General features: G+C 40.4%; 1 protein-coding gene across 1 annotated transcript; it reads right to left on the bottom strand.

Annotated features, from left to right (window-relative positions):
* Positions 1-20,927: 20,927 nt before the first annotated feature.
* Positions 20,928-45,269, bottom strand: C7H10orf67 (chromosome 7 C10orf67 homolog). The gene is made up of 5 exons (XM_049777536.1): positions 45,088-45,269; positions 27,170-27,290; positions 24,548-24,691; positions 21,060-21,134; positions 20,928-20,945 (listed from the first exon to the last, which is right to left on the bottom strand). Exons 1-5 carry the CDS (start codon positions 45,267-45,269, stop codon positions 20,928-20,930), a joined length of 540 nt encoding a protein of 179 aa, XP_049633493.1.
* Between the last annotated feature and the right edge of the window lie 26,820 nt (positions 45,270-72,089).

Consider the following 72,089-nt stretch of genomic DNA (forward strand, 5'->3'; position numbering starts at 1 on the left):
ACTAAAGAAACTGTGGTACATATACACAATAGAATATTATGCAGCTGTCAGGAGAGATGAAGTCATGAAATTCTCCTATACATGGATGTACATGGAATCTATTATGCTGAGTGAAATAAGTCAGAGAGAGAGAAAGATGCAGAATGGTCTCACTCATCTATGGGTTTTAAGAAAAATGAAATACATTCTTGCAATAACAACTTTCAGACATGAAAGGAAAAGAGCTGGAAGTAACAGCTCACCTCATGAAGCTCACCACAAACAGGGATGAGTTTAGTTAGAGAAATAACTACGTTTTGAACTATCCTAATCATGAGAATGTACGAGGGAAATAGAAAGCCTGTCTAGCGTACAGGCGGGGGTTGGGTGGGGAGGAGGGAGATTTGGGACATTGGTGATGGGAATGTTGCACTGGTGATGGGTGGTGTTGACTGAAACCCAAACACAATCATGTATGTAATAAAGTTGTTTAAATAAAAAATTTAAAAGAGATGTAAAAAAAAGAAAAAGATAAAGAATACTTAATACAGCAAGATCAAAACAAGAAAATTACATACAAAGGAGCATCCTTATGATTTACAGCAGATTTATCACAAGCAACCCTCTATGCCTGAAGGCTGTGGTGGAATATAGTGGTAAAAATATTAACAAAATTAATCATGAATAATTTACCAGCCAAATTCTCATTCAGGCTTAAAGGAATGATACACAGCTTCATGGAAAAAACAACAGCTCCGGAACAGACTCAAATCCACTTTAAAAGAAGAACTGAAGGGGGTACTTTAAGACAGGGGTCTCAAACTCGTGGCTCGTGGGCCGTTTGTGGCCCTCCATACATTTTGTGGCCTGCGGCTGGCCTTCAAATATCACAGTATTTGCGATTATTCGCTTACCGAATAATCGCAATAAAAATTGCATTAGTAAGAAAAATCACATTATACATTCGCATACCCTGAATATTTCCGTTCGGGTATGCAAATGTTTAATGCAATTTTTTGCGATTTTTTTCTTCCTAATGCGATTTTTTATTGCAAATATTCGCTAAGTGAATAATCGCGAATACTTTGCGCCTAGTGCAGACATCATTTCCGCTGCTCCTGCCTGCTGTCCCTTGTATTTTTCAGAGGCCTAAGGGAAAGAAGGGAGAGAAATTTATTACAGAATTAGATTTTGTCATACTTTCATCATGACTTCATCAAAGCCTGCAGCGAAGAGAAAGATTGATGATGAGCACAGACAATTTCAGGAAAAGTGGGAGATGCAGTATTTCTTTGTTGAGCATAGGGGCATCCCCACATGTCTTATTTGCTCAGAAAAAGTTGCAGTGCACAAGGAATACAACTTGAAATGCCATTATTCAACTAAGCATGCTGGGGAATGTGCAAAATATCAAGGAAATGAGAGAGCCAAGCAGGTTGCCTGTCTTAAAGCATGTCTAATGAGGCAACAAGATTTCTTTAAGAAAGCAACCAAAGAGAATGTTACATCAGTCGAAGCTAGTTACATGGTTAGTGAGATGATTGCTAAGGCAGGAAAACCATTCACAGAAGGAGAGTTTGTTAAAAAAAAATGCATGTTACAGGCTGCAAGTATTATCTGTCTGGAAAAGAAAGGTCAGTTTAGCAAAATCAGCCTTTCTGCCAACACTGTGGAAGAGCGTATTTCTGACATGTCAAGTGACATTTATCATCAACTGTGTGAGAAAGCCAAATGTTTTGATGCATACTCAGTTGCTCTTTATGAGGGCACAGATATAACAGACACTATGCAGCTCACAATTTATGTCCGTGGTGTTGATTACAATTTTGAATTGGCAGAGGAGCTGCTCACAGTAATTCCAATGCATGGCCAGACCACCACTAATGAGATATTTTGGCATCTGTGTGATGCCATTGAGAATGCAGGTTTGACATGGAAGAGGTTTGTTGGAATAATAACCAATGGAGCGCCATCAATGGCAGGGAGGATAAATGGACTGGTGGCACTTGTTCAAAAAAACTTGAAGAGGAGGGTGTAGAGAAGGCCATTGCTCTTTACTGCATTATCCATCAGCAGGCCCTTTGCAGTAAATGCCTGCTGTGTGACAATGTGATGTCTGTTGTTGTGAAATGCATCAACCAAATCAGATCCAGGGGCTTAAAGCACAGGAGGTTCTGTGGTTTTTTAGAGGAAATGGAGTCAGAATATGGAGATGTGCTTTTTTAGAGGAAATGGAGTCAGAATATGGAGGTGTACTCTATTATACCAAGGTATGTTGGCTCAGCAGGGGAAATGTCCTGAAAAGATTTTTTGAGTTGAGAGAAGTGAAAGCCTTCATAGAGCAGGATGGGAACGCTGTTTCTGAGTTGAGTGATCACAAATGGCTCATGGACTTAGCTTTTCTTGTTAGCATCACACATAAACTGAATGTACTAAACAAGATGTTACAAGGCCTGGGACAGCTTATCAGTGCTGCCTATGACAACGTGAGAGCATTCTCCACAAAACTTGTGTTATGGAAATCCCAGCTCTCTCAGAAAAGCCTTTGTCATTTCCCAGCATGCAAGGAACTTGTGGATGCAGGCACACCATTCAGTGGTGAGAAATATGTTGATGCTATTTTAAGTTAGAGAAGGAATTTGATCACAGATTTGCAGACTTCAAAAAGCACAGAGCCACTTTCCAAATTTTTGTGGACCCCTTTTCCTTTGATGTGCAAGATGCCCCTCCTGTGCTTCAAATGGAGCTCATTGACCTGCAGTGCAACTCTGATCTCAAAGCCAAGTTCAGGGAGATTAGTGGAAAAGCAGACATGCATAGGCAATTTTTGAGAGAATTGCCCCCCAGCTTCCCTGAGCTTTCCCAAATGTTTAAGTGCACCATGTTCCTTTTTGGGAGCACATATTTGTGTGAAAAGTTATTCTCCACATTGAACTTCAATAAGTCAAAGTACAGGTCTAGACTTAATGGTGAACATCTTCAAGCCATACTGCTTCCTCTCTAAAGCCAAATGTGGTTCAGATTTGTGAGAAGCACTGTCAAGTCTCTGGCAGCAAGGAATAGGCAAAAATGCCATGTTCAGAAGAACTGTTCATGATCTTCACTCAATGTTCTATTCATGTTCAGAAGAAATAATTAAAACTGATAATAATGGACCCAGCAGAGCGCACATGCCAGGAAAGCCGTCCCTCTGTTTTTCTGGTATGTTAGGGTCACTGGTCGGACAGCGGGCCACAGATCTCCTGGGCTGAACACTTGGTCCAGGAGACTGGGACCCCCCCCCCCCCCGCCCACGTCAGGCGGGTCTTCATGGCCGGCCCTAGCAACTCGGGCCCTGGGGGGAAGGCGGAGGAGGGAAACCCCTCCCTTATGTATATTCGACCCCCTGTTTTGTTTGCTAGTAATACTATTTTTCAAACCCGCGCGACAAATGTACTTTTTAAACGTTATCCAAAAACTTTCCTGATACTAGACTGTTCCTAGGAATAGAATCAGGATGCCTAAGATTCAGATAAAACACTCAAATTGACCTTTATTGTATAGTCTTATTCAACCCTCCTTATCCTCAGTTCCTGATTGGGTAGACACCAAGACTGACCTTCTGCTCCAACATCACCATCCAGTTCCTCATTGAATGACACCCTCTCGGTCCTCAGCTCATGCCTATACAAACAACTACAACCAACATGCCTGTTGACCCATGCTTGGTGACCCCTCATGCCCCCATCAAACTATGGACTGTTGCATGATACCGGAATCAGCTTCAGCATAACCCCTAGTTCAAGGACAATATAGGGTTCTGTAATGCCGCAAAACATGTCTCAAACTCAACTATCACCTGTTGTCTTCAAATACCCTTGTTTTCTTTCTTTCCTTTTTAAAACATAAAAGGGTCACATGCATCTCTTTTGTATATCTCAGATGTATTCCCTTACATCTATAATTCTTTTCAAATATCCTCATATAGTGACAATTTTGCCCACTAGATTAGTTATTTGATTGATTGATTTCCCCCCTGTGAGATCTGTTTTATAAATAATACTGGTAGAAGAGTAACTCTGTATAGATTTCACGTTTATACCAAGTTACGGGAAATGTTGGACTTTATTCGTTGGCCCCCAGATGCACCAACAATATTTTGTGGCATTGCTTCTCTTTTGCATAGGCACATTAAAATGGGAAAATAATACATATGCAAACAAGTTTTTATCTAATAGAGATGGGAACGCAAATTTGGTAATGTAATTAGGCCTTTTACATTGAACATTGGCATAATGATTTGGCTCAGGTCTCAAAAGAGTGGGCATCGCCCACACACACCTGATATATGGAAACAACCACAATTGTCTTTAACATTCCCAGGATCCAAGCCTCTATCAGAGAAGACCTACCACTGCTTTGGCATTGACTTACTCCAAAGAGTACTCCCAACACCCAGGCGACTCAGCAACAGTCTGCATGCAGGGCAGATCGCTCTGCATTTAATGATATGCTGAAACTAGAGGATGCTCCACATCAGCCTGGCATCGACAAAAGAAATGCACAGAATCCAGAGTCTTTAAATATAAAAGTCTGATACCAACTATAGCTAAAGTGTGCAAAAGTTTCACCGGGACCTTGAGAATGACTGGAGTTGGATAGACTGGTATGCCTGGAACCCAGAGTCTGTCTTATGCCAATAAACTTCTGGGGTGAGGCCTTTTTGTAATCAGGTCAAGGACTTTTTTTCCATTTTCTCCATTTTTCTGGACCTATGCAAACATTAGCGATTGCCACTATCACACCTTTACTATATATTTTTTTTACTCTTATCCTTTAAGGAAAAAAAATACAACTTACTGAACTTAAAAACAAATTACTGTAGTAGAGTGCCTGTCTCGAATGCAGGTAGGGGATGGGAAGGGGGGAGGGGTAATGTTGCACTGGTGAAGGGGGGTGTTCTGGTTATGACTGTAACCCAAATATGATCATGTTACTTAAATAAAAATATATTTAATAAAAAAACCTGATAATAATGATGTTTGAGGACTTTTTTTTTGTGAAATCCCTTATGTGGCCCTGCCTCACCCTGACTTTGCCTCCTGTGGCCCCCAGGTAAATTGAGTTTGAGACCCCTGCTTTAAGGCAAGACAAATAGCACAAATACATCAAACTTCTATAAAAAGATGGCACAAAACTTCCATGACAATAATCTTTCTTTCAATGTCAACAGGCTAAATGCACCAAGTAAGAGACACAGAGCACAGCAGAAAAAAATACCAGAAAATTGAAATAGCATTCTGCTACTTGCACAAAACACATTTGAATAGTCAGAGCAAATACAGACACCAAGTCAATGGTTGGAAAACAATTCTTCAAGCAAACAACTCCCTTAAAAAATGCTTGGGTTCACCAAACCCAAAGTCAATGACAACAGACTCGATACACAATCTACAATAAGTTTACACAGAGGGAACCAGTTATACTAGCAGTTGGGGGGGGGGGACAAAAGAGGGGAATATGGGACGCATGCTGGGAACAGGGATGGAGGGAGGACAACATTGGTCTTGGGAATGCTCCTGATTCAATGTCACTATGTACCTTAAATATTACTATGAAAGATTCATAATTCACTTTGGTCACAATAAAAAATTTTAAAAAATGCTGGGGTGGCTATGTAAACTTCAAGCTAACAAAGATTATAAGAAACAGAGAGGGTCCTTTCTCGGTAATCAAGGAAGGGATATATATGTAAAATAATCACGGTCCTAATGATGTGCCAGCAAAATACTTAAAGACAACTGCTAATAAATTTGAAGAAAGACATCAGTAACAACACAATAGTAGTTGAAGACTTCAACACTGCTCTGTCATCTCTTGATAAATCAGCCAGGTTAAAACTCAGTGAAGATATACTGGCTTTGAAGAAAAAAATGGAAAATAGGGGTTTTATATATGTATATATTCATATACATATATATATATACATAGGTTTTCATCCCAAAAAAGCCAAATGACATTATTTTCCAATACACTTGGGATATTCTCCAAGATAGACCACTGTGCCATAAAACATGCCTCCATAAAAACCAAAAGGATGGAAATAGTATCAACTAACTTATCAGGCCATGATGCACTGAAAGAAGTGAATTATAAACAGAAACAAAAATATAACTTTAATACCTGGAAATTAAGCAACTAACTTCTAAAGAACCACTGAATCAGAGTGGAAATTGAAAGATTCCTGGAAACAAATGAAAATGAAGACATGAAATATTAGAGTTTGTGGGACCCAGAAAAGGCCGCATTAAGAGAAAAATTTATAGCTTTGCAAGCATTCATCAGGAAGGAAAAAAGGGCCTACATAAATAATTTAATGGCACAATTTAAGAAATGGAAAATGACCAACTAAAGGAGCCAAGAGCAGGCAGGTAGAAGGAATAATAAAACAAGGCAGAAATTAATGAACTGGACACCCCCACCCCCAAAATCCAAAAGATCAATGAAAGCAAGACTTGGTTCTTTGTAAAAAATAAACAAGATCAATAAACCATTAGTAAGACTCACAAAGGAAGAGAGATGTCTTATAAAAGATATGAGTGAATGCAGACCCATAAAAGTGGAGAGAAAAATAAATAAAAATTGGTTGTGCCTTCTTTTCTGAGCATGCTGAATGATGATTTTTCCATCTTATAGGTTCTTTGCTAATAATACTTCAGATGTTTCTTAGGAGATACTCAAGTTTTAATATTTTTAGATCATAAAGAGATCTAATAAGTTAAGCAAACACTCACCAATAAGTTGTCTTATCTAAAGGTTGTTCAAGTCCTTGTCTTAAATAAGAATGGTAATATAGGATTTAGATAAGGACCATACAAACATCAATAATGCACAAAATTTCTTCTTAGTCTAGTTATTGAATATGTCACTTGATAGAATTTTCTGGGCAGTTAACTAGACATTCCAAAATTTACATTTTGGATATATATAATATAAAAAGCTATATAAAACCTTTATTACTATATTAATGCATTAAACTAAAACAGGTTATTTTGTGTACATGCTTAAGGAATCTTTTTGTATGTATATTATACATGTAGAAATTTTATTTATAGACATTAATCATAATCTTTAATTTTCTTGTAGAGCATAAAGTTTGACCTCCTTCTGTGAACTTTGAGTTCAACTCTCTGTGTGTATTGTGTGTATGTGTGAGTGTGTATGTATGTGTGCATGTGTCTCTAGGTATCAAATCATCCCTCAAGCCCAGATCTCACATGTGCAAGGCAAGTGCTCTACTACTGAACCTGGTACCTGGCCTCCTGGGTTTTGCCATCTCTGAGTTCATGAGCCACTTTGACCAAATTTAATTGTGTGCTGGGGAGGTGGGTGTGGGAGGAAATGTTTAAGGGCCCTCTCTGCTTCTTCTTCTGGAAACCAAGCCGGGACACGAGGAGGGATATGATGGAGGTGCTTGGACCCTGCTTCTTGATATTCCAAACATATGTATAAAAACAACAACAACAACAACAACAAAAATCCAAAACAAAACAAAACAAAACCATGTGTATCGCATTGGGCTCTCTGCCCTTCTCTCCTACTTAAACAGCCTACTTCTTGCTCCATATAAGTTTCTGGTGCTTTTACCTGGCTTGGTTTGGAGATATTGGAGGACACTTATCTCAGAACTGACTGGAGATAAAAACAAATGACAGGAGCCCTGGATGTGGTTCAATGGAAACTTATTTTTCACACCTAGAAATGCACAAGGTTTAATCTAGAGAACCTAAGAGATAGTACAGTGGATAGGGCACTTGCCTTACATGCAGCCATGCAGCTAACGTAGGATTCTATCCCTGGAACCTCATTTTGTCCCCTCAAAATAAAATAAAAAATAAAACACACCTTATCTTTGTTTTGAAACTTACATATTTTTGTAATGTAGTATCTTCATAGAGTTGTATTTCATCTTTTAAGTCCTGAATTATTTCTTCTTTCTCCTGCAGTCTTTTAATTAAAGTGGTTATTTTCAGAAAAATGGAGTCTTTCTCCAAAATCATCTCTTCTTCTTCCAAGGCAAAATATTTCTGGGAATGAGAAAACATTCAGAGTTAAACACTAACACCTAGGCTCCCAGTTCATGATTTATTTAAGAGACCCTTGGGTAAAATAATTCTGTAACTTGCCCACAGCCTTCAGTAAGAGCACTATTACCTAGAGCACTAGGCTAGAATATGGTCTCCAGAGCAGTGGATCACCCTGAAATATATAAAGCACTCTAGGTTACTCTGACTCCATCTGTCATGCAAATAAAAGTCATCCTCCTCCATAGGACATTCCTGTGGAATCACAAGGTGATTCTCCTGAAGTTTTACTATGTAGAGAAGAAAATAAACTTTAACAATCCAACAAGTTTCCTCAGTGGCTTTAAAGGGAGCTCTAGAAAGCAAGCAGGGCATCTCTTGGGCAGCTGGTTTGAAGAATGACGATACTTCCTTGCCTTGTACAGTTACTACTCTAAAGAATTGGTTTACAGAGCCAAGACCAGAGCAATAGTACAGAAGGTAGAGCATTTGCTTTGCAAGTAGCTGAACTGGTTTCAATCCCCAGCATCCCATATGATCCTCTAATCATCAACTTAGAGCAATTCCTGAGTACAGATCCAGGAGTAACCCCCTAGCACCATAGTGCATAACCCAAAATCCTTAAAAAAACGTTGGGGGGGACCAGAGAGATAGCATGGAGGTAAAACGTTTGCCTTGCATGCAGAAGGTTGGTGGTTTAAATTCTGGCATCCCATATGGTCCCCTGAGCTTTCCAGGAGCGATTTCTGAGTGTAGATCCAGGAGTAACCCCTGAGCACTGCCAGGTGTGACCCAAATACCAAAAAAAAAAAAAAAAAAAAAAGAATGTCTTACAGAAACCAAACAGGCAAGACACACTTAAGAAATTGGCTGGTCATCCACCATAAAAAAAACCTTATTTTAACATGGACATACAAAGTCAAATGGTGCATTTTTAACTCACTTGGGAATTATGGAAGAATTGCTTTAATACTTGTTTATTGCTAATATAAATGCATATGCATACAGGCATACAGGAAATGCAGTGAAACCTACCTTATATTAATATATACTTTGGGTTTTGCTTTTTGGTTATTATTATTTTGTTGTTGTTGTTCTCTTTCAGCCTAGGCTTAGGGCATCTCCTAACTTTGTGCTTAGAAATCACTCCTGAAGGTGCTTGGGAAGCCAAATGTGGAGCCAGGGACCAAGCCCAGGTCAACTGCCTTCAAAGCAAGCTCCTTACTCTGAGGTGGCCCTGAGTCAAGGTAGAAATGTCATACAGGGGCCGGAGAGATAGCACAGCGGTGTTTGCCTTGCAAGCAGCCGATCCAGGACCAGGACCTAAGGTGGTTGGTTCAATTCCTGGCATCCCATACGGTCCCCCGTGCCTGCCAGGAGCTATTTCTGAGCAGATAGCCAGGAGTAACCCTTGAGCACAGCCGGGTGTGGCCCAAAAACAAAAATAAAAACAAAAACAAAAACAAAAACAAAAGAAATGTCATACAGATAGTTCCCAAGTGCCAATGAAAGGCTCCCTATTTCATGGAAGGCAGTGATATTAAGAAGGCAAATAATATGATCGATTTGATGATATCAGCTTTTTTAGTTGGGTAATTCTAAGCAGTATTGATTACAGTTTATTTTTCATATCTATGAGCTACTAAGGCTGAAACACATATTCCCCCGCAACCCCTTGTGCCTAGGATGCTGCTGGGCACTTCATTCACTGGATTCCAATGATGTACCATTCTCCCACAGCCTCTGAAATTCCCACTTCTCCAAGCAATTCTTGTCACCTAGAAGAAGGACATTAGAGTAGGTTGACTTGATCTGGGATAAACTGTGTCTTAGGAGCTTTGAGACCTTTAACAGATTTCTTAGACCCCTGGGCCCCTGGGTTTTATTGTCGACAAAATAGGATTATTTATTATGGCACCCAAATTGTGCAAAGAATGAAAGGATTATCAATGAAAGGATTATCAAGGATTTTGAACTGTGTCTCCAACACAACCAGCTCCCAGTATGTGTTTTTATCTCAGCACTTGGAATTACTATTTTGCAAATGCCTGAGGAGCTTCAGTTCTCCTTTCTGCTCTCTTCTCTTAGCTTCCCACAACCCCCACTTCCATCACAGTATTGCCTCCCTATCTTGTCAATTTTTTTTTGTGGTACACTTTGTTGAGGACTTGTTTATTGACTCATTCATTTTTTAATGTTCTGAACATGATGATGCTATCTCACTTAAAAAAAAAAAACAGCCACACCTTTGCTGGGCTGGCTGACACAATGCCCCCTCCAAATTTAGTCCTCTCTCAGTAATGGTCCTGAAGCACTACATGGATTTGGCAGTGCTGGGCAACCAGCCTTGAAGCTGGGCTTGGCCTGGAACTCAGCACACAGAGGGTCCCTGTTCTTTCCACAAACAAGCTTCGTTTTATAAAATAACTGGAAAGCTCCACACTAGGGCTGCCTTTCTCCTCATGTCCAGGAATGTTCGTGATGTTTCGCTGTATTTGTGGAACCAGCTGGACTCAGAGGAGAGAAATCAGGAGGCAGGTCTGATTTTGTTTTCTTCTTCACCACTTGAAATCTGATCTCCCATCTGGAGTTCCTTACCTCTGAGAAGAACCATCTAGAAAGTGCCAAGGTTTTGTTTTTAAAAACAAACAAAAAACAAACTCTCTGACAACTACCACAAAATGAAATCCAAACAAGAAGATGAGAAGAAAGCAAGAGCTAAAACAAACAGAAGGTCTTAAATAACCGCAGTTCAACCAGCTTTCACCCACCACGCTTGACATCCCCGAGCTGGACCATCTGCAGTGACCTGGCTTCCTTCCCAGGGTGGACCACACTGTCCAGAGATCAGTTAAATGTCAGACTAGAAGGCGCTGTAAAATCCTATTTTAGGTGAAGTGAACACTTTGGGCAGATTCTTCTCCACATTGTGGGCGAACCTTTCCAATCACTCACTCTAAGGCCTACCGAGAAGGTTCAGTTATTCACAGTGGAAATCTAGCCATTGCAACCTGTCTTTGGACTTGGCCTGGGACATCTCCCATCTCCAGCCTGCAGGCTTGCCTTGCTCCTGCTGCCATCAGACTTGTCTGCATTTACCACCATGGAGAAGTCTATTGTGATTGTGGATGAGTGGGATCAAATTAATTCAGATGAGTCCCTTAGCTTCACTCAGCCTTAGCCTGACAGCTTCTCCCAGCCCTCTTGTCTTCCAGTAGTTCAAAACTCTTGCAACTACCTAATCTTGTCCTTGAGGCCCACTTTTCTATCTGCCTCCAGTTCACCAAACACCACCTTTAAGGATTAACTCTGGCTGTTTTCCCAAGCCTCCAGGAGAAGAAGGCACCCACTGGGCACAACCCTTTATTACAGATCAGATGTTCTGATCTTTCATGACCACTGGAACTGGAACAACTAGAAAATCTCTGTTTTCTTTTCTACAAATTTAAAGGATGGATGAATGGACAGAGGAGACAAAAGCTTCAGGGAATACTTTTATTCTAGGAAGTTCTTATTAAACTTTCAGAATCTTTTCCTAATACCATGGTGTAGGCTGAGTTCTCTTGTTAACATTCTTGATTGCATTCAGCTCTTCATTCCATATACATGTGTCAAATACCTATTAGGTGCCAAGCTCTCTGCTAGAAGCAGAGATGAAAGAGACTCATTACCCACTCTTTTGGCACGAGAAGTCTCCTGTAAAGACCAATCCATAAGCGGGTAATTGTGATGTGCCATCCATCGTGCCAATTATGCAGGAGGGAAAGGCCATGCCAGCAAGAAGGGATGCTGCAGGAACATTCCGGGGAGATGATAAATTACAAGATGCCCGGAGAAGACAGGTAACTGCAGGCAGCATGCACTGCTGAAGGCGGTGTTTGAGTAGGGAGTGGAAGGAGATAAAAACGCAGAGACACAAGGGCCGTCAGGTCATGCCGTGGGTCTGCAAATCATCCTACAGGTATGCAGGCGAGGCCGATGCTTTTCAAACATTCTGATGTGACTGGGATTTGGGTGTTGCAATAATAGGACTCCGAGACTGGGAAGAAGCAAATTACTGAGTTGGCGAGAAAAGAGCAGCCCTAGTTCTGGCAGCCGCTTTCCAGAGCAGGATGGGAATGGACCCAGAGGGTTCCCCCATTAAACAAACAAACCAACCCAGGCATTGTCTATTTAGGGGTGACAACGTGGTGATGAGAATATTGTTCAGGAAGATGTTTTCATCCATCTCTGCTGGGAAAGGGCTGCTTTTAGGTTTACTCTAATTGTTGAAAGAATTCTGGAAGCTTTCAGTCCTTACTGTCAGTCACAGGACAGACAAGGTGTAGGGGTGTTGAGCTCTTACAGGCTAGGGTGTCCCAACTTTCCCCCAACTTCTTTTGTTCTGGGAGTGGGGGGTCACACTGGGGTGTTCACCTGGAAGTAGGAATGATCCAGCAGAGTGTAACTCCTGACTTCCTTCCTTCCTAGAGACTGGCTGGATTATGGGGCCATCAACATGGGGAAATCATGGAACCAAAAAGGAAGATGCTTAGCCGGGGTGGGGTGCTCACAGGCTTGGGAGCACAGGCTTTGGATATAGAGCCCCAGGTTTCATCCCAGCACTCAGCACTACATGGTCCCTGGAGATCTGACTTGAAAATAAGGGGAAAAAACAAAAACAAACACATAAACAAAAAACCCAAGAGGGGATTGCTCTATAGAATTTGTCTTGCTGTGACTAGATTCCTAATTGTTTTCTTTTCTTTTTTATTTTTAGAACATAACCTGGTGATGCTCAGGAGCTATACCCAGTCTACCTGTAGGGTCACTCCTGGGCTCATGGAATCATGCAGTGCCAGGGACAAACCTGGGACTCCCACACTGGAAGCAGTTTTCAGCCCTCTGAGCACTTTTCTAGCCTTATGGCTCTTTTTACCAAATTAATTTATTTCTTTTCTTCTTCCTCCCTCCCTCCTTCCTTCCCTCCTCTTCCTTGCTATTTTCTCTAAGCAATCTTCCTTATCACCCTCTTTTCAGTATAAAGTCCCAGAAATATATTTCTCACAATCCAAAGATCTCACATCCAGACCAAGACAAAAGTCTAATGGTTTCATAACTTAGTGCCTGGAGTTTAATCTTTTCAAAAAACGTACATGTTGGTATTTTACTGTGTTAAGATTTGAAAAAAAATTGAAAGAGGAATCATCTCACAGTTTGACAGTTGGGTGAATGTCCCTGAAGTGGTATTTTGCCCAAGTTCACTCCCCACCCCAGGTTCTTGGGGAGTGACCCAAAAGAGGGAGCTGGGAGTAGTCCTCAGCACTGCTAGGTCTAGTCCCACAAACCAAACCAAACCAACAACACAATGATTTAACACCCAGATAATAATAAAACTTGGAACTGAACATCTCTGCTCTCATCCAAAAAGTCCCAGTCCTCAAGACAAAGCAGGCTTCCTAAGAACAGACATTTTTCCAGTTCAGAGTCTTTATTAAAAATATTTAGCAATGGGGCTGGAGAGATAGCATGGAGGTAAGGTGTTTCCCTTGCATGCAGCAGGTCGGTGGTTCAAATCCCAGCATCCCATATGGTTCCCTGAGCCTGCGAGGAGATATTTCTGAGCATAGAGCCAGGAGTAACCCCTGAGCGTTGCTGGGTCTGACCCAAAAACAAACAAACAAACAAACAAAAAATTTAGCAAGTATTTTTAATCTGAACACTTTAAAATGTACCAACTTACATGGGTACCTTTGCAAAAATCTTCACCAGTGTTTGAGAAAGTCAAAGAAGAGGACAAGACAATCAGGCTTTCTGAAAACAAATACAACTACTTGTTCATTAGAAACAAACATGCAGAATGGTTTGTGTTCCTTCATGTTACCCCAGTGAAGAACCAACGGCTTTGCAGGGAAGACGTTATGGGAGATATTTGAAGTTTTCCTATAAATGTGGCCCTAACATTCCCCAACCTCTGGGAGGGATTTCTTGGAAGAAAACTATGCAGGAATTTTCTCTGTCTTTCTTGACAACTTAACACATATTTGTTTTATCAGGTTCACACTTTTTCTTTTAAGACATTTTTTAGAGCAGAGTAATTCACAACAAAATTGAGAGGAAGCTCAAGAATAAGTTTCCAAATATATTCTATTCCACTACATATACAGCGACCAGCCCCTACCCCACAAATCACATATTTTCAAGGGTCAAAAAAAAAATCCTTATATTTTCAAAGGAAAATTTCATTTGTCTTAGGTAATAGAGTTTGCTTTTCATTTTGTGAGCAGTTCAGTTTCTCTGATAATAATTTACTTTAAACTGCAAGTATGTTTCTTAACATTTATTTGTATACAAATATTTATGCTTATTTGCATGCCAGTTCTGTATTTATCTGTTATTTTATATGTTTATAAAACTTTCCATTTTAAAAATAACCTATATTTAGTTCACTATTTGAAAAGGGTCTATGTATGAATCCATAATATTTCAAAACTGGGGTATTACTAGTTGCCTCATTTCTTTTTTTAAAAAAATATACAATCAATACATGGGAAGAGGTCTTGTGCCATCTCCTTTTGCACCCTCTTCTGGTTCATCACTAAAATAGGGGTTCTAGCTTCTCCTTGTGTTCCTAGGGTTTATATGTTCTTCTAAGTGTGGTCCAGTGGTCTCCAGAAAACCAGCATTACTATGGTAATTTCCCAAGACCCAAGAGGCATCATGCCATTCGGTCCTTGCACTAAATGACTGGCCTGTCAGGAGAGCAGGGAGTTGCCAAAGGGAATCTCATTTGCCCAAACTGACAGAAAGAAAAGCAGGTCAGAAAAAGGATGATAGGTAAAAGAAACTGTGGTATAGCTACACAATGGAATACTATGCAGCTGTTAGGAAAAATGAAGTCATAAATTTTGCTTATATATGGATGGACATGAAGATCATTATACTGAGTGAAATGATCCAGAGTAAGAGAGATAAACATAGAATAATCTCACTCATCTGTAGAATATAAGGAAAATAAAAGACAGTGTGGGATTATATCCAGAGACAAAAGAGATGAGGATTAGAAGGACCAGTCCATGGTAGGAAGATTGTCACAAAGAATGGAGAGTGCTGTTAGAATAGAGAAGTATCTACTATGAAAGGAAATGCCTGGCACCCCTTTACTAATAGTAGTGCAAACCACAGTGTCAACAAAGAAGAGAGAGTGGAGGGGCTAAGACTGCCCCAGAACAGGAGGATGGGGGTAGGTGAGAAGGAAGAGGCATCAGGAATGGTGAGAGAGAAACTGTTGACATTGGTAGCAGGAAGTGCTTACTGAAGGTTGTTGTACATTGTATGACTGTAACTCAATCATGAACAACTTTATCTGCGAAAAAAATGTAGTATGAACAACCTGGTAACCATGGTGTTTAAATTAAAAAATTTTAATAAAAAATTTTATTGAGTCACTTTGAAAAATGCAACTTGTAATTTTATCTCTACTTAGGCAATATGCGTGAATACCATTTAAAAAAAGAATTTGAGAAAGACAAGGCAGGTGTGTTTAGGAAGCAGTGGTCTCACAAAAGAAATGGGAAGCCAGAGGCAAAGAAGTCAGAGGAACAAGCGACAAGGAAACAGCAAGGCAGAATGCCAAAGAAACTCCCAGCTGTGAGGAGATGCTGCACTTTAAGAGATGCTCACAGGTTGCACTGAAGGGGCCATGGAAGGGGCTCATGTGACACCAGGAAGGGAGGTCAAGGGAATAACTCTGGGGTATGCATTATTCAGGGAGCAGGGGTTCTGGTCCAGCCAAAAGCCTGGGAAGGGGGTTATAAAGAAATGTATGGAGACACAACTCATTCCAGGGAATTCCTATGGAGCAAACACCATTCTAATTTCAAAAGACAAGAGAATCTGCAAAAACCTCCAAACTACAGAGCATGATCCCCGATGAGTATAAAAGCATGAAAAATCCTTAACAAAGCACCAACAATTCAACATTCCAATATAAGGAACACTTGGTTCCACAGTCAAGTGGGATTGATTGCAGGGATGTGAGACTGGCCTAACTCACAGCACAAACCAACATGCATGACCCAGCATATCACAAAGATCAGGACTGAATTCATGTGATCATTTCAACGTAGGTAGCAGAAACACTGGATGGTCTTCAACATCCTGTCACTTTCTTCTCTTTTTTATTTTTTGGAGGAGTGTAGAAGATGGCAGAAAGAGGATCCCACCATTCTCTGCCATTCACGTTGTGCAAAGAACCAAAGATTCAGTCAGCCTCATGCAAGGCTTACAAGCTTTAATTCCTCTGCTATGTCTCTAGCCCCATCCTGTCACTTTAAAATCCTGAACATAATAAAGCAAACTCATGACTAACATGATTCTCAATGGCAAAAACCAGGAAGTTTTTTTCTCTAAGATAGGATCAAGACAGAAGCCATGAACAGAGCCAGGGATATGAGCATAACCCAATATGGCCCCCAAACCAAAAGAACATGAAGTCATAGACAGGCATAACACTCACAAATCATCTTAAGGCAGAATCACAAAATGGCACTGATGACCTTGAAAGGAATTTTGTTTCTGGGGCTAGAACTATAGTATGGTGGGTAGGGCATTTGCCTTGCACGCTGCCAGCTGGATGACCCAAGTTCAATTCCTAGCATCCCATATGGTCCCCTGATCCTGCCAGGAGTAATTAATAAGCACAAAGCCTTAGCTGAACAAGGAGGCCATCAACCAGATGTAATTTTGCTGCTCAGATGACTGCAAAAGCAAACCCAATCTAAGCCTGTGATAGCCTTGAGGCTAAGAAATCAAAATCAGCATTCATAAAAAAAGAGGTTTTTTCCCCAAATAATACCAACATAAGCTGTAACCAGTTTACCTCCTGCATTTCTACATCATCTCTATAAGTATTTGCTCAGCTCCAAACACTTGCATTTTGGCATTGACTGACTCAATTGATTTTTACTCAATTTCTTAAAACTTTCAATATGCCTCAGTTTATCTCCTAAAAGGATCTTTTAAAGAAAGAATCAGAAAAATTGGTGAGACTCAGGTAATGTTAGAAAAAATGATTTATTAATATGAAAGCTCTTGACTGTTCTTTGCCATTTCCAAGGACTTTTAAAATATAAATCTCCAAATCCCATGATTAAATCTGGTATTAGTTGTTTTGAAATACAGAACAGTTTGTTTTCTTATTCAAACTGAAGCTGATTCCAAACCCAAAAATAACTACATGAGGTGACCATTTTGGAAAATATTTTCATTTAATCTGTAAAATACTGTGCTGTCACCCACGAAAGTGTTTTTAAAGTTAAGAAGATTTGGAGGGAAGGAGTTTGATTCCTGACACCGCAGGGAATCAGCCACAGGGGGTAGCCATGAAGTCCCTTGGGAACAGATGTACTTTGCATCATTGGAATGGTCCCGATCAAAATTAAAAACAACAACAACAAATCAACAATGAAAACTCAGTTTTATTTCTTAAAACTTCATCACTACCCAAGGCCGATTCCTTAGTCAACCTCCAGAGAGCAGCAGAGAGTCATTCAAATGTCACAGTCTGGTCTTGGGTTTTCTAATTTTTTTTTTTTTTTCCCCAACCCTCTTGTTTTTATGACTAACCCTTAACTGGGTGGCCAGGATTAGAAAGGTTCTCTGAGGTCATAGATCAAAGTGATGCCAATAAGCCAAGAGGAGGATTCAAATAATCTCTTTTGTATCATTAAAACAATTTTAAAATGACATAAACCAAATAGCCATGGTTAAAACACTGTTGGCTAAGAATATTTAACCAGCCTATGTTTATTTAAACATTCTGGTGGTTACAAAGCACTTGATCATTTTCTTCTAGAAATACAGAAAGTTTATATAAAGAGGACTCATAACTTATTCATCATTTGAGTTTCTGACATACACTAGAATTATATTAACGTCCCAGAAATTATTCAAGACATAAAGGACTCTGAACGCGTGTTAAAGCAGGTTTCAGAATCAGAGAGTTTTGACTTAAAATTGCTGGCTGCGATAGATGAAATGCATACAAGTGACAGAGTAAGGAAGATTTACACCAAAAGGAAATGCATGCGGTTATCCAGAGAATAAGCAGGACTCAGTGTTGCCTCTCTCTGCAAATTGTCCTAGTCCAGGTAAAGTTCTCCTTTGGGTTCAGAGGAGCAGAGAGAATAGACATGACCTTGGCATTCCTCAAAGTGAGACTATTTTGAAGGTTCGTGTGTGGCACAGGAGGGAGAGTTTGGCCCACACCAGTGGGCTGTCCAGAAGCTGACAATGCTGGGGGCATCAATTCTAGTGGAGCTCAGGGGAGCAAGCGGTGTTGGGGATTGAACATGGGGACTCCCAGATGCCAAGCATGCACTCCTGTCATCTCCCCAGTCCCCACAGCAGACCTTGGATACTGAACTCCTCCCAAGCATCATGAAGTAGCAGCCCCAGCGCTGAGCCCTTCATAGCAGATCAGTGTTTCAAACCTCTTCAGGACTAGCATGTTTTTGGCAATGGAAGCACGTTTGTGGTGAGACCCCACACAGCCAGGCTGCTTCCCGTCTCGGCCCCATATTCCATCCACCACATAAGGCAGAACAGACTTAGCATAATACAGCCTTTGTGTTTTATGGGTGTGTCCAGTCATAATCTCAGTGCTCTGTGTAGGTGTCAGGTAGGCAAGCAATGAGAGTGGCTGGTTAATTGGATCAAATAAATTTTTAATGCATGATACTTCAAATTTAAGGTGACCTTCTAATGACAGAAACTCACTACATGCCAAAAGAAATATGTACTTACTTTAAAAACAAGCACAAATGCCACCTCCACTGTTAAGACTTCCCGAAATTTGCCCACTGACCCTGGTTCAAACTCCAGAACTGCAAGGAGTGATCCCTGAGCACAGAACTAAGGGCCTTATAAAGGAAGGAAAAGAGAAAGAAAGGAGGGGAAAAAAGGACAGAAGAAAAGAAGGAGTAAGGAAAAGAGAAAGGAAGGTAAGAAGGAAGAAAAGAAAGGATACAAAGGAAGGAAAGAAGGAAGGATGGAAAGAGGAATGAAGAAAAGGAAGTAAAGGAAGGAAGGAAGGGAAGAAAAGAGGGAGACAGGGAGGGAGGGATAGTGGAAGGGAAGGTGAGAGAAAAAGCTTCTGCTGCTACTTAATGCATCTTTCTCAACAAAGTAGTGCTCAAGACAACAGTTTAGGAGGATCCTCCCCTCTGTGACTCAGGAAATTGAGACATTGGAGCAGCTGGCTTGTCTTTGCTGTTGTTCTGAGCACTAGGTGAAAATACTAAGTGGCTGGGGCTGGATGCCTAGTGGTCAGGCTCAGGCTCAAACCTCTTTGAATGGCAGTTGCATTCAGCAGAGTCCAGGGAGCTACCCAGGTTCCATTTATTTGCTTTTTTGGAGCCACACCTAGTGGTGCTCAGGGGCTAATTCTGGCTTTACACTCAGGAATCACTCTTGACAGTTCTTGGGGGAACCATCTGGGATGCCAGGGATAGAACCAGGGTTGGCCTCAATGCCCAATCCATTGTACTGTCTCTCTGGCCCTGTCACCCAGGTTCAGAAAAGTGACATTGGACCTCAGTTCTTAAAGAGGAGGAACACTAGAAAAGCAGGGTGTCCCTCATTTTCGTCAACTCCATTTGGCAGTCACTTTGACACTTGACAGCATTTGGTAATCAGATATTTTCAGCAACAGGTACACGAACAGTCAACTCACTGTGACGTAAATGCCAAGGGAGTTATTAGCTCATAAAAAGAAAGAGCCAGAAACGGGGCAAGTCCAGCTGTACTTTGCTTACTCCATGATGTCACCTCACTTCATCCCACTTGGCCACTCTTAGCACAGATGGTGTCTCTGGCTATGAATTTAGGTTGGCAGTGGAACTTCCAAGCCTCAGACATGACAACATATGCTTAGAGAATCTTCCTTTAGAAAGCACCACCTCCAGATCTCCATGGCCAGGGACCTGCCCTGCCCAGGCTCCAGCAGCAGCAGAAAAGGCTGGAGAAGAGGGGGTCTAACATGTTGTCTCCTACAGTAGAAAGTGCTTCTGTTGCTAGGAAAAAGAGGTGGGCACATGGCTCTGCAGTCACAGGGGTCCCCTATATGCGAGATCAGCCAATTGACCACTGTGATTAGCTGATTGCTGATTACATCATAGGCCCAGAGCTGAGACAGAGGCCACAGCACTGATAGAACAGACAATCCCTGAATTGAAGGCCTAGATCAGAGACTTTGTTCCAATTCATCACATCATGAAGTACCAAAGCGTTCACAGTTAAGAAGAGAATATGGAGCCAGTGTACCTTTTATAGCCCAGACAAAACATTTCTCTTTGATGGGAGGGGCATTCAGGTCAAACCCAGTAGTGTTAAGGTTCTGGCTCTCTGTTCAGGAGTGATCCCTAGGTTGGTCAGGGAAATATATGCAGTATCAAAAAATCTATTCCTGCTGCATGCAAGGCAAATAAATGCTTTACCTCCTGAACTATCATACTATCCCAACAAAATAATATGGAAATATATAGAAATATCTAAAATATGTTGGTCTCCATGGAAATACACTGAAATAAGATAAGATGATAGTTATCATACTGAGCATGAGTCATTACTGAGTGTGAAAGAGACCCTTTGAGCACTAGAGTTAGAGAAAGCTTCATGCTGAGCAGATATTCCCCATCATTAGGCCAGTAGAAAGACACCTTAGGGAGAGTGAGGCCCCTTCTCTGGGCTTGTCCACCAATCTCAGGAGTTCCTAAGACCATCTATTTGTTCTGATTAACCTGTGGTTCCCTCCTCACTTGCCCACATGTTTTGGAGCCTAGACTAGAGTTGTCAGTCTCTGGAAAGTTCTGTTACTGTAAATGAGTACCTTGGTAAGTTTAAGCCTCACCCTTCTTCTATCACCTAAAAATGAGGGAACAAGCCTTCAAAGCTAAACTCAAGAAGGAAACTATGGGAAGGAATCCCAGTTGGAGATTTGGCCTTGTTCCTGGCAGCACCAAACACCTCCAAACCTACCTTGTACATTGCTTTGATGACAGCGATAGCATCAGACAACTGTTGTTTGTAGCACATTCGTAAAACGTCCTCATTCTGCAAACCAAAAATAACAACAGTGAACACCAGAACCTATTTCCAAACACCGAGGCCATAGAAAGCCACCACTTACCACTTAGGAATCATAAAAACTTGACTCTATAATAATTTCTCCTACTTCAGATAGCCCCACACTAGTCCTTAGCAAAAAGTAATAGAGAGCTGGAAGGCAAAAATAAGTATGCTTCAACTAAAACATTGTACATAGTTTAGTATCTTGCCAGGTGACTTTTAAAAGTAGATAAAGTGGGCCACAGAGAAAATTCAACAGAATGGGCTGACTCTCTCTACATGGAGGTGGCCTGGTTTCACACACACACACACACACACACACACACACACACACACACACACACACACACACACACTTCTTGATCCTTTGAGCACCACTGACAGTAATCCCTGAGCACTGCCAAGTATGACCCCCCCAATCCTAAAATAGTAAAATTTATTTGCAATTCCCAGGTATGATCCCCCAATACTAAAATAGTAAAATTTATTTGCAATTCTGGTCCTTGAGTTGTTAAATGGGATGTGCTTATAAAAATTTGAGAATTTATAAACTATAACTTGGAGTCATTTCTGATTAAATAATTTGATCTTCTCTTTTTAGGGTAATGTAAAAGAGTGTGTGTTTTTTAAAAAAAAATCCTTGATTTTGATATCAGTGCTGATTCTAGTAAGTGATGCGAATGACAAACAGACCTTAGAGATTGATTGAATTTCCATATCATTGACTATTTCTGTCTGAAGTTAAGCAATTTACTTGATCTCGGTAGCTTAGTGTTTTTCTTTTCTTTTTGGTCTATAGATCAGGGAAAATAGAATTTCCATTTTAAGACTGTGAGAGACCTTAAGAGAAAATGTGGTTAAAAGGTACCCAGTTGGGTTGGTCAATAAAAAAAAGAATGCTTTTTAAATTTCATTTGCTTCTTGGTTTATTTATAGCAGAAACAGAAGTGATTAAGAATAGAATTTGGGGGGAACCAAAAAAGATGGCTCAATGACTGCACTAAAGACTTTGCATTCAGTCTCCCTGAATTCCATCTCTGAAATTAAGTGTTTCCACCAAATACCACATGATCCTGACTAGAATGACTCAGAGCACTAAGCCAAGAATAGTCCCTGGAAGCATCACTGCTCTAGTCCCCAAACCCAAACCCACAAACTACACAGCAATACTAAAGAAGAGTGATCTCTGTGCATGTTTTGAGGGGTGGAGTTGGGCCACAGTTGATGGTAGAAGGAGCACCTTGCATTCAGGTGTCATTTCTGGGGATTAGACCAAGGTCAGCCTCATTCAAGGAAGCACCCAAGGCCTGTACTTGCGCTGTCCTGGTCTTTATGGCACTTTAGGACACTGGCCTTTATGACAGATTAAAGTGCTAACCTAATCAAGGATTATATAACTTCTTCGGGACTCTTGTCTTGAATGAGGCTGGCTGGGGTTCAATCCCCATCACCCCTATAGTTCCTCAAGCCCACTAGAAGTGGTCCCTGAGTACAGAATCAAGAGTAAGCTCATAGAACCTCTGAGTGGCCCCCAAAATAAAATAAAATAAAATTGGGGCTCAAGCCAGATAGCAAGCATTCAAATACCTGTCCTGGCACCTGCACTCTAAAAATTTTTTTTAAATTAGGGACCTTGTCCAAGTTAATAAACCCCTCAAGGCTTCGTTTATCATCTGGGAAAGGGAGATAAAAATTGAAGCTCTTACTAAAGGTATCTTTAAGGAGGAAACAGCATTCTCCAAACAAGTGGAAGCAGAGATAAACAGATGGGAATATATTAAGCTGAGAAGCTTCTGCACCTCCAAGGAAATAGTGCCCAGGATACAAGAGCCACTCACTGAGTGGGAGAAACTATTCATCCAATACCCATCAGATAAGGGGCTAATATCCAAAATATACAAGGCACTGACAGAACTTTACAAGAAAAAATAAACATCTAATTCCATCAAAAAATGGGGAGAAGAAATAAAGACAATTCATCAAAGGAGAAATACAAATGGTCAAAAGACACATGAAAAAAATACTTCACATCACTAATCATCAGAGAGAAGGAAACTAAAACAACTATGAGGTACCATCTCACACCGCAGAGATTGGTGCACATAACAAAGAATGAGAACAAGCAGTGCTGGCGGAAATGCAGAGAGAAAGGAGTTCTTATCCACTGCTGGTGGAAATGCCGTCTAGTCTAACCTTTTTGTTTTGTTTTGTTTTGCTTTGTTTTGGGTCACACCTGGCAGTGCTTAGGGGTTACTCCTGGCTCTCTGCTCAGAAATCACTCCTAGCAGGCTCAGGGGACCATATGGGATGCCGGGATTCGAACCACAGACCTTACCTCCATGCTATCTCTCCGGCCTCATAAATGTGAGTTTCTCTTTTTTTTTTTTTTTTCCGGTTTTTGGGTCACACCCAGCAGTGCTCAGGGCAGTGCTCCACGCTCAGAAATCACTCCTGGCAGTTCAGGGGACCATGAAAGGTAAACGCCTTACCTCCGTGCTATCTCTCAGCCCCCCTAATCTAACCTTTATGGAAAGTGATATGGAGATTCCTTCAAAAACTGGAAATTGAACTCCCATGTGACCCAGCCATACCACTCCTAGGGATATACCGTAGGAACACAAAAATACAATACAAAAATCCCTTCCTCAAACCTATATTCATTGCAGCACTATTTACAATAGCCAAACTCTGGAAACAACCAAGATGCCCAGGTGAATGGCTAGAAGAATATATACAATGGAAATATTATACAGCCATCAGGAGAGATGAAGTCATGAAATTTTCCTATACATGGAATCTATTATGCTGAATGAAATAAGCTAGAGGGAGAGAGATAGATGCAGAATAGTCTCACTCATCTATGGGTTTTAAGAAAAATAAAAGACATTTTGCAATAATTCTCAAAGACAAAAGAGAAAGAGAGGAAGGGCTGGAAGGTCCAGCTCACGACATGAAGCTCACCACAAAGAGTGGCAAGTGCAGTTAGAGAAATAACTACACTGAGAACTATCCTAACAATGTGAATGAATGAGGGAAGTAGAAAGCCTGTCTCGAGTACAGGCGGGGGTGGGGGTGGGGAGGAAGGAGATTTGGGACCTTGGTGATAGGAATGTTGCACTGGTGAAGGGGGGTGTTCTTTACATGACTGAAACCCAACTACAATCATATTTGTAATCAAGGTGTTTAAATAAAGATATGAATAATAAACAAAATTGAAGCTCTTGAGAAGGTGAGTGCTGAGCTGATGCACAGCGTTGGCTCCTCAGTAAGACTCTACCTGCAGATGCACAGCTGAATTCTGGCCTGGACCACTGGACCACTGAATTCAGCTGGATTACTGAATTCAGCACAAGCTCCGCCCACAGCCACACCATGAGCCAAGCAGAGCGTGCCCCTACCTGGTAACGCTCTTGTTCAAGGGTTTGAATCCTGTCACTTAAAATTGAGAAGATATGCGAGGATTCCTCTTTGAGTCGGTCTTCAAACTGCAATTGAAGCAGTTGCTTGAGAAAGGTAAAATCCACCTGAAGGGATTTGACGATCTAAAACCAGAAAACATGCATTAGGGTTGAGAGCCAGGGTTCCCTGGTCAAAGAAGCCTGCTCACGGCCCAGTTGTAAGGAAGGGCCTGTGAACCTGTGGGAGCCCTTGTATAGGATTGGCCACAGATAATCAGCTCCCAGATTGGCTACTGTGGACTTTTCGGACATTCTCTTGAATGTACTAAACTAATAGTTGCCACCGGAGTTGGTAAGGAGAAGGGAAGGAAGTGAAGGGAAAGAGAAGGGAGGGAGATGAAAGGAAGTAAGATGGGAAGTGAGGGGCAGGAGGTGTGGAGAGTAGGTGAAGGAGAGGAGGTACAGGAGAAGAGGTGAGGGATAGATGGTGAAGAAGAGGGGAGCAAGAGGACAAGAGGGAGGGGAAGTAAAGGTAGAGAGTCAAGTGAGGTAAGAAAGAGGAGGTGAGGGAAGTAGGTAAGGCAGCTCTTTGCTACCATACACTCCAGATGGATATCAGAACCCAGAGCACCACTGTTACAATATCCAGATATTGTGATACAAACCCCAAGAATTGGGGAGCATGAATTCTGTCACACATGAAAAGATGACCGGGGGAGTAGCACTGTGGGCTGGCAGCTCAGGTTTTTATCTCTGCCATTCAGAGTCCCCTCCCCAGCCTAGAACTGAGCCAGAAGAAATGCCCCAACCCCACCCCAGCACAAAACCAAACCAAACCCACCATGATGTCCCCAATGAAAGATGTAAGTGTTGACACATGAAATGGGTGAGGGAGCTCTTTATGTACCAACTGGAAAAAAATAAATGAAGTGCAAAGACGTCTTGCGTGTCATTACCTCCATAGGAAAGTGTTCTTGATGAGGGATTTTAGTAACAACTTTATATATGATGAAATAAAGTGATTATCTCCCTTTGCTTCTCTTTGTTGGTGATAGTGGTACATCAGGGTCACACACATGTGATTTTTGTTTTTGGTTTTTAGGTCACACATGGCAGTGGTCAGTGGTTTTTCCTGGCTCTGCACTCATAAAATCACTCTTGGCAAGGCTGTGAGACCATATGGGATGCCTAAATCAAACCTGTTGGCTGTATGCAATGAAAGCACTCTACCTGATTTGCTATCTTTCCAATCCAAAATGTTTTGTTTCTTTTTGCATTTTGGGACACACTGGTAATGCACAGGGGTTTCTGTACTCAGGAAGTACTCCTGGTGGAGCATGGGGAACCATAGAGGGTGTTGGGATCAAATCTAGGTCAGTCATGTGCAAGGCAAGTACCCTACCTGCTGTACTATTGCTTTGACCCCCCCAAAAATGTTTCTTTACACTAAAACTATTCATTGGAAACATGTTAACATGCCAAGATTTAACAAAACTTCATGGGGGGCAACACACTTATTTTTTTATTATTTACATTCCCACATATATCAAAAATATTTATAATTTTTTTGGCTATACCTGGTGATACTCAGGACTTATTCTTGGCTCTGTGCTCAGGGGTCACTCCTGGCAGTGTTTGGTGCCAGGGATCAAACCTGGGTTAGGAGCATGCAAGGCAAGCACCCTATCTGTAAAATTATTATGGAGCTTGAAATCCAAAAATTAGATACATTTTTAAATTACATAAGTAGACATTTCTTAAAGCAGAGAGATAGTATAGGGGTTATTGCGCTTACCCTGGTTCAATTTCTAACACTTCACATGGTTCCTGTACATATCTAGAAATAATCTATGAGCACAGAGATATGTTGCCCAAGAATTTGTATATGCTTGGTTGTGGTCCCCCAGAAAATAAAAAGATAATCATAAATGAATTTTCTTTTTTCATTTTTTTGTGTGTCAGGAGTTGAATCCAGGACCACAAACTACAAAACATATGCTATGGGTCAGAGAACTTGTCCAATGAACAGAACTGAGCACATGCTTAGCATGATAGAGGCTAGGTTCACCCTGAACACCACAAGGAGTGACCCCTGTGCAGAGAGCCAGGAGCAACCACTGAACACAGGATGGGTGTCTCCAAAAACAAACAGAAAACTAAACAGGAGAGAGTACAGTGGATAAGGTACTAGTCAATGCTATATTCAATGCTTGGAACTCATATAATCTCCAAGCCCTACCAGGAGTAATCCCTGGATACAGTCAGTCAGGAGTTAGTTCTGAGTATAGCCAGATGTTGCCCCAAAAAGCATACAAACAAGCCAAAAGCTGAACTAATGCTCTGCTGAGCTCCCAATCTAGGAGTTCTTACAGATATCAAAATATTCCACAGAGAAGAAAGTTCCTAAGCAATTTGACACATATAAGTATGACAAATATAACATATTTGTAGTGATTTATGGTAGTAACTTTATAAAAATCATACTAGCACTTAGCTCAGTTTGTCAAAGATGATCACATCTTAATTTTTTTTTTAAATCTTTTTAATTCTGTCCAGGATACTAGACATTAAGGCCAATCAGAATTGATAAAAGAACACACACATACACAGCTCCAGACGTACCTTGACTAGATTTCGTGTAGATAAAGTCAGTTCCTTAATTGTTAAGATTTCACTGACTTCTGTCTGGGTAGCAGAGTCAGTGCTGAAAAAGCCAATCCTCAAGTCATCTGAAATAGCAAGTCTGAAACACATGAAAAGAACGGTCAGGCCACACCAACAGCATTTCCTTTATCATTCACCTCAGAGCATAGAATGTTGTGCAAACCAGATTCCATGGGACGTGGGAGGGAGGGTACCTCTGTTTCTGATCTGGAGGTTCCCCAGGGTTCTTCTCCCCCTGGTCAGATTTCCTGTCCTGGCCTTATACCTTGTGGATGCTCCACTTCATTGCATTTTCTGAGCATTACTGGGTTTATGAGCCTGCTTTTCATGCCTTAGCTATCAATCAATCGTTTCTCTCTTCCTTGACTGCACCGGCATGTCGAGTAGAGACACTGAAAATCCCTGTTTCTAAAGTGTGATGTGAAGATCCAGGGGGCTTCCAGGCCTCTTTCCCAGGAAGCTCCACCAGATCACCACAGATTTCTAGATGCCATTAAGAGTGAGATTTGCCTTTTCTGCTCTCTTTCTCTCTCTCTCTTCTCTCTTCTCTCTTCTCTCTCCTCTCTCTCTCACTCTCTCTCTCTCTCACTCACTCTAATGCTCACTGGATTGTCCAGAGACAACAGGTAAGGTATCTGCATGGTGGGGACCCAAAGAGATGAGGAGAATTCTTCCAGGAAGCCTGGCATAGAAACATTTAGCTCAAAAGAAAAACAAGGACGCCCACCATTTTCATGAAAATGGTTATTTTTGTTTGTTTATTTGTTTGTTTGTTTTGGGAAACACTTGCAGTACTCAAGGCTTATTTCTGGATCTGTGCTTAGGGATCTCTCCTGGGAGGGCTTAGGGGACCATATAAGATGCTGGGGTATCAAACCCAGGTTAGAACATGCAAGACAAGAGCCCTCCCTGCTGACTATTGGCCCCAAACATGCTTTATTGGAGTAGGGATCTTGGGCATGTTGGCAGTGTTGAGGTAACTATATATCAAAACTATGATCACTGACATGGTAAGCCTGCTGATCTAAACTATAATAGCTAAAATGTAAACATATAGAGTCCAGAACCAAACTGTTCTTCTGGGACTAGGGATGTGGCACAAAGGCACCTGCTTCATATACAGAGCAGAGCCCAGTCTGAGGCCCCACACTAGGCATTGCTAGGAGTGGCCCCAAAGCCAGGAGTAGCTGAACATCACCCAATACCCCCTCCCCCCAAATATAGTTATTTTAAAAGAGAGTACTTTTGTTTTGTTTTGTTTTGTTTGCTTGGGTTTTTTTTTGGGTCACACCTGGCAGTGCTCAGGGGTTACTCCTGGCTCTGGACTCAGAAATCGCCCCTAGCCGGCTCGGGGGACCATATGGGATACCGGGATTAAAACCACCATCTGTCTGCATGCAAGGCAAGTGCCCTACAGCTGTGCTATCTCTCCAACCCCAAAGAGAGTAGTTTTTAAAGTGTTATTTACATTAACACAGAATCAATTTACCATTATTCCAAATAAATAGAACTATTGTTTTAATTTCTCCCTTTAAAATTCTAATATGGCAAACTATGAATAGATAGATAAAATTTCTTTGAGGTTTCTGATAATTTAGATCTATTTTTAAAGGGCATGCCCTATTACGCTTAGGGCTTACTTCTGGTTCTGCACTCTCTACTGGTGGGCTTAGGGGACCATATGGATTAAACCTGGTCAGCAAAGGCCAAGGCAAGTGCCCTGCCTGTTGTACTATTGCTCCTGTTTCCTTTTGTGGGTGAGGACATAGCCATGTGATAATTTTTAAAACTAAGATCCTGAAACAAAATTAAAATGTGGGGGCTGAGAATTATGGGGGTATGAGAGAAACAGACAGGCAGGCAGACAGAGTCGCTGTGCTATAGTTGACGGCCCACACTCTATTTCTGGAAAGTCTAAGGAGGCCAGGAACAAATAGATTTTCTGTGAACTCTTCCTAGACTGGTTGTGACAAGATTCTTAAACAGCGATAAGACAGACGATGTTCTGGATGAGCTCTCTCAGTCAGTTCAATCAACCTTACCCTGAAAACAACCATTTGTTTCTAAAATGTTGGCAGAAAGAGCCATAAACTCCCAAATAATCCCCAGATTCTAACTTGCAGGCTCCACAGATGACACCTCTGGTGACTATTTCTTTGATCTGTCAGCAGCTCAAACAATTTTGAGATTGCAGGGATGTCCCCATGGCCACCCCTTCCTCATGTCTTTTTTCCTCAAAATCTCTGATTTCTCTTACCCAGTTCTCCAGGCCCAGAGGGAATCTCATCCCCAGGGCGTGTGTGTGTGTGTGTGTGTGTGTGTGTGTGTGTGTGTGTGTGTGTGTGTGTGTGTGTGTGTGTGTGTGCGCGCGCGCGCGCGCGCGCGCGCGGGGGGGGGGGGGGGGTGGGGGGCTAGTCTGTTTTCTGTCTGCTTGGGAACCCCATTTTTTTGGGTAAAAGTGTTCAGGATTAGGGTGGAACTCAAATTTGGGTGAGTATGACTCATAAAAAGATATGCAGGGTGCCAGAAAGTCCACAGGCCCCAGAGGAGAGATTTCCTGTGTCTGTTGCATCACAAACTGAGACCATCATGTGGTGATCTTAAGAAGGGACAGTTAGAGATCTGAGAGATAGAACAGAGGGCAAGGTGCTTGCCCTACACACAACTAACCTGGGTTTAACCCCTGGTATACAATATGGTCCCTTGAGTACAATCAGGAGTTATCTCTGAGCACAGTGCTAGAATAAGCCCTGAGTACTGCCAAATATGGTCCCAAACCCAAAAAAAAATCCTTAAAATTCCATAAAAATAGGACAGCCAGAGTGCAAAGATGACAAGTTTGTAAAAAAGATAAATATAAACTAGATGATTCCGTTTGACCACTGACTGAATAAGCTCTGAAGTCTGTCACAGCCCTCGCCTTCCTGTCTTGTCCTATAAAAATGTGCCAGTTGGTGAAAATTTCTGTCCACTGTGGATGAATGCCTTCTTTCTAATTGATATTCTCACTGTGGCATGACAGAAAGCTTTAAACTTCTGTCCCTTAGTTATCCTTAAAGAAAATAAGAGCACCTAAAACTATTGTCAGGATCAATGTGTTCATATTTAGAACATAGGGATGCATGTCACATAAGAAATGTTACTCAGACCTCCCTGCCGCAAATTTTTACCAACCTGAAGAAGGTCAGGGGGTGTGATAGGAAGATGCCTGGGAACCCACACATCACAAGAAAAACCCAAAAGACAATGGGAAAAACTGTACTTCCAACATAGGCATAAGACCTGTAATACACCACTTCGTTATCTGCTCTCCCCCAAATGTAAGGTAGTCTTTTGCACCACTTTGGTCCTTTAAAAACTTCGCTAACTCATTTTCGTTCTTTTTTTTTTTCTCCTCTTAAATTTATTTATTTATTTATTTTTTTAAATGTTGGTCCTATATATACATTTGTGAGCACATACGTTTTTATTTATTTTATTTTATTATTATTATTTTTTTTTAATTTAATTTAATTTTATTTTTTTTTATCATTTTTGGGTATGTGACCTGTGTCTGTTATCCCCTCTGTCCACCCCCAACCACACCGACAATACAATGTGGCTCCACCTCCCCCTGCAAAGACACACTAAATAATGGGGAAACCTTACATATAAAAAAAAGAGCTCTTATCTACTAGAGATAGGAACTCATAGTTGTTTACAATACAGGGGTATCTCCTACCTTGAAAATATGTCATGTGGAATCACTTAGACCTCAGATGATTAGATGCCATTCATCCAGCCTTGAACCCTGGATCCCAGACATAGAATCGGCACAGCTCTTCACAACAGCTACAGGAAACAAACTCCATCCGGAACAGCCTTAATACTGCGGGGTCAACAACAAGGACCAGCTCTAACATGATATCCTGACAAAGAGGAAAATGTGAACAACTTGACCTTAGAGCAGATTAGCCTACCTTACTAGCTAACGACAAGACAAAACCAGAAGACTCGGCACCCTTTGGTAGGTCCAAAAGCCAAGATCGTGACTTACAGATGACTGGCTACTAGAACCACGACCAGACAGTATACATCTTGGGACGAATAAAAAAGCCCTAGTTTAGGGTTTGAACTATGACTTGCACAATAAGCATGATCCCCAGTCCCAAAGGTCTGACAGAGACAACTGCAACAGAATGGGCCTTCTGGAAGCACAAAGAAAGACGCTAACCTAGGTGCCATCCTAGATTCAGTGCAAAGACCAAGGTCACCAACCACAGAAGATGGACTAGAACGACACTGAGGTAACAGAACCTCTAGAACCACAAAGACTGACCTCACCATAAGTCCTACCTCAGGATCTGTGCAGATACTGAGACCTCTAAACACAGAGCTCTGAGTGTATCACCCTGGACAGAACAGAAGTCTTCCACACACCAAAAAACACCACCTGGAGAATAAATGATCCTGAGCAAAGTCTGGAGCTGATCCCATGACAGTATACTCCAAGGACGGAGAAACCCCATATTTCTTAGGCCATGTGAATTCCTTTTCGAATGACCCCAATATTTACTGTGCCAGGGCAGGAGGGGAAAAAACAAAAATACAAAAAGCACAAAAACTTGGTATTATATATATATGTATATATATGTGTGTGTGTATATATATATATATACATATATATCTTTTACCTTCATTTATTATTGTTATTATTATTTTTATTTACCTATCTATTTTGGTCGATTTCTCTGTTTGGGTGTGATTATTGAAATCGTCGTCCCCCAATTATACTTATTTTTTTCTATTCTTTTCTTTTCCCTCGTTATGTGCTATGCCATGTTTCTTATTTCAAGACCATGGCGTGTTTTTGGTTTGTTTGTTTTTGTTTTGTTTTTGTTTGTTTGTCTGTCTGTTTTGCTTTGTTTTTCGGCTGTTTTTTTGTGGTGCTTATCGATATAGCTGGAGTCCTCACTGGATAATTGACACTTTTTTTGGTACTGGTGGAGTGTTTCACCTTCTTTCTCTCCTTCATCTCCCAAATCGATGATGAGAGCCTCTAGAAGGATTCCACCCATTTTGGGAGTATTAGACTCTTACCCCAGTTTATTTATCTTCTCCTTTTCAGGCAAAACCACGCAACTTGAACTAGCTAGTCCTGCCTACAGTTAGAGGGGGAGATAAGGGAGGCATCAAGACCAAACAGGTGCAAGACTACTAAGTAGTGGGTTGGATACAGAGGGGACCACATATTCTAGCCGCCCTGGGGGTGAGGGAAGAGGAAATGGGAGGTAGGACAACAACGGAGGGGTAGGGAGGACAATTTGGGGATGGGAATCCCCCCTGATTTTATGTAAATATGTACCTAAAATGTTATTGTCAACAATATGTAAGACACTATGATCAAAATAAAAATTATATTAAAAAAAAGAAATGTTACTCAGATAACTGATGTGAGTGGTTATTACTACAATAATTACATTTTAAAATATAAATATATAATTTTTAAGCTGGGAACAAATAATTCAAAGAAAGATAGGGATGAAAAGATCATACAGGAGTTAAGACTCTTGCCTTGCATGTATCATGATCCTGGTTCAATCTCAGTACCACATATGATACCCTAAGCACTGCCAGGAGTTACTCCTAAGTGCAAAGCCAGGAATAACCCTGAGTATTGCTGGGTATGGTCCTAAAACCCTCAGAATAAATAAATAAATTTGTATTTATTAGTTAATGAATAAGAGAATATTCAACTTTAAAAAGGCAAATTTATGAGGCTGGAGTGATAGCACAGCTGGAAGGGCATATGGCCAAACATGGTTCATTCCCCAGCATTCTGTATGGTCCCTCAAACCTGCCAGAAGTAACTTTTTAGTAACAGAGCCAGGAGTAGCATCTGAGTACCAAAGGATGTGGCCCCAAAACTAAGAAAATAAAAAGGCAAGTTCAGACCAAAGAAATAGCTCAAGAGGTTGGTTTGCAAGAATTAGTTTGCAGGAGGCCCAGGCTTGATCCTTGAGTAGTGCCATGACTAACCTCCAATAACAAGCTAGGAGCTGCCCCAGAACACTGATCCTTCCCACTCCTGCTAAAGAAGAGAGAGCCATATTTGTATTCCTTCCTACTGACAATACTGTGGGAGAATCGAGTGCCAGGAGCCCTGAGCATGCCCTCAAGTTCTCTGGGGGTTTCCAAGAATTCACAATCCTTGACTGCACAATCCATTGGCCCTTCCTGGGTGCTGTGTTTGCAAGGAGCAGTCCTGAAGGGTGATGTCATATTGTTGTCCTGATGCCCTCTGTCATGCAGAGGACACTGTAAATGCAGTGCCTCCCAGCAGTGGACACACATCTACACATTCTCTGACTGCAGCTTGCCATGACAGGCACTCACCAAGGGTCTCCTGGACCCCCCACCCCTCATAGCATGTAGGGAAAATCAATCCACACAAATAGCTGTGAGAACATTGCTTTAGTCGCGATGAATAAAATCCCTTTCCTCTGGCCTGGGGAGGGGGGTGGGTTGTTTTTCTGCTCTCCCACCCTGATTCAAGTTCAGCTAATGTATCAAGTACAATAATATTAAATATTATTCTGGGAAAGTTATTTCAAATTACAAATAAAAATCCAAATAAAATTTCATTGGAAAATATTTTACTTAAAACTAATTCATTTTAAAAATTATTTTATGGTATATATGTAACCATAAAATAAAATAATTGTATTTGCGAACAAGTCTCCTTCAGAATATAAGTAATGGTTTCCTAAAATTGCTACCTGTCTTCATGTTTTATTATTTTAAGCCATTTAATAAATAGATTACTAAAGCCTAGACTTGTCATTATTCTGCTATAATAAGATGGTTTTATCTTCATAAGAAAATTAAATCTTGGCCCTCAGATCAGTGGAAAGGCTTGAATACTCAGAAAATGTTCCCCAGACATACAATCACCTAATTTTTTATAAAGGAGCAGAAAATCCTAAATGGAGCAGGGAAAGCCTCTTCAACAAGTGGTGTTGGCACAATTGGATAGCCACTTGCAAAAAATTGAACTTAGACCACCCAGCTAACATCATGTACGAAGGTAAAATCTAAATGGATTAAAGACCTCGATATCAGACCCAAAACCATAAGATATATAGAACAGCACATAGGCAAAACATTCCAGGACATTGAGACTACAGGCATCTTCAAGGAGGAAACTGCACTCTCCAAGCAAGTGAAAGCAGAGATTAACAGATGGGAATATATTAAGCTGAGAAGCTTCTGCACCTCAAAGGAAATAGTGCCCAGGATACAAGAGCCACCCACTGAGTGGGAGAAACTATTCACCCAATACCCATCAGATAAGGGGCTAATCTCCAAAATATACAGGGCACTGACAGAACTTTACAAGAAAAAAACATCTAATCCCATCAAAAAATGGGGAAAAGAAATGAACAGACACTTTGACAAAGAAGAAATACAAATGGCCAAAAGACACGTGAAAAAATGCTCCATATCACTAATCATCAGGGAGATGCAAATCAAAACAACTATGAGGTACCACCTCACACCCCAGAGAGTGGCACACATCACAAAGAATGAGAATAAACAGTGTTGGCGGGGATGTGGAGAGAAAGGAACTCTTATCCACTGCTGGTGGGAATGCCATCTAGTTCAACCGTTATAGAAAGCGATATGGAGATTCCTCCAAAAACTGGAAATCGAGCTCCCATACGACCCAGCTATACCACTCCTAGGAATATACCCTAGGAACACAAAAATACAATACAAAAACCCCTTCCTTAGACCTATATTCATTGCAGCACTATTTACCATAGCAAGACTATGGAAACAACCAAGATGCCCTTCAACAGACGAATGGCTAAAGAAACTGTGGTACATATACACAATGTAATATTATGCAGCTGTCAGGAGAGATGAAGTCATGGAATTTTCCTATACATGGATGTACACGGAATCTATTATGCTGAGTGAAATAAGTCAGAGAGAGAGAGAAAAACACAGAATGGTTTCACTCATCTATGGGTTTTAAGAAAAATGAAAGACATTCTTGCAATAATAATTTTCAGACACAAAAGAGAAAAGAGCTGGAAGTTCCAGCTCACCTCAGGAAGCTCACCACAAAGAGTGATGAGGTTAGTTAGAGAAATAACTACATTTTGAACTGTCCTAATAATGAGAATGTATGAGGGAAATGGAGAGCCTGTTTAGCGTACAGACGGGGGTTGGGTGGAGAGGAGGGAGACTTGGGACATTGATGATGGGAATGTTGCACTGGTGATGGGTGGTGTTCTTTACATGACTGAAACCCAAACACAATCATGTATGTAATCAAGGTGTTTAAATAAAAAAAGAAAAAAGAAAATTAAATCTTTTTTTTCTGAGCTCCAAAATATGGGTTCATACTATTTTGTTGGAACTTCAAGCATTTTTTTTTTTTGGTTTTTGGGTCACACCCGGTGGTGCTCAGGGGTTACACCTGGCTATCTGCTCGAAATAGCTCCTGGCAGGCACGGGGGACCATATTGGATGCCAGGGTTTGAACAAACAACCTTAGGTCCTGGGTTGGCTGCTTGCAAGGCAAACACCGCTGCTGTGCTATCTCTCTGGCCCTGGAACTTCAAGCATTTAACAAAGAACCTTTTAGTGTCTCTTCTTTATCAGATACTGTTTTGGATATCAAGGATAATAGCAGTGGATAAGGGAGTCTAAGAAAAATCTACATTCTTAGTGTGTTATAAATTCCGAGTGTAATAAATATTGTCAACTCTCATTACTTATATCCTACTATTATACACACATTCACATATATGCCATTTAATGTTTCCAAAATACATCTGTATTTGGCAATACTCTCAGCCTAGGACACAGTCACCCCAGTTCTACCTATTAAAGTATAAGGATTTATTTTCTTTTTCAGCTTCCTTTTTCTTCCATTCACATCCCTTCCTAGATCAGACTTAACACAGTGGTCAGTGAAACGGTGACACAGTGATGGGAAACGTTGAAAGGGATATTCAAGACAAAGCCAGAGGCCTAGAATCCAAGGAGGCAGAACAGTAGAAGAGCAATGACAGGAACAAGAGAATATATGGCAGAGGAGAGAGCCATCATGATTGGGAGACTGGCATATTGACCAAGTAAGAAAAAATACTAAAGATGACAGAAAAACTGAGATATCACTCAAATAACCAGAGAATTGTGTCCCTTAAAAGATTAATGGTTTTATAAACATCCAAACCAGAGTCTCTAACACTGAAATCAGGATGCTCAGACTTTTAACAACCAAATTTAAAAAGATGCCTGTCAAGATGGCAGTCTAGGAGTGGGAGAGTTGGTGGGGGAACAAAAAGGAACCTGGGAACTCTAGTAGAGGAAAGTTGACACTGGTGGTGGGATCATTGTGGGAACATTGTATGCCTAAAACTCAACTGTGAATAACTTTGTAAATCATGGTGCTTTAACAAAATTTAAAAAATTTAAAAGTGGGACCAGAGAGATACAAGGAGGGAAGGCGTTTGCCTTGCATGCAGGTCAGTGGTTCAAATACTGGCATCCCATATGGTCCCCCAAGCCTGCCAGGAGTGATTTCTTTTTTTTTTTTTTTTTTTTTTTGGTTTTTGGGCCACACCCTGTGACGCTCAGGGGTTACTCCTGGCTATGTGCTCAGAAGTTGCTCCTGGCTTCTTGGGGGACCATATGGTACGCCGGGGGATCGAACCGCGGTCCGTCCTAGGCTAGCGCAGGCAAGGCAGGCACCTTACCTCCAGCGCCACCGCCCGGCCCCAAAATTTTTTTTTTTTTTTTTTTGGTTTTTGGGCCACACCCTGTGACGCTCAGGGGTTACTCCTGGCTATGCGCTCAGAAGTTGCTCCTGGCTTCTTGGGGGACCATATGGGACGCCGGGGGATCGAACCGCGGTCCGTCCTAGGCTAGCGCAGGCAAGGCAGGCACCTTACCTCCAGCGCCACCGCCCGGCCCCGAGGAGTGATTTCTGAGCATAGTACCAGGAGTAACCCCTGAGAGCTGCTGGGTGTGAACCCCCCCCCAAAAAAAAAACCTAAAAACAAATTTAAAGTATTTTGATATATAATCATAAGCCACTTAGCCACAGAGATATGTTCTGAGAACTGTAGCATCAAGGAACTCCATTGTTGTATGCATGGCACAGAGCTGTCTTTCCTGAAGTGGGCCACGTGAATCCTCCAAATTATGGGAGCTTCTGGTATGATGTGACAGAACGATGTGGCAAGACAGAAGTTGCTTTGAGTACAATTGGGGAGATAGTTTCTATTATTTTCCTAAAGAAGGTAGATTTCCAGGGGGTGTGGTTGTTTTTCTAAGAGGAGGTGGTATACCTAGCCAAGTCTACATGGTACAACCTACTACACATCTAGGTCAGAGGAAACACTCTCAGATAATAACCAAAAGGTTCTTATGCAACATGTTTGTATATGTGATGTAATAATATCCATTCTTCAAAGAGAAGGCAAGGTGGATGAAATTTGAGAGCACTAGGCAATGTGAAACAAATCAGAGGATTATCCTTCAATATTTGTGATTTTATCTATGTGCAGAATCTAGAAATATCAAAATTATAGAAATAAAGTAAAATTGAGATGCTAGTAAAATGTGGGAGATGTTGGTCAAAGGTACAAACAAGAAGAAGTGGCCAGGATGTTATTGGAATAGCACAGAAAGAAACTCGAGGTCACTACACTGTAACATATGCTTGAAATTTGCCAAGAGAATATCTTAAGTGTTGTCTCTCTGTCTCTCTGTCTCTGTCTCTCTCTCTCTCTGTCTGTCTCTCTCTCATACACGCACGCACACACACACACACACACACACACACACAACCTATGTATGGTTACAGATGTGGTAATTGACCTTCCCGAGATATTTTACACTATCATCTCATTGTATCCAGTGAAGAAAGAACAATAAATTTAAAAAGAAGCTTAACAGACTCCAACCTGAGAAGATCAAGATCAAGCATCAAGCACCAATGGGAGGAAGAGACTGAACAGAAACAGCTAAAGCTCTGAGAAACATGGCTTCTGTTCTGTGGCATTCCCATGAGAATGGACCCTCTTAGCCCAGTTACAAGGAAATACCAGGTGTGTACACAGAGAGCTGGTTATTCTACAGAATGTAATCTCTGTATTCCCAAAGTGTCAAGGCTATACGGGCTGGGATGAAGCTGAAGAATGCTTCCAGTCTGAATGTGCTGAAGGGATATGATGACTAAAGACAACACATACTCCTAAATAGGATCCTGACCACCAAGGGTCATGCTAGTTCACTTAGCAGAACATGTAGACATCAGGGACAGCTTGTAGTAAACTCATGCCAGCCATTTCTCCTGGTGTCCAAGGGGGGGGGGGCCAAGCAGAGAAGTGGAAGCACCTTTTTCTTAAGGCTCCCTTTCTGATTCCCCATATCACATAAGTCACCTACAACAGTATATCTTTTTTTTTTCTTTTTTACCCAGAACACAGAATTTCTAATTTTCTTTCTTCCAAAGGTATACAAATCTCTAGTTCTTTACTCCATGCAATGCTTACCACTAAACTATTTCATTCTTAACATTGTACACATTTTTATTATTTCCCCTTTTTTATGATTAATAATAATTTCTTTAAGCACTGTGGTTGTACACATTTTTTTCTTCTTAGTAACCTATATTCTTTCTATTACAGGAACCATTACCAACTTTTGATGTGTATCTCATATCTTAGCTACCACTCAGATTTTGGGCCTCACTGCATATTTTTTTTTTTGGAAAATAATATTGTGTTGAAAGGAGGAAGGGTTAAAATAGCTTCTTTCTTTATTTACAACATTATATCTTAATAAACCTGGGGAAAAAGAAAAGAAGTTGAAAAATATCTACAGAGCTAGGAGATGATTCAAAAGGCTAAGGCCCATGCCTTGCATATGGGTGGTCCAGGTTTGATCCCTGGCACCACATAGTTTCCTGTGCACTACTAGGAGCACTGCTAAAGACACTGATATATATATATATATTAAAATTATAATTTAGAAACTTTAAATTAAGATTTTTCATTATTTCCACCAGTGCCATAACACACTGCATTGTGATATTTTAAAATCAAGTTTAATAACTTTGCAGAAATAGTTTCAGAATAGGCAAAAAGAATACTAGTGGTCAGAGAAATAGCATTATGTAGACACAATTCAGCAATGCAAGAAGAATATGTGTATCACATGTGTAAGGGAGGGCCTAGGTTCAATCTTTAGTACTACATATCTAGTCAGATAGTAATAAAAATTTATTCTAGTACCTGTTTAGTGTTCCACTTTTGTCCTATTGGTTTGTTAAAAAAAATACATGTTAGCAGGTTCATTTCCTCTTTAAGTTTCTCTCCCCACCATCTCATTAGAGAGAGACTAACTTTCTTGTTTTGAGGATGTGAATACCAAGGTCCACATGCCTAAGTCAAAGATTCCCGTCCTCCCTCCCTGGTGAGGACAGGTTAGATCGCTGGCTCAGAGGTCTCCTGAGTCCTGAGTTTGCACGATCAATTCAGAAAGCACCAGCTCCTTCCCAACTTAAGCATCTAAATGAAATGGGTAGACTCATTCTTCAACTCCTGTCAAATTCCAAATGTCTCTAATTTTAGGCCGAAATCCTGCAGGCTCCAATGGAAACTCACACCACAACAAATTAGCTGAGTGGTTCCTACATTGTCCTTATTTATAGTCTCCACAGTTTGAATTCTGAATAATAGCTGTCTGTTCTGCATAAAATAGCCTTGGAAAAATAACTATGTTCTAAAAAAATAAATTTAAAATTAACAAGTTAATGTATTAAAGGAAACAGATCTATGAATATTTATTAATAGGCTCAATGACATTTCTGACTGAATCCTAGAATAGCCTTTTCAAACAAATGTTCAGTAAGGAACATTTGTCATTTGTCAATGAAAATGGCATCAGGGAGGCTAAACTTTTGCTGTGGTTTTACTGCTCAGTTTTAAATAAAGAAAACATTAATCCCTTTTGCCCTTTTAAAAGGAACATCTCTGATGTGCTCCAAGGCTCATCAACTTAAGTGCTTAAGTGATTCTCATCATGTCTTGAAGTTCAAGATACATTTTTGTGCCAAGTACTCTAAAATTGCTATAATCAGCTCAGCCCAGACCTTGCTTCTGAAGAAATCTCCATTGTAAATATAGGTACAAGGACTCTAACAGTAGGAGAATCTTACTAACCTCAAAATTTAACTCTACTGTGAATTTCTTGGTAATCTCTCTTAACTATTTCCCCTTCCCCATCTTCCATTGGTTTTAGCTAAAAACAAAATGAAGGTGGCGGCAATGAAAATAGTGGTGTTCACTGCCTTTCTTGCCCTTCCAACTTCCTTCAAGCCCCTTTATCTTTAAAGAAGATGTTTAATGAGGTAGCAGTTGTCATGTTGATAAATTACTACTCCAGTTTCCTTGGCTCTCTCCCATGTATATGTATATACTATTAAACTTTCACTTGTCTTTTTTTTTTTCTTAATTTCCTTTTATCACAGGGATTCTCAACCAGGAACCAGAATGACAGAGGGGAAAAAGTTCCTTTTCTTATCTGTGGTGTACCCCAAGACCCACCCATATCTGGGAGGAGTTTTGGGAACCGGATAATAGGTGTAACTACCTGCAAGACCTCCCATTTCTGGGAGGGGTCTGGAAAAGGATAGATAAACCTCTGAGCCAGGGGATTCGGCCCTTTGGCCGTTTCTCTCTTGGCCCGGCTTGGCTTCCTGGCTTTTGGATCTTTGGGCCGCATGGAGCCCAAAGGGAAGATGGCTAACAGGAGATAAGATGCAGGGCTAGCAAAATAATGCTGTGCTTGAAAGGTTGACATAGGCCACACACCTGTGGTGGCTAGGGCATGAATAAAGATGATTCTTCCTGAAGCCTGCGTGTGAGTGATTTCGCCTTTCACCTGGGCCTGGAACTCGCCGGCTGCATGGAGGTTGCAGAGCCATGTGGGCTGGATGGCATCCTTCACCATCCAGCCCCATCCTTAATTATTTGATGCAACACTTATCAAAAAAAAAATAAATAAATAAGGCAAGCTAATAATATTCCTCCCCAAACTGCTCATAATCTGGTTCACCTCAATTCACAACAAATCCATTATGATTCTTAATTTGGGTCAATCCTCTTGGAATATTTTCTTTTCCTATTGGGTGCCTGTTAATCTCCACTAATCTAGTGTCTCTCTAGAACCTAACTTGTTTCACCACTTCCAAGAGTCACCTTTCAGGTGGCACAGGTAATAACAGTCCCAGACTCAAAGTGCCTGCCCTTGACCTCATTATAATCTATTATCAGAACATCAGTCAGCAGTTCTGTTGGGAGAAGAATCAGATCATGACATTCATTAGTACCAATCCTCTCACGGCTGCCCATCTGTGATCGCATAATTTATAATAAGAAATAGATATTTTGGTCTTTATTCATGGTTTCTTCATCACAGCAACAAGATTTTCTCAGGCAACAAGAAAAAATTTTAAGCAACAAGAATTCAAACATTTTTGTTATAATATGTGGTTTCTATCTTTAGTTCCCAAAATACCTTCAGAGCAGAATAAAAGTGAATCGATGGCATTGGTTGGTCACAGTATTTTAGACCTGATATGCTAACAAGAAGGCTGGGCTGGTCACCTAGGCAAATCACCTCCATTAGACCCACTGAAATCCCTCAGTCCTTCCAGCTTGTCACCATTCTGTGCTAGAGTAGGAGCAGGTTCAATCAATCATCCCCAAACCAAATGATTTAATTAATCTCATCTATCTCCTGAAACTTCCAGAAGTACAGAGTTCAGAGAACTTTCCGATGAGTAAGAGTTCACTCTGTGCTGGAAGGATGACAGCATGTAGCAGATTCCAGAGAGAGCAAAATTTCAGGGCTGTGGGCCCTTTGGGAGCCTTTCCAGATGTTGCCCTGTGTATCTCATTATCTTGTCTCTCATTCATCTTCTTTAATGTCCTTTGTTAATAAAACAACAACCTCAGAAGTAAACTGATTTCGGAAAACTCACAAGCCAGCCAAGCAAGTTAACTGAAGCTGAGGAAAGGATCATGAGAACCTCCAATTTGGAGCTCCTCTGAAGTATGGGTGTGTTCGGCATTAGAAAGGAGAAGGAGGGGCAATCTGGTGGGATGAGTCTTTACCCATGGGCTCTCCTCCAACCTCAGCCTCACCCCTGCTGCTTTCTCTTCTCTGATCTGGCCACTATTCCTAAAGACACAGTCCCATTCCTTTCTCTCTCCTTTTATCTACCTGGAATGCTTTATCTCCATATAAATCTTCACAGCTTCCCTTCAATCTTTACTCACGCTCATGTTATCTTGGAGAAAGCCTTCCCTGACCCTGGCACCTATTACAAATCCCCTACCTATGGCCCCATTTTTTTTCTGCTCCCTTCCTGGTCTGTTTCTGCTTTAGCATCTTAACATTATCTTTTTTAATTTTTTTTTTTTAATTAAAGCCTGTTTGGCTGCTTCCTTGGCTAACTCTGCCTTGTTCAGATCTTTAGTAGCCAAATTTTGATCTGTACCTCTCCTCAAACACCAAAGTCCCAACACAATTTCTTTAATATAGATGAAGGGAAATGAATAACATAGGCAGTAGAGGTTCTTTGGTTGGGGGTAACTGCATTGGCTGAGCTCTGGGCACAGCCAGTTAGGCACTGCATGCAGCCAGGTTCCTCTGTCAGAGAGCTAGCAACTCAACACCAACTGTCAAACAATCCAGGGCAGGAAGTTGATTGTCCTCATTAGTAAATACTAGACCTGGTGCACATGTGGTTATCTCTAATACATTTTTTTTTTACAACCAGCAATAAAACCAGATCTGTGTATTTCTGTTCCACTTAAACATCTACACCTGCTAAATAAATACTGGAGAGCTGGGATAGTTGACCTGGGCAGCACCATTCCACTAGGTTGGTGAAACTATTAGTAGAACTAATGCAACTTTGGTCTTGTTTTCTTAGAGGCCCTTGACTTAGGACATTGGAAGCATAGCTAATATAATACTGGCCACATATCACCTTTTTCTAAAGTATTGGGGGGAAATGCATCCCCACCCACAGAAACATTAGCTCTATGTTAACCAAATAAACCAGAGGTCAAGGGTACAGAAGGGAAATATAAAAAATTAAAGAACAATAAATACCAATTTTCCTTCGTTCTAGAAACTTAATATTTGAATGAAATGTGCAAAAATATGCAGACAAAAATCAAATATTGCTAAATTATAGGAAAAGTTTTTGGCCATTTCTAGTTAGCCACCCCTCCACCTTTCAATCTACCAAATAATACGGTGTAACACATGAAACGTAAAAACCACACTATCACATAGTGAAAGCAGAAATGACATGATAAATACTATGAATAGTTGACATAATACCCATTTTTTAAAATGGATCCAGCCACTGTATAGAGACCATATTACCTGTCACTTAAGAACAAATGCAGAGAATTTTGTCTAAACCAAGAGGTTGTTGTTTGGGGACTGGAGAGATGGTATAGGAGTTAGTGTACTTGCCTTTCACCAAGTTTGGGATTCTGGTTTGATCCCTAGCCAGAAATAATCACTGAGTGCATAACGAAAGGGCACTTTTAAAAGAAACCATTAAAAAGATTTGTTTGAGAAGTGAAATTGTGGACTTTTGGTCTTAAGATAGATTCAATAATCATATACATTTACATGTATGTTTATTATAAAATAGAAACATTTATATACATACATACACATATATTCAGTACTAGTTTAAGTTTGACAGAACCTATGAACTCTATTTTTGGGGGGTTTGGGGTCACTCCCGGAGACACTCAGGGGTTACTCCTGGCTCTTCGCTCAGAAAGAGCCCCTGGCTTGCTCAGGGACCAGATAGGATGCCGGGAATTGAACCACTGTTGGTCTTGGATCTGCCATGTGCAAGGCAAACGCCTTACTGCTGTGCTATCTCTCCAGCCCCTGAACTCTTTTTAAATCAGTTAGCTCATTTTATTATAAAAGAAAAAGTACATTTTTATTCCCATAAAATCATTATCATTATTGTCCTTCATATTACGCGATTTGGATTTTCAATCAGAATCTGGGTGCCTGACTTACAATCCATTGCTCCCCAATACTGCTATTTTAGTAGTCTTCTGAAGTTTTAGATGGGCCATACACAACCTGTACTAAGCAGTTCCTGAGGATGGAGTTAGTGAGACTTTGGCTAGCAGTATAAGGGCATAAGAATTATGCAAAAATATTTGCTGGTTTTGCTTGTGGCCTCTGGATTTCTTTCTCTTAATAAAATAGGCACTTAAAAGGTGGTTATTAACAATTGGTAAACACAATTTTATATTGGTAAATTAATTGGTAAAACAATTGGTAAAGCTCTGTTTGTACTATTTGTACGGCACTTTTGTTTTTGTTCTGTTTGTTTTTGGTCCACATCCAGCGATGCTCAGGATCACTCCTAGCAGTGATTGGGGAAGCAAGTGTGATTCTGGGGAGCAAATCAAGATGGTCACAAGACAAATGCTGAACCCCAGTTCTTTCACTCAGACCCTATGGAAGGTGTTTGTTAAGAGTCATGAAGGAGACCTTGGGCATCTTCATTTTCCAGGTCTAGATAACCGAGACCCAGAAAAAATGAGTAACTTGCCCAAACCCTGGCTGGGTAGGATTTGAACCTAGGATACATTATCATACAGTAAAGATTTTGGGAGTCAAAACAATAACTTGGGACCTGGAGCGAGGGGCCCGGGAAATGTAGGGGCCCTGGGCCTTAGACGAAGACCAAGAAGGGCCAACGAGCCAGGCCGGGCGGGAGGAGGGGAGCAGAGGGATGCGAGACCGGGCGTCACCTGCTGCTGAATTGAAATTGTTCAATCGCAGCTTCAATGTGTTCAATAATCTTCCGGCAACCCTCGGCCGCCGGCAAGTCCATCGCGACCCAGAAGGTGGCAGCAGCGGGGCCGCGAGCCTCCAGCCCAAGACGGCACTCCCGGGGACTGTGGGACCGGGCTTCGGCGTCTGTAGTTGCCATGGCGATTCCTAGGCATGCGCAAAACGCGAACGGCGGTGGGCGGGGTCTCTCGCGTTAATCACGCCCCCTCCCCTCCTCGCCCCGCCCTGCCAGGGCTTAGACCCTGGGGCCTGGTGGAATTCCTGGGCGCCTTAGGAATTGCTCCAAGAAAAGGGAACCCTCCACCCCACCCCACCCCAGAAACTATCCTGCGGCCCGGCCCACGCCAAGAATCCTCTTTGCATTCTCTTGTGTTTAGGTTCGGAGATCAAGCGTGGCCCGAGCTGGGGAAAAGGGAATGGCTGAGTTCTGAGGTTTCTTTCCCCAAAGGTCACCTTCCAAGGTCACCCTCCAAAGTCACAAATGCAGCTTTCTAACAATGTGGGGTTGCATCACAAGAGGGAACCCTAAAATAAGAGGGAGCTCTGATGAATTTTCAAACAAATGCAGAAGGTCCTGACCCCTACACACACACCCCAAAGTCTTGATAGAGATTAAACAGGCTTACTTACTTATCTAATATGAAAGTGAAATGATAGAAGTTAGGGATTTGTTATGTTTTGGAGACTAAGTGATGCGAAAGGCTCTGTATTTCAGGGGTTGGTCACTCCTGGTGAAACTCAGGGACCCTAAAAGTGAGGCCAAGGATCAAAATCAGGAATTAGTGGCCTGTCTACTGCAGTCTCTCCAGCCCCTCTAGGTGTTGGGTTTACATGTACTGTAAAATTTGCAGTTCTTTTTCCCCACAATAATGTAATGCTTCCTTTTAACAGTAGCTTAGTAGTCATTCTGGATTCTAAGTTCTCTATCACTCGTTACTAATTGGCAGAAGATAACTATTCTAATATACGCCACAGCTTGATACATGGTATATTTCTCCATGTCCACATATTTTCTACAAACAAAATTTTTTCTTATGAAAATTTATAGGGGAAACAAGCTTATCTTCATGCCAGGAGCTTAGAATACAGAAAGAAAATTGCTTAGCATTATCTTTTCACATATGTAAAGAATGAAAAGCCCTGGAAAACAAAAATGACCGCCAATGTCAAAGAAAGCAGAAAATGTTATTTTGATTATATTGAGTTTTAAATTTTTTTATTCCAAAATTAAACCAAGTCCCTACTTTTATTACATAAGCAAAACAAATTTTAAAAGAAAATGTATACATCTATAATAGATAGCCATTTCTTTTTGTTAAGTTCTTCTCTTCTCTTCTTTTTCGTCTTCTTTTTCATCATCATCTTCTTCTTTTTCATTTTCTTCTTCTTCTTCTTCTTCTTCTTCTTCTTCTTCTTCTTCTTCTACTACTACTACTACTACTACTACTACTACTACTACTTCTTCTTCTATTTCTTCTTTTCCTCCTCCTCCTCCTCCTTCTTCTTCCTCTTCTTCTTCTTCTTCTTCTTCTTCTTCTTCTTCTTCTTCTTCTTCTTCTTCTTCTTCTTCTTCTTCTTCTTCTTCTTCTCCTTCTTCTTCTTTCTTCTTCTGTCTTCTCAATATTGTTACTGAACGGGTATCATACATATAACTTTACTCCTTTCAGCACCAAGTTCTTGAACAAAGTAACCATTTCCACTTGCTTTGTATGAATTAACTGGTTTGATCTCTAGCGTATGGTTCTTTGAGCACTGTCAGGAGTGATCCTGAACACAGAACCAGTAGTAATCCCCGAGCACCTTTGAGTGTGCCCACCTATCCCCAAGTAAAAGTAAAATAATGTTAAAAAGTAACTTTCTGGGGCCCGGAGAGATAGTACAGCGGCGTTTGCCTTGCAAGCAGCCGATCCAGGACCAAAGGTGGTTGGTTCAAATCCCGGTGTCCCATATGGTTCCCCGTGCCTGCTGGGAGCTATTTCTGAGCAGACAGCCAGGAGTAACACCTGAGCACCGCTGGGTGTGGCCCAAAAACCAAAAAAAAAAAAAAAAAAAGTAACTTTCTAATTTAAAACTAGAAACCTACTCTTTAAAGCCCAGATCATGAAAAGACTGTGACAAGATGCTCTCTTATGAATACTTGAAATTGAGGCGGGAGATCTCAGTCCATGTCATGAATCCTGGGTTGCTTTGTGCAGGATGTTGACCTCTATGGATTGCATAGCTGCACCATGCCAGAAAAACATGTTCTGAACAAAACCTCTTTGGTCGAAACCTACTTTAAAATATCAGAGTCTAGAAGACCTTGTTCCGATGATTGCTCTTGAAATGATTGATTAAATAATTCTTCACCTCTTGTCAGTTACCTACATTAATCTCTCAGGTGTATTGACTTATATAATGGCTTATTTCACATCACTTTCTTGCTTCTAATATCAAGTGTTATCACTGCCCATTTATCATGCTAAGTCTGTTGTATTGCCGATGAAACAATATAATACAATGATGATAGAATACAATGATGAAACATTGAATGCAGTAAAGGCTGTTGGAGGAAAATGCATGAGCTCTTGAGTCAATAATCTAATATGATGAATATAATTTAAATCACATGCTATAATATGATAATATAAATATAAGTGGTTCAGAAACTTTCTTTATACCTGAGGAAATTATTTAACATCTTTGAGTCTCTCTTACAAGTAAAAATTGGAGGTTGGACCTTTGTTCAGGGTGAGCAGGAATAAAGTACAAATGCAGAAAAGTTGCAGTTGCAGCACACATGTTCTTTTTTTATATGATTTTTTGGTTCATACTGAGTGCTGCATGGGGACTATTACTAAATTTGAGTGGCAGTACTTATAGGAGAAATGAAGGCCCTGCCTCCTGCATGCAAAACTGTAGCTTCAACCCTTCAAGTTATCTCTTCTGCCCTGAAAGAGCAAAGCTAAGCAGTCTTTAAGGAGTATGATCTTTCCTCATCTATTGGGTTTACATTGTTGAAAGTCTCCCATCAGTCTTCAGAGTTGAATATATCAGGAACTAAAATTTTAATTTGCTAATTGACAGGAATTAGGACACTGTTTCAATTTCCAAATGCTTCTCTGAAAAAGCACATGTATAAATGTAATACATATTTATTAGATAATACCACCTACCAATTATTGAAAGTGATAATATCACAGATTAAATACCATGAGGAGTTGATTCAGAGTCAAATGCTGACTGTAAGCCTAGTTCATATACTCCACTTGTCTAGGATCAGTTCTGTAGTCTAATAAAAGCCAAGAGGTTTCCATGTAGGTTTGTAATTTAAATTCTTTCTAGAGTGTCTTCATATGTAAAGTGCTTATTTTTCTTTTATCACCAATCGCAATCTATGATTATGTGGCGTGGGCACTGTTATGTAAACTTGCTTTATGTCATGCTTCATCCACAACTAACATTCTTAAATAAAGGGTTGGGAAAGAAAATATTAGGGTCGTACACCAGGACTAATACTATGCTACTAGATCTTTTATGGAAAAACTCCTGAGACTAGACCATTTGAATGTTTCATATTTTTCAGCGAGGAAGGAACTTGTTCACTTTCATAAAAAATATATTTATCAGCAATAAGTGTTTGTCAACTAGCAAAGGTCGAGTCAAAATGAGAGGCATGAAAGAAAGTTTGGTGCCGCACAACTTTTATATGGAGTGCTCTGCCAGATGTCCTTCATCACAGTGGGAGCCCTTCTATCAGGGGCTAAGTCTAGATCAGTTCCCTTTAATGGAGAGATTAGTAGAAAAAACAAGCATGTGGGCAAAACTAAAAATTTTCTGCGCAGCTAAGGAAACCATTAACGTGAAGGAAAATCAACTTAGAGATTGGGAGAAAATATCTGGAGATCATATATCTGAAAAGGGTTAATATTCAAAATATAGAAAGAATTAACTCAGTAGCAAACAAATAAATAATCCCAATTAAAAATGGGCAGGGGAAATTAGACTTTTAATGTAAAAAGAAACTTAAAAATAAAAGAAGATATACAGATGACCAAGAGGTGTTCAATATCACGAATCATCATGGAAATGTAAATCAAATCCTCAACGAGAGTCTTTTTATACACTTATCTTCTAACCATCATCATCAAAGAGATAAGAAATAACAGTTCTGGGGCTGAGGGCACTTCCCTAGCATGTGCCTGAATCTGGTTTGATACCTGGAAACCCATATGGTCCCCTGTGGCCCACCAAATGTAATAATTCTTGAGTACAGAGCCTGGAGTAATCCCTGAGTATTACTGGATATGACCCCCAAACCAAAAAATAAAAAACAATGCAGGCAAGTATGTGGGGTAAAGGTAGCTCTGTTTGCTGTTGATGGATTGTAGATAGGTTCAATAACTATGAAAGATTAAATGGAGGGTCTTCAGAAAGTTCAAAGTAGAACTCTATGACCTAGCATACTCCTAGCAGTTCCACTTCTGGGTGTTTATACAAAGAAAATGAAAGCATCATTTAAAGAATGTACATGTCTCTTGTTCATTTGAGTATTTTAGTCAAGATATAAAAACATCTGATGTATCCATCGAAGAAGAGATGAACTATAACAATTATATATACAAAAAAAGAAACTGAAAGTAGAAGTGAGTATATATTTATATATACATATATGAGAAATTATGAACTAGTCATAAAAAAGAATGAAATCAACCATATACAACACATAAAGGGACCTGGAAACATGATAGGTGAAATCTTAGACAAATACAGATACCATTTGATCACATTTATAATTAAATATAGAAAACACAAAAAAATCCACCCCCACATTTTAGATACCCTTGATATTTGCTATAGGCCTAGATAAAAAGGTGCTAGGTAAGTGAATAAAGAATCAAAACAAACAAACTTCTGTTAGGAAATAAGTATGTCATGGGACTATGTATAGCATGTGATTATAGTTAATAACACTATATTGCATATTTGAAACTTCATGAAAGTCAATTGGGCTAGGAGTTCACCTTGTGATCCTCAGTGGTTCTTAAAGGACCATGGGGTGTGGGGGATTGAACCTGGGATTTCTGCATACAAAGTATAGGCTCTAGCCCCTTGAGTTATTTCCCCTGTCAGATAGTAGCTCTTAAGATTTCATCAGAAGAAAAAATATTTATATAAGTATGTATTGACCAAGTCCACTAGGGTGATCATTTTACTATGTAAATAAATATCAAAGTATGTTATATACCCTGAATTAATATGAGGTATATGCTAATTATACCCCAATAAAGGGAAATTAGAAATAATAATAATGTAACATTATTATTACTTGGATTTGAGGCCACTCCTGGTTGTGTTCAGGGCTCCTGATTCTATACTCAGAGATCACTCCAATTTAGGTGCCAGGGAATCAACCTGGCCAGCCACATGCAAAGCAAGCAAGTCTTTGCTCAGATGTCAATGGTGCAAGATGATGAGTGGGCATGATCCCTGCCACTGACCATGGATGGCATGGGACATAATTTGCACCTTTTTAAAGAGGACTGAGTTTAGTGCTGGGAGAGGTCCCCACAATAACACTGCTCAGAATTAATTTGGCTCCTTGTTATCCTGGAACCACAACACTCATGACCTTCATAATTCTTCAGCTTCGAGACCACCTCTGAAGTGTGGTACAAAAACAAATTTTACCATAGTGATTTTGAGAACTAGCTGGGAATGTTGGCCATGGGAGAAGAGAGAACTGTGCAACCTGCTTTTGTTCTTATCATTGCACCTGTTTATATACTGAATTCTATTTCTGTGTACAGTGGATTCTCACTGTCAACATTTGACATTTAACGTCAGAGAAAACAGGATCCTGGCCAACAGTGAATCAAATGATGCTATTCAAGGACTTGCTTTTGTTATATCTTGTTTCTCTTGAAGTCACATCATACAAGCACCTATAGACTATTGTTAAGTGTGGACTGACTCTGTATTAGGTAGCATTAAGTGAGTGCTACATGGGTTAGGCTATTTCAGGGGGTGTCTCTCTAACTGTGACACAAATCAGAAGGTTCACATCCTAGACAAGGTTGCAAGCTCTGTTAACTGTTCTAACCACACAATAAGTCACACAATAGCTAGTTCATATACTAAAAAAATCAGTGACAGGCTTCCTATTAGTGAATGTAGTGGCTGGCATAGTAGATGTTAAAAGATTAAATTAGGAGTAAAAAAATTTAAGGGGCCAGAGACATAGTATAGGGTTTAAAACACTTGCTTTTCACATGCCAACACTGATTTGCTCCCTGGCATCACATGGTCTCAATTACTGCTAGGAAAGTCTGGACAATTCTGGAAACTACATAGCTTGAGTAACACCATATTGCTTGGGAGACCCTCAAAACTACTTGAGAAAGACCAGAGTGCGATTTAAGAAGTAAGCAGGTGTGAGATCCTGGATTTGATTTCTAAAATTCAACCAAAAATGCAATATTTAAGATATAAAGGCCAGCTAAAGTAGTTTAGAAATTCAATCACCCTTGCAGTTCTAGCATTCCAGAATCTAAGGGGCCCTGTCAGCTCTTCAGAATGTGACTACAAGGTTATGTCTCTAATGAAGATTGTCTAGGCTTATGGTTGCCTACTATCTTCATGGTGCCTCGATCTTGTCTATGGGATGTTATCACAACTGCTTCAAGGAAACAGCTTGGCACAGTGAATACCTGGTGCCAGTCAGAAATTCCTGAAAGAGTGGAAAAGTGGTGTTTGGTGTATGTCACAGAATAAATTGCATCAATTGTTTGGAGCCTGCTTGCATATGAGTTTTCCTTTTCTTTCTTTTTTTTTTTTTGGTTTTGGGGCTGGTGGTACTCTTGGCTTACCCTAGAGCAAGGATCATTTATGACAAGATTATATGGACTATAAGAATCAAATCTAGGGGCCGGGCGGTGGCGCTAAAGGTAAGGTGCCTGCCTTGCCTGCGCTAGTCTTGGACGGACCGCGGTTCGATCCCCCGGTGTCCCATATGGTCCCCCAAGCCAGGAGCAACTTCTGAGCACATAGCCAGGAGTAACCCCTGAGCATTACCGGGTGTGGCCCAAAAACCAAAAAAAAAAAAAAAAAGAATCAAATCTAGGTCATTCATATGCAAAGCAGTGGCCTTAATCTCTGTATCCCTCTAAATAAGCGTTTTCCTAATAAAATGCCCAAAACTTGTTTCTTTATATTCTGAGAGCAAAGTTATGGGGAAATGACTAAATTTTACCTTCATTATGCTTTTTTTATAGATAATATAACAGTTATAAAATACTTCAGAAGTATGTGTGTTCAACTTAGAGCTGTTGTTATTTGTTTGTTTGTTTGTTTGTGGCCATACCTTGTGGTACTCAAGGATTACTCCTGGCTCTGAGTTCAAGAATCATTTTTGGAAGGACTCGGTATATCATATGTGGATCTGGGGGTATAATTTGGGTCGGCCACATGCAAGACAAATAATAGTGAGTACTATCGCTCTATTGTTTTTTTTTCTTTTCTGGTACCCCAGGTGGGATTCTATTGTTTTTTTTTTTAATACAGAAGAAAAAATAAAATTTTCCTCAATACAACTGACTTTGTTATATAAAGCAAAGAGTGTTTCTGTCTCACTCATCTCTGTAACCCCACCGCCTATTCCATGATTTCTATATAGTAGATGTTCAAAAAATATTTATAGTAAATAAATAACTGAAGAAAAAAAATTTGTTTTTGGTTTTTGGGCCACAGCCATTGATGTTCTAGGGTTACTCCTGGCTAAGTGCTCAGGAATCGCTCCTGGCTTGGGAAGATCAAATGGGATGCTATACTGCAGTCTGTCCTAGGCTAGCATTTGCAAGGCAGACACCTTACCTCTAGTGCCACTGCTCCAGCCCCTCTGAAGAAATTCCTTAAAAGAGCAATTGCAGGGCTAGAGAGTCAGTTGAATGAGCTGGAGAATAGGCTTTGTGTGCAGGAGGCCCAAGTTTGATCCTTATCACCATATAATACCAGAAACAAGCAAGCTTGGAGTAGCACATGAGTACCTCCATATGTGGAAAACCCCTAAAAAGAGCAATTAGGAATCCAAGGATATGGCTTAAAGAGCTGTGTATATGTATATGTACACATTTTGCATAATGGGACAACTTGAGCGCAGAAGTGTTTCACTTTTGGGAGTCGACAGCTTCTTATCCATGCTCAAGGAGAAAATGGCAGAAGAGCTTGTTTGTTCTGCTGGAGCTGGGTCAACCAAGTCTTGTGTCCTTAGACTGAGATGCTGTTGGTATGGAACTTTCAGCCTTGACTAGGATATGTTGCACCTTGTATTCTTGTTCTCTAATCACCAAGCTTGCTATGGAGCTAACTGCACCACTAGCTTTCCTAAGCTCCGGCTTGCAGACAGCCATCATGTGAGTTCTCAGCATTCACAGTCACAGACCCATCCCTTGCAATAAACCTCTCCGTGTCCATTGCAAGAGGTCTTATTTGTTCCATTTATCAGGATGGATTATCAGAGCATGTACATTATATGGCCCAAGAAAACTAACGATGACAACATTTCATTTTTATTTATGGAATAAGAACTCTGTGCCAGGAGCTTTCCCAAGCACTCGATATACTATTCATTTAGCAGATTGCCTACAATTTACAAATGAGAAAATGGAAACATCGAGAGATTGTCTCAGTTGTCCAAGTTCACGTAGAACTGGGCTTGGAACACTGACCTTCTTGCTTCAGAGCCCACACACTTAAGCATTATGCTCATTGTCTCATCAGACTGTCATGAGGAACAAATTATTTCAGCTCCTCCCACAATGTTAGTTTTGGCAATGCCTAAGACACAACTTTCAAGCCTTCAGAGACATAATAGCAACTTTTGTATGAATCCCTGTTGCTGGGCTGCAGTAGAATCAAATAGATTAACGCATTGTCTCTCCAGAGCCTGGTTCTCAGTGAAATTCATCTTGGTGCAATCTGGGTGGAGAACAGGCAAAGCAGCAAAAAGACATGTTCCTGCAGAGCCTGTGAACTTCATGTTTAAAATCAATTAGATTAGCTCCAAAGAAAGTTGGTTAGCCTCTCACTCAGAGCCTAAGTATTCCAACTATGATGTATAAATCCAAGAGAGTTTGAAATCTACCTACTACTTAGAGAGTCCATCAAAATAGAAGGTCTTGTTTCTCCAGACAGCTGCTGGAGAAAGCCAATGTTTGATAGCATTGAAAGGAACACCTAACACAGGAGCATTGAAGTACCATAAAAATTCTCCAAATAAAGTAACTTAAATCACTCGAGAGGTTTACGTCATTGTGAGGAGCAAATAAACTATTAGTCACTGTCCTAGTGGACTGTATTGGTGCTTATGACAATGGAGCACTGATTACTCTTTTTCTTTGAGCAGGAATTTTATTTAAAGCACTTTCTTTAATCTCATTCAGGAGAAAACTAACAGAGGGAAAAACCTTTTTTGAAATGCGTGAAACACAAGGGCTAATAAATGTGAAGACTGGAGCGATAGCACAAAGGAAAGGGTGTCTACCTTGCATGAGGCCAATGTGGGTCCAATCCCTGGCATCCCATATGGTCTTCCGAGCCCAACAGGAGTGATTCCTGAGTGTAGTAGAGTCAGGAGTAACACTCTAAGCACCACTGGTGTGGCCCCAAACAAAACAAAAGTGAAGACCACCAAAAATTGATCCCTGAGCACAAAGCCAGGAGTATGCCCTTAGCATCACAACAAAGTGAAGAAAATGGTGGAAAATATTTATTTATTGGCTTTGGGGCCACATCAGTGGTGATCAGGTGTTCTATACCTATAGTGTTTGCAGGGTCATACAGTGCCAGTATTATGCCCAGGAGCAAGCCCAGGCTTCTGGCATGTAAAGCTTGCATTTAGCTCACTGAGCTGTTCTCTCCAGCCTCTGGAGCTGGTTTCTCATTGTGAATTTCTTACTGGTGACCAAACATATTCTGTATTTCACTACAAAACATGCTTGGCCATAATAGAGCCATTTAACAGTTATATTGATGCAAAACCCACATGTTCCTAATAGAACTTATTAGAAGTTATTTAAACAACAATATTAATTTGAAATTCACTATCTTGGCTAGAAACTTAAAGCATCAAATCACTGAGTCTAGATGTGATCAAATAAGATGAATGGCCTCTGTGACAGCTATGGGAAAGCTTATCTAGGAGAATTTTGACAGCAAAGGTAGCCAAATGAGAATGGCAGATCCAATAGCCTACAATTACTTTTAGGGCTCAGACCTGCTTACCCACAAATGTTCAGAACAGGAAGTTGATTTTTAAATTAGAGCGGTTTGAGTAAATTTTGATTAACAATGAAAGCAGGGATTTCCTTCTGATTTTTCTTTTCCTCTCTACAGCACCCCACCTACTTGGCACTAAAAGCTAGAAGGAAATTCAAATTATTGATGACTGGCATGATTCCCTAACTAGAGAGAAAAGGATTCACTGTCATCACAAGGTTGGGGCCCGTTGAACCCATGTTAGTAAAAACTGTACATTTTTGGGACTGGAGAGATTGTTCAGGAAGTAAGGTCCTCACCTTGCATTTCCCTGATCCCAGTTAAAATCCTCAGCCCCATGTGTGGTCCTCAAAGCACCACCAAGGATGACTCCTGAGCAAGGAACTAGGAATTGCTCCTGAGTACTGTTGGCTATGGCTCTTTTCCAACCTAAAAAAAAAATTGTTGCTTGATTTTTTTTCCTTCTGTTAATCCTTTATAGCAATGCTGTCTCAACAAAGAACCTCACTGGGTAGAGGAATAGCTTTTTGCCCAATATTGAGCACACAGTCAACTACAAAGGAAAGATTTTATTTTCTGGAAACTTAGACAGGACGACAAATAATTGCAAAAGGACACAGGTTCTAACAGATGTCCCTGAAACATGCTCTGTCTATAGTGAAACTGCCAAAGAGGGTGGGAAATATGAAGAAAGAGAACTCATAGGAGCAAAGAAGAGGGAGGCCCCAGACTAGGTGGAGAGGAAAAGGGGGTTCATTCTCAGAACAAAGGTTTCAGATGTATTTCTGGAAAGGAGTCTCACCTGGATGGGCTTGTCACCCCACGCGGTGTTATTCTTGGTTGTGTAAGGCTCTTTCTTTCCCACTAAATTATGATCACCTTTAGGAAAGGATCTTATTTATCCTCCAATGAAGCTGGTCTTGTCTTTGGCACCTGACAGCGCCCCAAGTTTGTTTAATGGCTTTGGCTTTTGAAATGTTTACTTAGAATAGAAGGAAAAGGGTCCATGTGCATTTCACAAACTTTGCTCATATCTGTTTGCTGTTTCATTCACTGGAAAACAGAGGACCACATTCTTGGTGTTCTTTTGCCTCAATTACTGTGAGAGATTCAGAGGATAACAGGAGGTAGAGTGCCAAGCTGGCTAGTAGCATCCCCGTAGTACTCCAGTAACAAGGGACCTGCTTCTTCGTTACCCTTTGTTCTACAATTACCTGGGGAGAAAGTTTGAACTAAGTCTGAACCATTGCCAAGCCAAGCGAGGATTCTCTCATTCAGCTCATTTCTCCGTGAATAATTTATTGGCCAAGTCCCTTTCGCCAAACAAGCCTAGACTAGAGTTTCTTATTGTGTCTTAATGATTTTTAATTGTACCCCTTCCTGTCCTGATGTCAACACTGCCTTATTTATTACTCTATTTTGATCGCTTTTAATAATTAGTTAGACTCCAAAGCTTAAAATCGTGTGTATTTTGGGGTTTTGCTTTCATTGTCTTTCCAGACTGCTTAGCTCAGTTAATCAGCTCATGAAACTGATGCATCCAAAACCCTGGCCTAGACTTTTACCTCTTCCCTCAGCTGCAAGCATCCTCTCTGACTCCCCTGCTATAGTGACTCATCATTGGAACAATTATTTTTTTTTTGTTCCTATTTTGGGTTTTGCCTATTTCTTGCATAGGATTCCTAAAAATATTTAGACTTTTCTAATTTGAGCAAGAGAGCTATCTTCGGTTATTCACAATAGCAATCCCCTTTAGCCGTGTCTGAATTTGTGTTTACCAAGAAGATTTTTGCAAAATCACTAGCATGGGAAATAGTTGACAGGGGAAACACCACCATAAGAGCCTCAACACCTTCAGCCTTCCCTTTCCTTCACCCCCAGTTCCCAGGGAGGAGACTGGACTGGAAATTGAATCTACGAAAGCAAGTGTTTTTCAACCTTTCACACCTGTGGCTTGGCACCAGTCCATGGAAAGGCAGTTAAAAACCACTGATTTAATCTCTCATGTGTATTTAATGAAACAAGTATAAATACTTGAATGAAACAATTTGAAGAACTCAAGTGGTAAATACGAGTAGGTATGGGAATAAGAACTGAATTTCTCCACTCCCACCTCATGCCTTTGTTCTGTCCAGCTCATCTGCACCATCTTTTCGTAAGTTAGTCATGTAGCATGTAGATTGATTTTTGAGTTCTTTGAGCTGTCCTAGAAAATAAAAGACAGAAAAGGTCTCGCATGACTGCTGATTTGTAGCCAAAGAGGGGAGCTAAGTGTCTAAGGTGCCTTTTCCCATGGAGTCTGACACAAATGCCAAATAGGGTCTGTTCAGTTGAGTTGATGTTGCTGAAGTGCTTGATGTTGTGTGTTGGGGTTACTGTTCCCTTCAGGAAAATAATCAAATAAGCATAAGGCAGAATAATGAGAAAAAAAGATCAAAGAGAAGTTTAATAAGATATAATATCTCCTGTCTACATCAGCAAGACTCAAAGTCATTGCTTACAGTAGGGGTCTCAAACTCAATTTAGCTGGGGGCCGCAACAGGTAAAGTCGGGGAGAGGCAGGGCCGCATAAGGGATTTCGCTTACCGAATATTCGCAATAAAAATCGCATTAGTAAGAAAAAAATCGCAACAAATCGCATTAAATATTTGCATACCCCGAACTGAACTGCTCGGGGTATGCAAATGTTTAATGCGATTTTTTTCTTACTAATGCGATTTTTATCGCGATTATTCAGTAAGAAGGCCGACCGCAGGCCACAAAATGTTGTATGCAGGGCCGCAAACGGCCCACCGGCTGCGAGTTTGAGACCCCTGGCTTACAGTATCCAAGTGACGTCAGGTACCATTGTAAAAAGTCTCAAGACAGACTTTATGGGAAGGTGAAGAGACAGAGGCATGGATGGCTGTTACTTAGATTTCATTCTGTCTTCTTCTTTTTTTGACCATACCTGGAAATGCTTCCTAGCTATGCTTGGGGTACCATATGGACTTCTAGGGATTAAATGTGGGTTATTTGTGTGTAATGCACTCCTACCTGCTTTCTTAAAGTTGTTTTTGGTTGCATCTTGGGCCACACCCAGCAGCACTCACGGGTTACTCCTGGCAGGTAGGGGACCTTATGGGATGTTGGATATCGAACCCAGGTTGGCTGCATGCAAGGCAAATGCCCTACCCTTGTGCAATCACTTCAGTCCCTACCCTACATGCTATACTATCTCACCAGCCCCTAATTTTGCCTTCTTTGGTCAGAGTTAAGAGCAGATCTACCTAAGACAGGGAAGAATCTTCCCTGACAGAGATTTTTTTATATGTAAATATCTTAGGAAGAGCAGAAAATAATCCTGGGGGCCTGGAGAGATAGCACAGCGGCGTTTGCCTTGCAAGCAGCCGATCCAGGACCAAAGGTGGTTGGTTCAAATCCCGGTGTCTCATATGGTCCCCCATGCCTGCCAGGAGCTATTTCTGAGCAGACAGCCAGAAGTAACCTCTGAGCACCGCCGGGTGTGGCCAAAAACCAAAAAAAAAAAAAAAAATCCTGGATGAGAGTTTTCAAAAGTTAGAGTGCTTGTACGTAGGTGACCTGGGTTAGACTACTAGCATCACATATAGTGCCCTTAGCACTGCTTTGAGTGGTCCCTGAGTTCAGGGATCACAAACAAACAAACAAAAGAAAGTGATCCCTTGCAACAGACAAATCTATTTCTGGGTGATATTTTGTCCCCTCCCCCAATCCCCAACTCCCCACTACCCATCTAGCACATCTGGTGTCAGAGGGTAGCTTAAGTGAGGGATCAGAGCTGAGGAGATACTTCCTCTCACTTCCTAAAGCCTATCTCAGGCCTAGATGTTGAGTCCTGAGCCTTGGCCTAGAAGGGGGGATGGGACACAGCCGCCAGATTCTATAGTCTAAGGACTTGCTCTTTGGAGATAGGACCAACCCATTACAGGGTAATAGTTGTTGGGCATAGTAATCAGTGAGGTTCGAAGGCTCCATTTCTCTTCCTTATAAAAAAAAAGATGATGATTAATATGAATAATTATAAAGACTGTACCACCACATAAAAGCAAGACCGAAAATTATTTGTGCCATGTGAGTACAACTATTTAAAAAGGCCTGCAGTTATAATAGCCAAGAATAAAAGAGAGAGCAGAAAATAAAAACAAAAAAGGGGAAAATAATTATGTTACAGCAGTAGGATTATGAATGAACTTATTTTTGCATCTAAATTTTCTCTGAACATTGTTATTATGAATAAACCAGATGTTTTGGGGCTCCTCTAGACGCCACATTCTGCCTTTCCTTTCATGTACAGATAAAATGGCTTAATTATACATCCTAATAAATTGTTCTCTGACTTTGTTTAATTCCCAGCAGAGATGTGTGTATGTGTGTGTGTGGGGACTTGGTTCTTCTGTTTCTATCTATCCATTCTCAGCCTGGTTTCTCCCTTAGCAGCCTTTCTTCACCACAAAAGCATTCAACACATTGACACATTTTTAAGCTTGTTTACTCTAGAGGCATATAAAACAAAGCAGCCCAAAATTGGGTCTCATATTCATCTTCACCTTATCTTGCGTACCTAATAAGCCTCTCTCAGAAATCTCTCTTCCTTGTCTCTATAGATAGGCTCTTGCTTTAAAGTCCCCCTTGTGACTCTGTGAGGTCTCCCAAGCAGTGCTTATGGAAGATTGGGGGCTTAGCCTGCCAATTTCCAACCAGTTGGGTTCTTCTCAGACCCTAAGTGTTGAGGACTCCCTGGAGCACTCTGGTGGTACTTAGTGATATGGGAGGACCATTAGTTTATGGGAACTGAATGGAGGCTTAATATATGCAAGGCCTCCATCTTCTTTTCAGACAGTAAAGGCCTTTTTAATTCTACATCATGAGATAACATGGATTATTACTTGTCCCACTCCTTTATATACTAAGGGTAGGGTCCAGTTCTGGCTTTGTTTATTATCCTCTTCTCAGCACCTAGCACAGCACCCAGGATGTGGTAAAGATTCAGTGAACATTTGGTGCATAAATGAGCAGCAATTATTACTAGAGATGGAGCACCTGAGACTTTATAGGCTTTACTCGTGTGTATAATGTACATCCCAAAAATGTTTTCAGTGCTGTAAATGTACTATTTTGTTTATTTTGTGCTGATTTATTTTGTACTGTGACATGTATTTAATTATTCCTTCTGTGACACTGAAGAAAAATTGAGACCCAGTGATGCTGTTGTGTTACTTAAGGTCATAAAATATCTAAGTGGAAGAACTGGGGTTCGAACAACCTGTGTCCCAAGCCCAGGCTCCCAATCTGGGTATTTAGAATAATAAATGTTAAAAGTTATTTAAAATAGATACATAAATGAGCAAAGACCCAGGCTCACTGAATTATGTTATCCTGTAAAAATATTGTTTGTCTCTTCACTTTTCCAAGCATTTGCAATTAGGTGTAGAAAAAATCCCCTTTTATCCTGTACCTGATTTGGGGGGTATGCATACCATAGGCTGGCAGACATCATGCTCATGAGCTAATCCACACATGAACCCACATGTGTCAGAGGATATGGAGAGCTGTGGAGATGATTCAGGCAGGGAGGGACATGGAAAGTGAAGACCAGTTGCTGTCTTTTGCTGGTGTGGTTAGGGAAACTTTCTCTAGGAAAGTGGTTTCCAACCACCGAGGAGTAAGTCCAAAGACAGAGATAATTTGAAAACTGCTTTTCCCTGAATAAATGATTCACTTAAAGAGATAGGAGCAAATAAAAGGCAAAGCAAGCATGAAATCTGTTTACCAGCTCAGGCCAGAAGCATCATCAGACTCTTGGGATCCTTGGGTTCTCATCAGTTGATGGGAGTATGTAGTTTTTGAGATTTTTGCTATATAAGCCCTTTTCTCCCACTGAAAATTTAGGCAGATTCTTTGGGAATAGAAAAAAGCTAAAATAGACTGCCCGAGACCTGTAGTGTTAAAGGATGTAACAACCTCTCTGGGGCCGGGCGGTGGCGCTAAAGGTAAGGTGCCTGCCTTGCCAGCGCTGCCTTGGACGGACCGCGGTTCGATCCCCCGGTGTCCCTGGTCCTCCAAGCCAGGAGCAACTTCTGAGCGCATAGCCAGGAGTAACCCCTGAGCGTTACCGGGTGTGGCCCAAAAACCAAAAAAAAAAAAAAAAAAAAAACCCCAAAAAAAACCTCTCTGTAGGCAAATCCACTTTGTCACCTTCTATTGGCTCTGAGTGAGCCCAAAGTGAGCCTTTTGAACATCGAGAAGGTCACAGACCTCCAGTCAGGCTGCATTAGCTAAGGGAGAATAGGTGATCAGCGAAGCTGTTCTTGGTTTCAAGCCCTTTTTTCTCTTTACCATCTAAAACACCCCCAAGATGTCTCTTCAGCTTTTTCTATACATGGGATGGAAGTGTTTCATATGTTCCTCAATTGTGCAACTCCCTCATAAGAGTGCATGAGTTTCCTAAAAAAAATTGCTAGAAGGCATATAAGCTGTTCCATGAACTCTACTGCAATGGCATAAAATGATTCTGCTACTCACTGTGTGGTCCTGAACAAGGGATTTGATTTCTCTAACATTCAATATCTTCAAAATATAACAACAACAACAACAAACAAACAAAAACAGCAACAAGAAAAACACCCCTGTCCCCTGATTCTTTCTCTAAAGCTGTTTTGCATCCCTTGTAGGTGGACATTCTTCCAATGGTAGTGGTTTCACTGCCAGGAAAATCCACTTTTCTATTTAATTGTTCTTGTACTTTTTCAATGGTGATGGCTCTAAACTCAAGGTAATTGAGGTAACTTAATCCCAAAGGGCTTCTGCTGTGTCTCCTGCCTGTTTCCTGGGGTGCCCCCTGCTGCATAGATTGTACAAGCTCTCGGTGGGTTGCAACACTGAGCAAAGTGAGCCATGTGCCCCTCACTTTGTATATCTGCAAGTCATTAAAAGAAAACAATTGTCCATGTACCCCCATATCAGCCCATGTGCTGGCATCCTGGAGACTCTGTAAGAAGGAAGATGGGATATTTTTAGTGTCTGGGCACATAGATTCTTTTCCTGGAGAATTTCTGTATTTGCCTCAGTCCATCTATTCCAGAGGCTAGATTTGGTGCTTAGACTTCCTGACTCAATGTTCTCCAAGTAACAGGGAAGTTTTGGAAACAGAATACCTAAAAGTGCTGTTACTAAATCTTTGTGAGAAAATGGACTGAGAGAATTACAGAACAAAGTTTTGGCAAGAATGGTTAGGTATTTTGATCCTAAAGCAAAGACGTTCTTATTTAAGGGGTGGGGGGAGTAGGTGTTGAGTTGGTTTGGTTGTCTTTGGCTTTTCCCAGAAAGAGCAAAATTTCCATTGTACTTGGAATCTTTCCACAATGTTCACTTCTCTCACCACCTTCTCTTAAATATTTTTTTTTATTTTTGCTTCTCTTCCCCCCCTCCTTTATAATTTCAATAACACTAGACAAACTAGCCAAGTCTCCTGGAGAACTGGTTAACTGATACACCTTGAGGATTTTGAAAACAAAACAGCTGAACAGTTCCTTTGTATCAAAGGAGAGGAAGTGGAGAGTGGCACAGCTTTATTAAGAAACCCATATAGTTGGAATGATTTCCTGACAGAGAAGATAAAAAAACACATTCCATTTTCCCTCATATTGATCTTCCCTAAGACTATTAAAATACAGATTATGTCTCAGGGAGAAAAATGAGTACAGTCTCCTGAGAAGATGTCTTCATTTAGGTCCTTGCCTTCCCAGGGATATTACCCACTATTCTTGCCATGTTGGGATAAACATCCCAGATGCTCCTTTTGAAATGCTTAAGTCAATTCTTAACCCTGAGGTTTAACTGAAAACAGAAAGGGCCCAGCTGCTCTGTCAGGTTGAGTTTGGCACCATGTCATTGAAAAGATTTTCAGCATCCGGGAACCAAAAGTTAAATACATAAATGTATTTGCCAATGAATCAGAGTTGAAAAGTTTTTCTGAGGAGCACTTCAGCCTGGTATCTACAAGTCTTTGCAATTCTCTTGGTTCATTAGCCAGTTGCATCTTGCTTTTGCCCAACAGTAGAGTGGCAGCAGACATTATTGCTGTAGTTATGTCAGGTTTCATGGGGAGAAGGTTCATGAGTAAGACTTTTCTCCCCAAAATAACATAAAAAACGCAACCACTTAAGGGTGAGGATTATATGAAAATAATATGTCTAATAAAATCTTGAATTTAGAGTTTAGAAAGAACTTTCCCAGTCTGGGAGAGTAAAATAAGATAAATAAATAACTATAATTTAAAAAAAACCAACCAAACAAAACCAGATAAATGATCCTGGTTTTAAAACAGAAAATAAAACAAACAAGTAAATAAATAAACAAAACGAATAAATAAAAAGATAAATGATCCAGGTTTTAAAGCAAAAAATAAAACAAATAAATAAGTAAATAAAATGAATAAATAAAAAGATAAATGACGGGGCCGGAGAGATAGCATGGAGGTAAGGCGTTTGCCTTGCATGTAGAAGGTCGGTGGTTCGAATCTCGGCATCCCATATGGTCCCCTGAGCCTGCCAGGAGTGATAGAGCCTGAGCGTAGAGCCAGGAGTAACCCCTGAGTGCTGCCGGGTGTGACCCCCCCAAATAAATCCAAAACAAAACAACAACAAAAAGATAAATCACCCTGGTTTGAAAGCATACAAAGGATTTGAATAGACATTTCTCCCAACGAGACAAATAGCCAATAAACATTTATGTTAAACATAAATAAATGTTTAACATCATCTGTCATTAGAGGAATGCAAATTAAAACCATGATGGGGGGAGCCGAAGCAGTGGCGCAAGCCATAAGGCATCTGCCTTGTGTGCTAGCCTTGGACGGATTGCGGTTCGATCCCTGGTGCCCCATATGGTCCCCCAAGCCAGGAGCAATTTCTGAGCGCATAGCCAGAAATAACCCCTGAATGTCACCAGGTGTGGCCGAAAATCCAACACCCCCCCCAAAAAAAAAAAAACATGATGGGATATAGTTTCACAGACATCAAAAGATAGCGTTACTTATAAAAACAAACCATAGCAGGTTTAGCAAATAACAAGAGAAATTAGAATCCTTGAACTGTTAAAAGATAAACTAAGATATATTGACTTTTTAAAATTTTTTTTAGCTTTTATCAATTTGAGCCAGGCAGTACCGCCAGAAGAGGTTAGGAGCTGTCTGCAGGAATCAGAGGAAAGGCATACATACAAGCAGTGGACGTAAAAATAAAGAAAATTATTTGCTTGGCTGCAACAGAAAACCCAGTTGGCAGTTTGTGATTGGTGGTTCTTAGCTTTTTGGCTTCCAAGCTGACTGTTTGTGGTTGACTGTTCTTGGCATTTTGGCTTCCTAAAAGGCTATTTATGATTGGCTGCTCTTAGTTTTTGACTTTGTAATCCACAGGCATTCTTACAGGCTAAGATTTGGATTTACTCATCCAAGCTACCATGACTTTTGAGCCACATCAGTCTCAAGCCTCCCCCACTTCAACCCCATATTTAGTTCATTTTCATGCACCATCGTTGGTGGAAAATCTGGTAGTTTCTTATATATTTAAATAGGGCTTTACTACAGGAATCAGCAATATTCCTCCAGAATTGAAAACATGTGTATATAAATTCATGGTGACATTACCTATAAAGGCCCCCAAATGAAAACAACTCGTATCTTGATAAATAGAAAAAGAAAGTGAAGCATACCCCATACTTGAATGCTACTCCACCCTACCAAGAAGTTAAATATCACTTTATGTTTAATTGGGAAAACTTGAATACATCATGTTAAACAAAAGAAGACAGAAACAAAAAGTCACAGATTTATTTTATATATATAAAATACCCCCAAACAGGTCTAATATTTGGAATATTTTATATTCTACATTCAAAGTAGGTATGAAAAAAAGTAGAATAATCTTTGCTAGAAGTTAAAGAGACTGTGAATATGAGGTTTCTTTTGAGTTTTAGGGGGTATTCAGTGATTTTAGGTTTGTAACTTCAAGAATGGAGTTCAGGGGACCATACATGGTGCTGGGAGTCAAATCCAAGACAATAGCATGCAAAGTAAACATCAGCCTCTGTACCGTCTCAGGTCCATCTTTGAGGATGATAAAACTTCTGAAACTTGATAGTGGTTGTTGGTGGTCCCACAACCTTCTGACTATGCTAAGCTCACTTGAGGGTACACTTTATTACCAATTTTACTTTAGTATTAATGACTTATATAACATTATATCATATTAACATTCTATTTATATTTTATATATTTATATATGTATTAATATTATGTGCTTGTATGTTAGTGTTAATGTAATATATTAATATTACTTTAGTAATAATACTACATTATTTTGTTTCTATTACTTTAAAGAATTTGCAGGTGGGGCTGGAGACATAACACAGCAGTAGGACGTTTGTCTTGCATGCGGCCAACCCAGGAGGGACTCCAGCATCCCATATGGTCTCCCAGCCTGCCAGGGGCAATTTCCGAGTGCAGAGTCAGGAATATCACTGGGTGTGGCCCAACACAATCAATAAATAAAGTTAAATATTTTTTAAAAAGAATTCACAGGGCTAGAGAGATAGTTGAAGGCAGGGCACTTGCAATTGACCTGGGTTCAATAACCAACATGCCATATGGCTATTGGATTTGCACTGGTGGATTCCTCTGAGCACTGCTAGCAATGATTCCTAAGTGTAGAGCCAGGAGTAACCCCTGAACATGTCCCAAAACAAACAAACAAACAAAAGATTTCTCTTCCCCCACTTTATTGCTGTTAACATTGTTATTGTGAGGGCGTAGACTAAGTATCTATGCCAGGCTGTGGTGCTCACCCATTTGTAGCTGTGGTTCTCCCCAAGGCTACACATTAACCTGTGGTACTTGTACTCTAAGCTGCAGTGCTTGTCACGGTTTGCACTCCTCCAGTGCAGTACTCCCATACTTGCTTCCCAGAGGGCACAATTTCTTGCTTTGTTGCTCAACTGTCTCTTTTAGTCACACACTTTTCTGTAGTGCTCTCACATACTTGTCTACTATGAACCCAAAAATTGATTGAGGTGCTTTCTAGGAAATCACATACAACCACTGCCAGGACTGTGTTTAGTGCATGTGGGACAATGGGGATTTGAACTTGTAATCATAGGCACAGTCAATGTACTAGTCCTCCAGGACTACAGAATCAATATTATCCAAAGCTCTCAGAAAAATCTCTCTTCCTTTGTTAATGATGGAACTGTAACAAAAGGACCATGATCAGTGATGTGGGAATACCCTGTGTCCAGTGAGAGAATTGTGGATCCCTGAGTGATTAGATTCCTCAGGTTCCTCTGAGAGCTTCCATCAGTTCCCTAATTTTATGATTATTAAACAAAAGTATAGCTTCTATTCTGTTTTTCTCCCAATACTCCATTCTTTGGGTATGTTTTCAACATATTCTCATCCTATTATAATGTAGTATATAATGTAGTAACTATTCTTCTTCTTCCCTGCAAAATCACAAGCTCCTTTAAAATCAGGAGAGGGGAGAGAGAGAGTGATAGAGAGAGAAGAGAAGTAAAATGCCTGCCGCAGAAACAGGCAGGGGAGGGTGGGAGTGAAGAGGGAATCAGGGAAAGTGAGAAGAAAACTGTTGTTGACACTGGTGGCAGGAAACATGCACTGGTGAAAGTTGTTGCACATTGTATGACTTTAACTCAATCATGAGCAAATTTATCTGTGAAAAAACTGCTTTATGAGCAACCCTGTATCTATGGTGTTTAAATAAAAAGTTTATAATAATAAAATAAAATAAGGGTTTCTGGAGCCATGCCCATAGCCCACAGCTGATGCATCTTGTCTGCCCATTGGACTACACCATAGACTCATTAAACTCTTGAAAGAAAGGCCAGCTAAGCCTTGAAAACTAATACATAAGTCAATCTTGTTGTTGATAAATAGCATTGGGGCTCCTCAGAAGGGGGTGAGGTTGAAAGTTGAGCAACTGCACACACATCTCCCAGCCCCCACCTGCTGTCATACCAATGACCCAACTTTTCCACCACTAATCTCTGCAGAGACACCTCACCTCCCAAAATTTTGGGTATGCAGGTTTGGGGCTGAAATCTCTGGGGTCTATTTGGAACAAGGTAGGCAATCTCTCCCAGAACCTCTGGACTTCTGTAAGCTCTGGCAACCACATTGTTTCTATCAGGTCAGCTCCTCAGCCCAGCACCACAGATTCTCCACATCCTAAACTACAGGACTGCATAAATGGCAACATGACACCTCCATTTTTTAACATTGACATCTCAGTAGGAACACACCAAATTAGATCTCATAGATGCTACCTAAGTTCAACAAACAAAGCCAACAACAGAATGCTCAACTTGCAAGAAACAGCTTAGTAAACCTCAGACAATGACCTCATTGTGAGATATGACAATTTTCACAAATTCTTTTTTTAAATATTTTTTAATTGCGATCAAAGTGAGTTACAAGTCATTCGCAGTAATATTTAAGGTACATAGTGACAATGAATTAGAGCCATTCCCACCACAAGTGTTGACCTCCCTCCATCCCTGCTCCAGCATGTATCCCATACCATACCCCTCCTTTGCCCCATAAACTGCTAGTGTAACACGTCTCCTTTATGTATAGCTTGTTGTAGATGGGTATCGAGTCTGGTGTCGTTGACTTTGGGTTTGGTGCTTAAGTCTGATCATTTTTTATTTCCACTCAATATTCATAAGACTGGTTGATTCTGATACCATCCATTGATTTCCCCCTCAATTTATCAGGGAGAAGAAAATGATTCAAGTTCTGTGGTTCCGTTGGGAAAAGAAGAGAAAGAAAAAAAAATGGGAGGAATCCATCTAGAGGCTATCAATATCAATTTAAAAGAAGAAAGACAATAAAAAAGAAAAACAAGCAATGACAAAAACACAAATCTTCTTTGAATGAAGTTTTTTTAGATAATTTCATTATCATTTAGTTGTAAATAGCAATATTAAGTACATTATTCATACCTGCAAAGGGACAGTCTTGGGAGAGTGTGGGAATTGGGGACAGTGGTGGAGGGAAAGCTACCCTGGTGATGGGATTGTTGGAACATTGACTGCCAGAAATAACTGTTATGAGCAACTTTGTAAACCATGTTTTTAAATAAATAATTTTTTAAAAAGAAAATTCTTATAATGAAAAAGGAAATCAGGGAGTCTGGATATCTCCAACAGTGACTCCTCCAGTGATATCTCCAACAGTACAGTGCTTTCTTTCCTACGGAAGATAAGCAATCAAAGAGAATTGAAAAAAATGAGTGAGGTGAGACATTTGAGAAATTTCCAGTTCTAGCAGATGGCCAACACCTCCCGTATCCATGCTTCATTGTTTAAATGAAGCCATGTCTTCTGCTGCACCTTCCATAATATGAAATCACATATGGTTTTGTATGTTTTATCAGCTTCCCTCTGAGCCAGGGAACAGAAGTAGCCTAAGATTCCCAGAAGTAGAAAGGATAAAAAGTAATCTTCTAATTGAGCTTTTAGTTTGAAGTCTGGTTCACAAGATAAGTTCATGGCCTTTTCATTCTTTGGATGTTTAAAATACCAATACTTTAGGGGCTGAAGAGATAGCATGGAGGTAAGGTGTTTGCCTTCCATGCAGGAGGTCATCGGTTCGAATCCCGGCGTCCCATATGGTCCCCTGTGCCTGCCAGGAGCAATTTCTGAGCCTGGAGCCAGAAATAACCCCTGAGCACTGCCGGGTGTGACCAAAAAAAAAAAAAATACCAATACTTTAAAAAGACCAATACTTAGGGGCGGGCCATGAAATTGAGAAATAGAGCTTGATTATGCATGAATGAGGCTCTGGGTTTAAACCCTAACTCCAACTGAAAAGAGATTACTGATGTTTGATTCTATTTGTTTCATCAACTATATACACCCTTAGTGATACCAACAAACTTCAGTTTATGCACAAGAAAGCTAAACAGAAAGGAAAAAAAGAAAAGTGCCAAAAAAGGAACTTTCCTCTGAGAAAACTTTTACTCTTGGAGAAATGCACCTGGGTACTTAGAGCTAAAAAAAAACCCAAAGAAAACAAAAACAAAAAAACAAAAAACAAAAGAAACCCAAAGCATTTATTCCCATGTTATCAAGGTGCAAAGGTTATTAAGAGAATGAAGGCCATGATGAATTCTTAGGTCCAGAAACTTCTTGCATGTGAGCTTGATTGATGGATTCTTACTGGCTTACTGGATTCACCTGTTTGGTGAAATCCTGATGTTACCAACTTCAGACTATCTGTCACTAATTAGTTGGCACTGCCAGAAGGTTCTGATAAAAAACGGTTCCCTGGTTTAGGAGGAAAGAATATGATTTTTTCTAGGGTCAGGTAAAAAGGGGTGGGAAAGTACCATGACCCCTGAGGACTAGTTTCCAAGATTTCCTTAGTGGTAATATCCTCACAAAACTCTCTTTGATTTCTGATACAAGAAAACCTCGACTTCTAGAATAGAAGATTAATGAAAAATCAGGTCTTCCTAATTTGAAACAGTTCTTTGAAATGGTAGATTAGTTATAAAATAAAAGGTACTGATATGTTTTTAAATGTTGTTGGAATCCCAGTGGCCTCTATAGCTTCTTATAGGAGCTATTGTGTCATAGCTAAAGGATTCATCATGGGATAGTTTGGGACAGTCTTTTTTTTCTTTGTTTGCTTTTGTTTTTGTTTTTGGGCCACACCCGGCGGTGCTCAGGGGTTACTCCTGGCTGTCTGCTCAGAAATAGCTCCTGGCAGCACGGGGGACCATATGGGACACCGGGATTCGAACCAACGACCTTTGGTCCTGGATCGGCTGCTTGCAAGGCAAACGCCGCTGTGCTATCTCTCCGGGCCCGGGACAGTCTTAAAGAAGAGCTAATAAAAGAATCTATAGCTTCAAATCTTTTTGGGAATATGGGGTATACCTGACCCTGGTTAAGATTTACTCCTGGCTCTGTGCTGAAAGATAACTATTGTCGGGGTGCAGGGAACCACATAAAATGTTGGTGATCAAATCCCAGTCAGTTACATGCACAGCAAGTGCCCTATGCACTGTACTATTGCACCAGCTCCTATAGTTTTAATTATTTAGGTAAGAAATTTTAATAATGGTTGGTATACTTTATTTGAAGAGAAAATACTTGCTAGGAAGTCTAAAATGTGAGAACAAAGGTAGAGATATAGTGCAGGGGGTAAAGCAGTTGTCTTGCATACGCTGACCCTGGTTCCATCCCTGGCACAACATAAGGTACCTTGAGCTCCACTAGGGGTAACCCCTAAGCACTTCATCATATGCACCCTCCAAAATCTAACTAAATAAGTAAAATATAAGGCTACAATAAACTTATGTTTATTATAATGAGAAACTTATGTTTATGTAGATCATTAACAAATCAATGAAGAAAATAAATTAAAGCATACATTTGTGGACAGATGTGTGAGTGGGGCTCTTTATTAAAGAAAAAGAATTCAATCCAAGTTCATAAGTAGACAAATTTTGAGCTTAGACAGAACCCAGAAAAAGGAATATTTTTACGGATATAAAAATAATGCAAAAAGAAAGGAAGGAAGGAAGGAAGGAAGGAAGGAAGGAAGGAAGGAAGGAAGGAAGGAAGGAAGGAAGGAAGGAAGGAAGGAAAAGAAAGAAAGAAAGAAAGAAAGAAAGAAAGAAAGAAAGAAAGAAAGAAAGAAAGAAAGAAAGAAAGAAAGAAAGAAAGAAAGAAAGAAAGAAAGAGAGAGAGAGAAAGAAAGAAAGAAAGAAAGAGAGAGAGAGAAAGAAAGAGAGAGAAAGAAAGAGAGAGAAAGAAAGAGAGAGAAAGAAAGAGAGAGAGAAAGAAAGAAAGAAAGAAAGAAAGAGAGAGAGAAAGAAAGAAAGAAAGAAAGAAAGAAAGAAAGAAAGAAAGAAAGAAAGAAAGAAAGAAAGAAAGAAAGAAAGAAAAAGGAAGGAAGAAAGAAAGAAAGAAAGAAAGAAAGAAAGAAAGAAAGAAAGAAAGAAAGAAAGAAAGAAGGAAAGAAAGAAAGAAAGAGAAAGAAAGAAAGAAAGAAAGAAAGAGAAAGAAAGAAAGAAAGAAAGAAGAAAGAGAAAGAAAGAAAGAAAGAAAGAAAGAGAAAGAAAGAAAGAAAGAAAGAAAGAAAGAAGAAAGAAAGAAGAAAGAAAGAAAGAAAGAAAGAAAGAAAGAAAGAAAGAAAGAAAGAAAGAAAGAAAGAAAGAAAGAAAGAAAGAAAGAAAGAAAGAAAGAAAGAAAGAAAGAAAGAAAGAAAGAAAGAAAAACTACAACATTCACAAAAAAATGTCAGGAAGCTCTTGCCTTGGTCCCTATTGCAGAGTTCTTGGTTCATTGCCACCTTTCAGTGGCCTACAGATCCCTTACAATGATCTATACATGTGTTGATCCAAAATTTGGGTGTAATTTCAATAATGAACATTTCCAGAGAAATCATGGAATCCCAGTATTACAAGGGGATAGCATCTCTATAGCCCATGAGCTAAACCCCAAATGAAATAGGCACCATATTAAGACTACACTGCCCTGATTCTACCCCCACCCTGTTCTACTTCATTGGCCTCTCAAGATCCAACAAGTTATGTGGTGACTCAGGCAGCTACCAGCAGAAACACAAATGCTCCGTCCAGCCCAAGTTTCTGGAGCATTC

The sequence above is a fragment of the Suncus etruscus genome, chromosome 7 (genome assembly GCF_024139225.1).
Source record: "Suncus etruscus isolate mSunEtr1 chromosome 7, mSunEtr1.pri.cur, whole genome shotgun sequence".
NCBI lineage: Eukaryota > Metazoa > Chordata > Mammalia > Eulipotyphla > Soricidae > Suncus > Suncus etruscus.

Excerpts from the sequence above, each read along its gene's own strand:
- C7H10orf67 (XM_049777536.1), bottom strand. The coding sequence starts at position 45,269 with ATGGCAACTACAGACGCCGAAGCCCGGTCCCACAGTCCCCGGGAGTGC. Across the intron at positions 24,692-27,169 it reads CTACACGAAATCTAGTCAAG|ATCGTCAAATCCCTTCAGGT; the intron begins GTACGTCTGGAG and ends TTCTGGTTTTAG. Across the intron at positions 21,135-24,547 it reads TTGAACAAGAGCGTTACCAG|AATGAGGACGTTTTACGAAT; the intron begins GTAGGGGCACGC and ends TTTGGTTTGCAG.